Source organism: Mytilus edulis, chromosome 14 (assembly GCF_963676685.1).
Source record: "Mytilus edulis chromosome 14, xbMytEdul2.2, whole genome shotgun sequence".
NCBI classification, from domain to species: Eukaryota; Metazoa; Mollusca; class Bivalvia; order Mytilida; family Mytilidae; genus Mytilus; species Mytilus edulis.
The window spans coordinates 14,608,478-14,661,083 of record NC_092357.1 but is presented as its reverse complement, the minus strand read 5'-3'; the positions used below and the strand labels follow the sequence as shown (position 1 = coordinate 14,661,083).

At 31.3% G+C, this 52,606-nt stretch overlaps 1 protein-coding gene across 1 annotated transcript; it reads left to right on the top strand.

The window, feature by feature from the left end:
- Window positions 1–3,271: 3,271 nt before the first annotated feature.
- On the top strand, window positions 3,272–28,438 carry LOC139503716 (uncharacterized). Its single transcript, XM_071293564.1, has 12 exons — window positions 3,272–3,437; window positions 6,279–6,408; window positions 7,278–7,419; window positions 11,530–11,876; window positions 12,817–12,866; window positions 17,038–17,126; window positions 18,066–18,175; window positions 19,152–19,298; window positions 20,772–20,902; window positions 23,530–23,636; window positions 25,652–25,711; window positions 26,655–28,438. Exons 1-12 carry the CDS (start codon window positions 3,347–3,349, stop codon window positions 26,655–26,657), a joined length of 1,407 nt encoding a protein of 468 aa, XP_071149665.1. The 5' UTR covers window positions 3,272–3,346; the 3' UTR covers window positions 26,658–28,438.
- The last annotated feature ends 24,168 nt before the right edge of the window (window positions 28,439–52,606 follow it).

The following is a 52,606-nucleotide window of genomic DNA, read 5'->3' as shown; positions in this document are numbered from 1 at the left end:
AGTAACAAAAACACAATTGAATGCGTGTCGAAAAATATATATGACTTATGATTAGAAGGTCCTTAATCATTGCGGAATAAATATAATGACCATTGAATGTTACTACTTGTAAGTTAGATAACATGTATGGCACAAATGAATTTTGAAAAACAATGCTAACAGGGCACAATTTATATAAAAATTTCACATGAAAATATATAGTTTGGGTTCAAAGTATTAACAAATTATAGTGATTTAATATAAATTATATGTTAAATGTATGTTAACATGGTTAAATCTAAAAAGAATAAAATTATGATGCTAGCTTTGCTCTTTTAATATGTGTTTTTTAAACAATGTAGTACATGATAAAACAATTACTAATTGAATTAGCACAATTTGTTTAATCAACTGTGTTTAAATGGCAACTGTTTATGACTCTGTGCCTTGTTTCAGGAACATTAATTTAATAATATTGTTTTATTTTGATGATTAATGCTATTTTAAACCATTTTAAAAATATTTATTCACTTTCAATGCCTGCTATTATCAAATATATTAATGTTTTGTTGTCCATGATTTGAGAATTATTTAAAATCTAAATGAAAGTGGACACTTGCTTAATAAGTCACTATAAATATATTTAATCTTAAAGTTAATAATTTTCTTAACATTTTATGATCAAATCATATGTGTTTGTACTATGCATGTTTTTTTTATGGAAATCGTGACGTCACAATGCATTCTTAATAGAACAAACACTATCAGCTGATAAAACAAAACCAGGGAAATACTAGTAATCCAGCATAAGCATGATAAGAAACACATTTATATGGATACGTACATGTAAAGATCGGTTGGTTGTTGGTTATAAAATGTCCAGTGGCAAGTATTTCATGCAAATTTATGACCCGAGTTAGCAATACATTAACACACAATATGTACACTACATGATGTATAGGTCAGTGGCAGATCCAGCACTCATGCTTGAGTGATTCCCTATATAATCGACCAAATTATTCCCACAAAAAAGGGGAGGATATAGAGTAACCTTTTATGTATTCCACTCAGGGTGATGTATGCAAAATAATTAAGGGAATAAATGACATACACATGATAATAGGGGGAGGGAAACGGTGTCCTTTATGATTTTCAATGATTTATTATGATGCACAACTTTAACATTGAAGCTCAAACATGTCAAAGGTGGCTCAAAGGTTATATTTTCCCTGGAACATGCAACTATTCACGAGTGTGGTAATATAGAACGTCGATTCATAGCTATATATCCAGCCATTCTAAAAAGGGGGGTGGGGGTCCAACCCAGAACGAAACAGGGGGGGGGGGGGGGTCCAACTATATGTCCCAATTTAAATGCATTGAGCGCCCAAAAGAAAGAAGGTTCGAACCCTTGGAACCCACCCCGCCCCCCCTTTTGGGTCCGCCAATGAGAACACATTGTAGTCATTGTAAGGTCTAAGCCGACAAATGTGCACATTTTCCCTTCAAAATTATGAATCCATGATTATTCGATAGACATGCTTTGAAATATTGATAATTTCTACTCACCGATTGTATTTTCCAGGTCAGATTATTGAACATGTGGTCTAACATCTGTAGTTACCTGTGTACAAATATAGTTTGCCGACCTGAGGTCCAGGTTGTTTTGTTTTTTTGCCGACAAAAAATTAAAGAGGATAAATCGTTTACGGTGAAGAATTGTTTTCCGTTTTTAATGAAACTTGACATATTTTACTAATTATTTTTTTAATCATCGGAAATGTCCCTCTTGGTGTAATTCGAATTAAAACTGTTTTATTATGCTGTACAATATTGGTAACTTAGTCATAATCTTTAAATTTATTTCAGGTACACCCTTGTACATTTTTCTATTGCGCAGAATTTATCAAATACATCTTCTCATTCTTCTGCAATAATATTAAAACTCTATTTTAAACGAAAGCTTCTGGTTTTTAAAACCAGTTATGAACGAAAATGTTATAAAACAGATATTATAAAATAAAAAGTAAGGATATCAAAAGGATTATTTAAAGTCAAACGCACATGACTGTCAAAAGTGAACGGACAATGCTACGGCAATAAATGGAAAACGACAGAAGACAAACAACGATCGCAAAATAAATGAATAAACAGCAAAACAAGTTTACAATCGCACGATAGACGATAAAAGTATAAGTAATGGACTATTTCACAACAAAATCAAATCTTGAGAGCCGGGTGAGACGTGATTTTTTTTACACTGACGGACTACCGTTACGCTAAAATATTTGTATTAAAACATTTACCGACTGTATCAACCTATGAATTGTTTGTTTTAAACATTTAACGACGGTGTCAACCTTTTATAAGTTGTAATAAACATTTAATGACTGTGCCAACCTTCAGAAAGTTGTAACAAACATTTAACGACTGTCCCAACTCTAAAAACGTTGTGACAAACATTTTTTGACTGCATCAACATCTGAAAAGTTGACACAAACAAATTTTAACTGTCCCAATTATTAAAAGGTTGGGACGGACATTATGCAACTACCACAACCATTAGAAAGACTGTAATAAATAGATTTTGACTGTGACAACACCGTAAACCACTGCAACAGTTCTGAAATGACTGATGGTAGCATTTTTTTGACTTTCACAACCCGTAAAAAAGTTGGGACAGACATAAATGAACTGTTGCAACGAAATATGACAGATTTGACAGTCATTACTTGTCTTTTACAGACTAAGACAGTCGTACAACGACTGTTACTGGTATGGACAGTTGTTTTTTCGTCCAGTAGTGTATTTTGCCGGAGCCGTTAAAATCGCACAACAAATGCTATTTTGACGGAGATGATAGCCACTGCCAAAAAAAAACAGGATTCGAAACCACAATTATAAGTATTCTGAGTCATATTCAATTTCGCTGTTAAAATATATCAAAAGGTTAAACAATTAACAATATATAGATATACGAACGTGGGAAACAGGTGCGACAGGACGGTTCAAATAAATATCGCCAACGTCGTCGAAGATATTATAGATCTACCTTTATTCTGACGTTGTATTATTGAGATACACATATTGTTACGTTTCTAACGTCTTCAATTTTGAATTTTGGTCATGACACTGAATCTAAATATACCAACATTTCAACTACAAAGATTTTACCAAGGAATTAATTAAATCAAATTTCTAAAAACTTCTAATAGTTAAATATAAGCGAGATAATCGAGTTGTCTCGCTTTGCGCGATGTTTATCTTATATCTTTGAATTACCCTGCAAGGCGCCCCAAATTCCAACCCAATCAAACCAAAATGGCGTCCGATTCAGCATCAGCAGCCAAAAAAGTTTAAAAGTAAAATGGATGACTTAAATTCAAATAATAGCAATGAACTCTGTGATCAATCTGATTCCTGGATACCATGTTGGGAAACACAATTGGCAGGAACTGGTAACATAACATATGTCTAAGTTTTGAAATGAAATATTCAGAGTGGGCTGCTTTCATGGGAAAGTAAACAAACAAATGTCGATATTGATATTTTTTCTTCATAGAAACATTAAATATTTGACTAGGTGCACGTCGATAAAGTGTTCTGTGATAAGCATGTTTGATTAAATAAATATTCGTAAAAGTATTAGGAAACGCAGGCTTTGTAAATTATTTTTAATTTATTATTATCATATCATTCATGTTATTTCTTTTATAATTAATAACAGCTTAATATTTTAACATTGTATGGTGTATGATACACACTATTTTATGTAAACAGACCTTTAGTGTTTGAATAAAGATTATCTTATGTTAAATTATACTACTTAGTCAGATTAGATGTCCCCCCTTTTTTTCCATGATGTGGTGTCACACTCTCCCTTTGTTTTCTTTTTCCTTTTATTAAATCTTATGTAAGAATTGAAGCTAAATTTGAAAATAAGATATGAAAAGCAGTCATACCTGCCAACTTTTGAAAATGCCCATGGGGGTTTTAGCGCGCGACAACAATTTCAAAGTTTAAAATTCTTTGCGACGACTATTTTGCGCGTGCTGTTTTGTAGTCTTGATGTGGGTGTGTGGGGGGGTCCATGTGAAAAATAATGAATAGTACATTATACTTTTAATGATTGAATACATAAATGAAATTATGTTACAGCAAGTGTACATGTAATGTCAATAAATTAGTGAATAAACTACTATTTATTATATTCATGGTAGTACTGCATCATTGAAATTTGTCAATCAGCCATGCTTTTATTCTTATTCTGTGTAAGAACCTCCTTGCAGTTAAAAAATCATTTGCCAAGTTCACGTTTTTACAATTCTGACCAACAAACAGAGGAATACAACACAAGTTCAATATCTAGCATGTTAAAACAATCTTGAGAGAAAATGTTTTTGATTGGCTGATTAATTTGATCATGAGAAACACACAATTTGATTGGCTGAACACGATTTTCCTCCATTGGACACAGTTCAAAATCGGGAACAACAATATTTTTCGTGTAGATTTTCACCAAATCGTGTTTTAGAGGGTTTTTCAGGAACACGATCGTGCAATCGTGACAAAGGGTCAAAATCGTGTAGTACACGCCTAAATCGTGAAAGTTGGCAGGTATGAGCAGTGGTGGATCTAGAACTATTGTAAAGGGGAATGAAGGGGCACTTACAGACCTAAAAAGGGGGGATCCTTCTGTGATTCCCTTAACCCTTTCACCGATTGCTGCCCAGACAGAAGCTACTCTGAGACGATGGCTTCCCTGGCTACTTTTACTCAAATGGGAGATCTTCATAATAAATGTCAATAAAAACTTGTTTGTAGTTATTTGTGTATTTATTTCATTCACTAACACCATGTTCACAGTTTTGTTTATGTTTTGATAATTTTTTCTTCATAAAATATTCAAATTTTCAAATTTTCGTCATTGTTTAGGTGAAATTCTCAAAATTCTGCTCTTTGACCCCAAATCGTAATTTTTTAACCCAAGACTGTACAAATTCCTCACACTGAACGATGTCCATTCCAAGTGTTTTGTACATAAAACGACATTTTATGTAAAAAAAAGTATACTAGTTTGGCTTCAATTCTTCCATATTCTTTCAAAAAAAATTTTCCCTCATTTCAAATTCTCGTAAATTCCGTAAATTTCCTCTGATTTTGACACGGTTTTCAACAAACGGAAGCCCCATGTTTACACTTTCATCCGGGTATTCATCAAAGAAAGATAACTCATGTTTGCACTGTTTTGAGCGGGAAATATAAAAGATGTATTCTGATCCCGGTAAAACGGGACTCGTCGTCAGCTGTCTGAAGCGTGAATCCCGGTAAACCGGGACTCATCGGCGAAAGGGTTAATGCAATGTAATTAACCAAATTTGTCCCACTAAAGGGGAATAAGGGTTGGGATCCACCTATTATAAGATGATATAATATAAGGTCGGCATTGCCATTGAAAGTGGAGGAAGTCTGCATGATTATTTTTAAAATTCAAACATTTTCTAACTTCAAAATCTGTTAAATATACCGTTATGTTTCCAACTTGTGTCCTATTGCTAGGGGTTTTAGTAACGACCTCATTTTCAATTTAAACAAAGAAAGGCTATCAATTGGCATTTTTTTCATATCAACATGATCTAAGATTTATTAAAAATGAAATTTTTATTGTGCTCAGGACTTCCTATATATTTTACTAAACTGATAAATATGTAATTTACTCTTGGTCTCATGACAAACAAGACCAGGAGAAAGAAAGAGATTTCTGTGCAATTGCAGGAAAATAAAAAAAGTCTGAAAATAAAATGTAAACGATTAGGAGATTGATTTTGATTTTTATTGATTTTTTCCACTGTAATTTGGGACTTTGTCCCCACATTGAATAATTCTACTTGTCAAATTTCACGAACTTCAACACTTTAATGTGATGGTGAACAATGGAGTGTAATGTAAATATACATGTTCATTAACCATTTTATAAAAGCAACAAATCAGATGTGGTGTGATTGTCAATGATAAAACTACCCACCAAGCAAAGCATCATGACCATAGTCCAAATGACGTGGAATTGAGAAACAGTCAATGTGCAGCCTTATAGTCAGTTATAACATGTATAATTAGGGCTGCATGACAAAATGTGAAAAAAATTCTAAGGAAAAATAAATTCATCCTGATTTAAAACGCAGCAATCAACATGATAAAGAAAAAATAAAATTGAGAGATGATCCAAAGACAACCACTGAACAAAATGCTGAATTTAGGTTCCTTCCATTATAATTAATATTACTTTACATGTGTTACAGGAGGAGAGATAAATCTTGTAGAAGATAAAGAAATAGCATCAAGAGCTGTAGCCTTTGTTGTTAACAGTACAAGAAAAGGAATTGTCCCTCTATGTACAGATGTAGCTAATTTACTGAGAGCTAAAAGAAGGTACTGTTACTTAATGAGAACAATATTAAACAAATCTTACAAATGTATATACTTAAGCATGCCCCATTATTGGTAAGTCATATGAAACAGTTAGAAGGGAATTAATTTTGCTGCTAACACAAAAAGGTTTTTTTATATATGTACATGTATATTGTTAAACTGCATCATATTGGGAAATTTGTTTTTGAGTTATTTCATCCATAGCTCTAAAACAAAATGAGGGATTCCATTTTTTTTTTTTACAAAAATCTGTATATAATCATGATAATAGGAACTTCTGGAATTATATTTTGAAACAAAAAAGTTAAGCCTGTCTGTTAATTTTAAAAGGTTTAAAAATGTCCAAAAAACAGAAATTTTGAGTAAGTGTTTCAATTTCTACTGCATTTATATCTACATGTAAAAATGCTAAATGTAGCACATGTATATTTTTTTTATCTGATAATAATCATAAACATGTATTTGACTTGACTAGATCATGTTGGTGAACATTTTCTTAGAAAAAAATCACTGTTGCATTAAAACTGTATCATGTGCCCTATAACCTTATAGCTATGGGATCTGCAAATGAATTTAAAAAGAACAGAAAAATACCATTTACATGTAGTAATCTACATGATCTACAACTAACTTTTCACAAATATATTGAAGAAAAAAATTTGAGTGAAAAAGACGGACACAATTTTAGTTAAACAAAATGAACATGTATTTGTTGTACTTCTTAGTTTTTCTGTGTTAGTCAAAACTTATAGAATATTAATCTTTTTGATTAATAACCTTTATTGACTTTAGGCATCTGTTTAACAATTTTCAACACATCTGCCAAAATTTATTAATCTAAAAAAAAATATTCTTATGTTCCATTTCAGTCTAGAGAAAAAAGTTCTGCTCCTGACAAAAGAGAATCAAGAATTGAGATCAGGCAGTCGACCAACATCACATTCCACAAGTCCAACTCCAGCGTCCCTGAGCTCAGACAAAAGTATCCATGATACTTCATACCATATCCAAGTAAGTCAGAAGTCCAACTCCAGCGTCCCTGAGCTCAGACAAAAGTATCTACGATACTTCATACCATATCCAAGTAAGTCAGAAGTCCAACTCCAGCGTCCCTGAGCTCAGATAAAAGTATATCTACAATATTTCATCATGTTCATACCATATCCAAGAAAGTCCCTAGTCCAACATCCATGATCTCAGACAAAAGTATTATCTGCAATAAAACATTTTAAAAACACATTCAAATACTGTGGATTAATTCATTTACCAACTTTTGTGGATTAAGGAAAACTTAAAATGTTCGTTGATATGATGTTGGGTGGTTTTGCCTCAGTCTGCTTGTATGCCTATAGAAAATTTGTTATGAAATGAATCTTTAGTTTTGTGGTTTGTACCAACGTAATCCGCAAAAATTGGTATTTAATGAATAATAATGAATCTACAGTAAGAAAATATTTAACGATGTATTCTTCTGACGTTTCAGTCTCATTGAAATCTCATTCTGAAGTTATTTCCAAAACATGGGTCATAAGTGGAAAATAGCAATGAATTTGATAAATATCAGTCTGTGAAAAAATTGTGTATTTCCAATAAGTAGTTTTTGAGTAAAAAAAAATTCAAATTTATTTACTAATCTAGTCAGTCTTTTTAGCCAAAAAATTGATGAGGAGTACAAAAATGATTTTACCAGAAACATGAACATCCCATATAACTTTTTATTTTCAAATTTCTTAGATATATATATGTATTTTTTTAATCATTTATAACAAAGAACATGAAGAAGTTGAAATAATATGCATTTTGTTCTTTAAACTGAGAAAAATCCCATATTTATAAAAATTGACAACATGGTAAATTTGACACTAAAAAGCATCAAAATAATGATAAAACTTTCTTATATTAACACCTACACATATTTTTTATACGACCGCAAAAATTGAAAATTATTTGGTCGTATATTGGTATGACGTTGGCATCGTCGTCGTCTTTCGAAGACATTTTTTTTCCGCACTCTAACTTTTGTATATTAAGTAAATAAAAATCTATGAAATTTAAACACAAGGTTTATGACCATAAAAGGAAGGTTGGGATTAATTTTGGGAGTTTTGGTCCCAAAAGTTTAGGAATTACAGCCAAAAAAAGGTCCCAAATAAGCATTTTTCTTGGTTTTTGCACAATAACTTTATAAAAGTAAATAGAAATCTATCAAATTTAAACAAAAGGTTTATGACCACGAAAGGAAGGTTAGGATTTATTTTGGGAGTTTTGGTTCCAACAGTTTAGGAATTAGGGGCCAAAAGGGTCCAAAATTAAACTTTTTTGTTTGATTTCATCAAAAAATGAATCTAGGGGTTCTTTGTTCTTTAATATGCTGAATCTTACCGTGTATTTAGATTCTTAATATTTGGTCCTGTTTTCAAATTGGTCTACATTAAGGTCCAAAGGGTCCAAAATTAAATTTAGTTTGATTTTAACAAAAATTGAATTCTTGGCATGGGGTTCTTTGATATGCTGAATCTAAACATGTACTTAGATTTTTAACCGGATTTTTGTGACAAAAATGTCGGTTATTGATTTGGGGATGTACGGCGGGCGGCAATCAAACATTTTTGTCAAATGTTGTCCGTGCATTATCTCATGAACCGTTCAACCAAAGCTTTTTAAATTTTAATATGTTATTACTGACAACTATACGAAGGTCAAGTTCAATAATGGCGATTTTGACTTTTATCGTTCAGGAGTTATGGTTCTTGAAAGATTGAAAAATGGAGTTTCCAGTCTTGTTCGTGCATTTACGCATGAACTGTTCTACCAAAGCTTCCCAAATTTTAATATGTTGTTACTGATGACAGAATGGAGGTCAAGTTTATTACTTTAATAATGACGATTTTGACTTTTACCGTTCAGGAGTTATGGTTCTTGAAAGATTGAAAAATGGAGTTTCCAGTCGTGTCCGTGCATTTATGCATGAACTGTTCTATCAAAGCTTCCGAAATTTTAATATGCTGTTACTGATGACAAAATGGAGGTCAAGTTCAATAATGACGATTTTGACTTTTACTGTTCAGGAGTTATGGTTCTTGAAAGATTGAAAAATGGTGTTTCCCGTCGTGTCCGTGCATTTTCTCATGAACCATTCAACCTAAGCTTTTGAAATTTTAATATGTTGTTACTGATGACAAAATAGAGGTCAAGTTTAATAATGACGATTTTGACTTTTACCGTTCAGGAGTTATGGAGTTATGGTTCTTGAAAGATCGTAAAATGGCATTTCCATTTACGTTGTTGAATTTACTCATGAACCATTCAATCTAAGCTTTTCAAATTTTAATATGTTGATACTGATGACAAAATGGAGGTCAAATTTGATATTGACAATTTTCACTTTCACAATTCATCAGTAATGGTTCTTGTGATATTGCCAGGACACAAATAAATGTTAATAAATCCGGTTTGCTGTCGTTGTGACAGCCTCTTGTTGATTATGGGCCCAGTTTTCAAGTTGGTCCAAATCAGGGTCCAAAATTAAACTTTGTTTGATTTCAACAAAAATTGAATATATGGGGTTCTTCAATATGCTGAATCTATTTGGGCCTGGTTATCTAATTGGTCCACATTGAGGTCTAAAGGGTCTAAAATTGAACATTATTTGATTTCTTCTAAAATTGAATTCTTGGGGTTCTATGATATGCTGAATCTAACCATGCATTTAGATTTTGGATATTGGACCATAATAGGTAAATGTCCAATTTAAAATTTTAAAATTTTAAGTTTAAGTTGTTAGACCACATTCATTCTGTGTCAGAAACCTATGTTGTGTCAACTATTTAATCACAATCCGAATTCGGAGCTGTATCAAGCTTAAATGTTGTGTCCATACTTCCCCCAACTGTTCAGGGTTGACCTCTGTGGTCGTATAAAGCTGCGCCCTGCGGAGCATCTGGTTTTTAGTTGAATTTATTCTTTGAATGAAGATTGGTCCACTTCATCTTCATTGAGAGTATGAAAAAATGTTTAATAGCTCAAAGATGGGTAAAAATTGATGAAAAATGGGGAAAATCATCAAAATTGTGTACTTTCAAAGGGCCTTAGCAGAAAAAGAAGTGCACCACCATATGATTTTTCTTCGCAAACTATTTTTTTAGCTCACCTGGTTGTCTTCCGTCGTTGTTAACTTTTACAAAAATCTTCTCCTCTAAAACTACTGGGCCAAATTTAATCAAACTTTGTCACAATCATCATTGGGGTATCTAGTTTAAAAATGTGTTCGGTGACCTGGCCAACCAACCTAGATGGCCGCCATGGCTAAAAATAGAACATAGGGGTAAAATGCAGTTTTTGGCTTATAACTCATAAATAAAAGCATTTAGAGCAAATCTGACTGAGTTAAATTGTTAATCATGTCAAGATCTATCTGCCCTGAAATTTTCAGATTGACCCGACAACCGGTTGTTGGGTTGCTGCCCCTAAATTGGTAATTTTAAGGAAATTTTGCCGTTTTTTGTTATTATCTTGAATATTATTATAGATAGAGATAAACTGTAAAGAGCAATAATGTACAGCAAAGTAAGACCTAAACAAGTTAACATGACCAAAATGGTCAATTGACCCCCTAAGGAGTTATTGTCCTTTATAGTCAATTTTTAACAATTTTCATAAAATTTGTAAATTTTTACTAACATTTTCCACTGAAATTACTTTGCCAAGATCATTATAGATAGAGATAATTGTAAGCAGCAAGAATGTTCAGTAAAGTAAGATGTACAAACACATCACCATCACCAAAACACAATTTTTTCATGAATCCATCTGCTTCCTTTGTTTAAAATTCACATATACCAAGGTGAGCCACACAGGCTCTTTAGAGCCTCTAGTTACAATCATATAAACCCAAAAATTAGGGTTAGAAAAAAGTTTAATTCTAGAACTTTTTGGCTTCTCAGAGGTGTACATCCTTAAGAGACAATATTTACTACGAAAAAAGATTTGGTGGACATTATTTAATGAGGGACATGATTAAATACTACAGCAAGTTGAGCAACTCTTCAAATACAGTACTGTTTCCTTTATCTTTTTTGTGTTGAATGCAAAATTTAAAGAAAAAAACTAAATTTATTGCAGGAACCATTCAGACCACCCTCTAGATGCAGCCAGTGCTCAAGTACCATCAGTGATTCCCCCAAAGTAAGACAGCGACCAGAGAGTCAGCAGCGATCCCCTATCAGTAGTCGTCACAATGGTACTAATGCATCACCATTATCACAGAGATTGAGGGCTGATAGTCTACACGGTCAGCAAGAACAACCAGTTCAAAATATTGGACCTTTAAATGAAACAGAAGTCCAAAAACCAACTACAAATGGTCTGATGACAAAGGCAGAGGTTCATGTGGAATCTAAACCGACGGTTCATATGTCAGGACATTATGACAAACACAATATAGACAAGAAAAATGACAGATATCACAGGTAGTTATACTCTATATATAAGAACTTGTGGAAGGTACTATTGATTCATTTATTTTCTCCCATTTAATAGCCATTAGGCAGCAATACATTAGTTAAATTGTAAAATTATACATTAGTCATGAAAGTTAGACACACACACCATACACACATGAACATGGTGTTTAGAAATATTCTAGAGCACAACTCTTGCCCTAAAAGGTATATAAAATTAATAAAATTGAGAATGGAAATGGGGAATGTGTCAAAGAGACAACAACCCGCCCAAATAAAAAAACAACAGCAGAGGGTCACCAATAGGTCTTCAATGTAGCGAGAAATTCCCGCACCCGGAGGCGTCCTTCAGCTGGCCCCTAAACAAATATATACTAGTCCAGTGATAATGAACGCCATACTAATTTCCAAATTGTACACAAGAAACTAAAATTAAAATAATACAAGACTAACAAAGGCCAGAGGCTCCTGACTTGGGACAGGCGCAAAAATGCCGCGGGGTTAAACATGTTTGTGAGATCTCAACCCTCCCCCTATACCTCTAACCAATGTAGTAAAGTAAACGCATAACAATACGCACATTAAAATTCAGTTCAAGAGAAATCCGAGTCTGATGTCAGAAGATGTAACCAAAGAAAATAAACAAAATGACAATAATACATAAATAACAACAGACTACTAGCAGTTAACTGACATGCCAGCTCCAGACTTCAACTAAACTGACTGAAAGATTATGATTTCATCATATGAACATCAGGCACAATCCTTCCCGTTAGGGGTTTAGTATCATACCATCATAACATATATGAGAAGAACATAACCCGTGTCATGCCAACAACTGTTTTTAGAATAAATGTGTTTAGTTCCGATGCATAGACTGGAAGTGTACGTTAATATTTTCTGGTTCTTTGAATCTGTATCTTATTTATAAATATTTCATAACTTTCAGAATATCTCAGAAATCCAAACAGATAAAGTATGAAGTTGAAGACAATAGAAGTAGGTGTATTGTAGTAGAATTGGATTAAATTCTAGTTTTTCTTTTACAATCAGGGGTCTTACTGAAATAAGTGATTTTTGAATCACTTATTTGAGTAGCAAATTCTATGTTTTGTCACAAATTGGGATTTTGTAGTTTTTTCAAAATTTTAAGCACATAGGTTGAAATAGTATCTTTTAATTAGTAAAATTTAAAAAAATGAACTTTTTGCTTCTTTTAAGCTATCATTTAGCTAAAAATTCTATTTTAGTTGAAAAAATGCTATAATAATGGCTTTACATAATGAACTGATACTTTCTTAAAAGATTTCCCCCAGCAGTGGGAGTATTTTTCCTGTGAAGTTCAAGGTTTAATCTTTCAGATTATGTAATAAAATTCTACTGTTCGCGATAAAAATTTCACTGTTTGGGGTTGTTGAAATTAGTCAGGGTTACTAAAAGAATGATATTTAAAGAAGTGATTTTTGGGAAGGAAATTGAGGTCTGATACTTAAACAAGTGATTTTTATGTCATTATCCTAGATTCAGTACAAGGTCATCACCTGAAATGACCTGGTCATCCTAGACAACACAGATGTTGGTTCTGATAAGTTTAGAAACATAATTAGTCCCTGGATCATTAGTATTCTATATTTAAAGCTACAATAAAATTAAATCACTTCTTCTAGTGATTAATTTGTACTACTTAAATAGGTGATTATTAAAGAAAGACAACTCTAACTTCCAACCTTTAATGAAATAATGTTACTTGAATCAGTGATTTAGATCACCACCAACTTAAAATGTGTTCAATTTGCCTGTCCGTCTATCCGCCCATCCATCACACTTCAGTTTCAGTTTAGAAATGCTTTGACCAAATGATTCTATTATTGGTTTGTTAATATTATGTTACGGGTCAATTTTGTGATTTATGCTGGTGGAATAACATCTCAGACGGATGTGTGCCATAAAAAATTAAAAAATTTCTTACAATTGTTAGGGCCATATCTATCTTGCCTTTCCATAAGCCAGGTTGGCCCGGCTATTGCAATCCCATGAAGTTCATCTGCTGTTAACCTTAAACCAGATGCTTCATAGGGCACAGCTTTATTCGACAGCAGAGTTCGAACCCTGAACAGTTGGGTCAAGTATGGACACAACATTCAAGCTTGATACAGCTCTGAATTTGGATTGCGATTAAATAGTTGACACAACATAGTTTTCTGACACAGAATGAATTTGGTCTAAGAACTTTAAACTTAAAAACTTAAAAATTGGACATTTACATTTTATGGTCCAATATCCAAAATCTAAATACATGATTAGATTCAGCATATCAAAGAACCCCCAAAAATCATTTTTTGTTACAATCAAACTAAGTTTAATTTTGGACCCTTTGGACCTTAATGTAGACCAATTTGAAACGGGACCAAAAATTAAGAATCTACATTAACAGTTAGATTCGGCATATCAAACAACCCCAATTATTCAATTTTGATGAAATCAAACAAAGTTTAATTTTGACCCTTTGGGTCCGTAATTAATATTACTTATACTAAAGTTATGGTGCGAAAACCAAGAAAAATGCTTAATTGGGCCCCTTTTTGGCCCCTAATTCCTAAACTGTTTGGACCAAAACTCCCAAAATCAATCCAAACCTTTCTGTTGTGTTCATAAACCTTATGTTAGAATTTCATAGATTAATATTTACTTATACTAAAGTTATTGTGTGAAAACCAAGAAAAATGCCTATATGGGTCCTTTTTGGCCCCTCATTCCTAAACTGTTGGGACCAAAACTCTCAAAATCAATCCCAAATTTCCTTTTGTGGTAATTAAACTTGTGTTTAACTTTCATAGATTTCTATTAACTTAAACTAAAGTTAAGGTGGCTCGTGGGTACAAAAATTTTAGCAAAAAATTAAACCTCTATTTTTTCATTACAAATTTTATTTATTACACTATTAGTTGTTACTTTATGATATGGTACAAAAAACAACCCAAAAAAATGATTTGGTTTGGCCCCAGATGACTTTAAAAATTGAAAAAGCTCCAAATTATCTCCCTTTGGTGCAAAAATGCCATTTTTTGGCCTTAAATTTGAAATATCTTTTTTAACTCATCGGTGACCTATATTTTTTATTATTGTTTTCAAATAAGCTGTACATAAACTAAATAATTGTAAAATTTAAGCGATTTCTTATATTATTAGGTTATTTTTTTATTTCGATATTTCCTTTTTTTCTTCTATTAGTTCAACAGAAAAAAGGACATTAACAAAAATGTATGCTTCTTCCAGAGGCAGATTTTAGCTTATATGAACGGTGACCCCATTTTTTTATTTCATTTTTCTTTTAAGTATATGATAAAGTTAATTCATGAAAAAATATAGCGAAATCCTATATTAGAAAAAAAAAATTATTTATACCCAGGAGCCCCGTTAAAGTGCGAAAACCAATGTGTCTTCGGACGACGAAACGCAATTATCTTTTCAAGTATCTACTTGTATGCAACATTTTAAAAAATCAACATACCCCCTCCCCCCTTTTTCCAAGCCCCCCAACTCCAATGTTTCATTACATATAACATTTATTGAACAATCTGAAGAAAAAACCCCAGTCAAGACTGTGAGTGAAGCAAAGAATGAAGTCATATTCCAATTTGAAAATAAACACCCTCTATTTATACATTTTTTACATAAATTTCTATTTATTCAGTTTTTTAGTGGATGTTGCTATGGATAATATGTCTTTCCGTAGTAACAATTGAAGACAACAACACTTGATGCTGGTAATTTAAAGTTTGCGTTAGCTTTTATGTATTTTCTTATCGGTTATAAAACAATTCCGGACATTTAAGCTCTTAAACTGCAATATTCTGCAAATAAAAACTCCGTTTCCAAGGAAAAAATCGGTTGCTATGGTGATAAAACTTGAAAAAATCCCACGCATTTCACTATTTAATTTGGTAAAGAAGTATCCAAACTTCATAACTACAGTGCTAACTATTCTGTACACATTTGCACTTTTCTGAAAAACACCAGAGAAAATTTGATAATTCAGCAAAAATCCCAATTTCAGAAAAGTTGAAAATATGCATTTTTTCACAAAATTTTTCAAAAAATTTACAAATTTGGTTGACATGCAATCTTCACTAAAATTAAGCTTAAACCAAGTTCTATCAATGTTACATATGAAAATTAATGAAAAATGCATGATTCTATTCATAATCAGGCTCTGAAATGTGGTGATTTAGCTGATTTTTGAAAGATTTTACCACGCTTAACAACCAAAAAATGGTGTGTCCGTTACCATGGCAACCACTCATATTTTCCCACTCAAAATTATTTTTTGAGCAACATTCATTTATTGCTTCTACTAGGCCAATTATAGATAAAATCTGAAACCCCCCTTGTATCACATGTATATGGCACTCTGCCTGGTTCTTATAAAGAGCTGTACTTAAATAGGTGATTATTAAAGAAAGTCAACTCTAACTTCCAACCTTTATGGAAATAATGTTACTTGAATCAGTGATTTAGAAAATCACTTATTTAAGTAAGTCCCCTGACTGTTTTAGGTGATTTTATGACATATTTCATTTTTCATATCATGGTGCCTTAAAAATAGCAGTATAATTATTCATAACTAAAAAAACAGATTCATAAGCAAACAAAAAAAAGCTTTTTTTAATAATTAACATTTTTCATAATAGACATGATGAAAGAGAGAAAAGCACACAAAACCTAACTAACTATGTGGTACAATATAACAATATAATAAATTGTCTGTTTTCTGGACATCTTTACCTGGAGAAAATCCCTGTTCCAATTTTGAAGTAGCATAATGTTATTAACTGTAAAAAGATAAATTAGTTATGCAAACATACAATTTAATTTTTTCTTCATCATGTTCATTACTGAATAACTATATTAATCTTTAATCAGAGGAAAAATTAGAAAAATTTTACTATTTTTGTTGCAATTAAATATGGATATATTGTAAATCATCTAATTGGCAAGTAATTGTCAAGAATATCTGAAACACATATCTTCTCTTATGTATACATTAATTTACATTAACAAATATTCATGAAACTTCTAGCTACAAAAGAAATATTTTATTTTGGGAAAACTTTGGTAGTCAATTGCACATTGCATTCAAAGAGAGATAACTCTGTATATTTCCTTGTAGATAATTATGATGAACTGTTTGGTTTAGAGAGTACCTTTGATGCTGAAAAAGACTTGAAGTACATTACAGAATGTCTACAGCAAATTGAGGTTAGAAATTATTACTTACATTTGAGAACTATCTATTGGTTAGTAAAATGGAAAGTTATTTGTATTTGATAAAAGTTATCCAGATATTTTTTTTTATAAAATGTCTGTTTGGACTACTTTACATATGTACATTATGCAGAAAAATATTCCTAAAAATCATTTATTAAGAATACATATTTTTTGTTTTGTTGATGTATGAGATACAAATTCTGGTCATTAATTTTGGTAAATGATTAAAAAGTTACCCATTAGGTTTATCGTTTGAGGTGATAAATACTTACCTGTAATTGATGACAGCTAAATGTACTTTAGCCTTGCATTTAAAAGTGTGATCTATTAACATGTTGTATCAGATCTATGCAGCACAGTAGCAGCATTATTTTACAACATTATTTTTTCAGCAACAAGGCCTTGCAGTCATAAAACTTTCGAGTCAGTTTTTTGTACTCATACTTGAAAATCAACCAATCAAAATGCTGGATTTCATGTTTCGAGCATGATTTTTGTGCTCAGAGTACTGAGCAAAGTTTTATGACTTCAACCCCTGTCCTTGGACAATGACCATGATATTTAACAGCTTATCCAAACTTTGTTCTTTCTTATGAAATTTTTAAACCATAAATGGATTGAATATTAAATCAGTATAAATAGTATTTTCCCATATTTTTAACTATTATTTGTTTACATGCCAATCAGACAAGTACATTACAGCTTTTACTTATCCAGGAATAATTACCAAGTGTCCCATGCATTTGAAGAACCTTTAATGTTGTTTAATTTAGACGCATGAAACAAAAGGAGATATTGGACTTAAATAGCAGCTTAAATAATAACACAACATTTCATCTTTAACAATAATAAGACATGATGGTTGCCTTTACAATACGTCAAGCTCTAAATTACAGCAATAAATATGTATCTATTTTTTTTCAATTTTAGGTTAAACAATGCCTTGATAAATTATATATTGAGAATGAATTACACAGTAACCCAGACAACAAGGTCAAAGGTTCAAAACTTTATATGGGGAGTAAGCAGAAAACACAAAGGTTAGTTTGTAAAAAGATTAAAATTTACACTTTATTTATCACAAATTTTTAAAAGCCTTTAGAGTGGGTCTCATTGGGGTCTAAGCGTGACGCAGGATTGCTGATTTTTTGTAAGCCTGACACGTGAAAGTCAAATTATTGTGTCGTGAAACGGGAAATGAGGTCTAGCGGGACCTGGGAAATGACAAAAATATGAGAATCGCTTACGTACATAGTGTCAGCGGGATACGGGAATCTGACGAAACAGTAATCAGGATTCCGGATCAGAACCCCCCAATGAGACCCCTTTTAGAATAGGGGAAAAATCTGCTAGGATAAACTGTGGTTGTGTTACATCAATGAGACACAAAACAGAGGATGCAAAAACCACAGACATACAGAGAAGTAGATTAGAGGAAAAAAGCTGTGAAACATATGAATAAAAAGATATTATAGGAAGATGTGGTGTGAGTGCCAATGAGACAACTCTCCATCCAAATAACAATTTAAAAAAAGTAAACCATTATAGGTCAATGCATGGCCTTCAACACAGGGCCTTGGCTCACACCGAACAACAAGCTATAAAGGGCCCCAAAATTGCTAGTGTAAAACCATTCAAACGGGAAAACCAACAGTCTATAATGTTTATTAATGAATTAGAAAGTAACCTAATGATACAGAGTAAGATATGGTATGAAGACTAAGAGAAATAAATGAGCAAGAAAAGTCCATTTTACATTTTAATTTAAAAAGAATATTTTGGGTATTTTAAACATAGACAGCAACTTAATGACACAAAAAAATAGAAAAAGTAGATGTAAATTAGAGATAAAACTTCATAATCATTTAAATAAAAGAACAATGAGGATATGCCAGCACTCTAAGCTATATCATTGTTGCTAGTTTTATTGGTGGAGGAAGCCAGAGAAAAAGGACCTTCCATCCCTCTCATTGGGTGATTATTGACATGGTTCAAATTTCAATTTATATTTTTCAGTGTTAATAAAAAATGGTCCAGAGCCTTATCACCCAGTGTGACAAGTGTATGTTCTCAGCCAATCAAAGGCTGTAAATGTTCTCGTTGTGAGTCTGCTGTCAGGAGTGGAGATGAAGATGTAAATGACGCACAGAAATTTTCTGTTAGGTATGCATTAATAAATTGATCATGGAAACATCCAGAAAACTTCACTGAATTGTAATGTCTGAAATTAAGATAAATTTATTTGATTAATTTAGAATATTAAAAATTGTCTATCAGTCAGGGGACTTACTGAAATAAGTGACTTATTTGAGTAGCAAATTCGAGGTTTTGTCACAAATTGGGATTATGTAAATTTTAAACACATAGGTTTAAACAATATCTTTTAATTAGTAAAATTTAAAAAAAATGAACTTTTTGCTTCTTTTAAGTAGCAAGGTGTATGCCTTTGATGCTATCATTTAGCTGAAAGTTCTATTTTAGTTGAAAAAATGCTATAATAATGGCTTTACATAATGAACTGATACTTTTTTTAAAGATTTTTCCCAGCAGTGGGAGTATTTTTCCTGTGAAGTTCAAGGTTTCATCTTTCAGATTATGTAATAAAATTCTACTGTTACAACTATAAAAAATATATATAAAAATTGAAAAATTCGATAAAAATATCACTGTTCGGGGGTGTTGAAATTAGTGGGGGTTATTAAAAGAATGATACTTAAAGAAGTGATTTTTGGGAAGGAAATTGAGGTCTGATACTTAAACAAGTGATTTTTATGTCATTATCCCAGATTAAGTACAAGGTCATCACCTGAAATGACCTGGTCATCCTAGACAACACAGATCTGGTTCTGATAAGTATTTAGAAAATCACTTATTTAAGTAAGTCCCCTGACTGTCTATTAAGATTGGTATATTCATATCTGGATTCTCTCCTGGTTAATGCCTTTCCTGAATAGGTTAGGTGTTGAAATTATAATTGATAGACAGTTTTGATGATTTGCTAAAATGAAGTTTATTTCAGGCTTTTAAAAAAAAAGTATGGGTCATGTGGCTTTTCTAGCTACAGGTTGTGCACAATTGTTAGATTTTGTGTACATTATTCATGGACAATATTGTAAAATTGAAAAAAAATAAACAATAGAAAAAAAAGATAAAATATGATTTTGAAAAGATAGGTCTTATAATGGGTGTACAGGATATAAATTTATAATTAAACTCAGATAATTGGATCAATTATCTAATTTTCATGCTTCATAACAAAATATGTAAATTCATAACACATTCCTTCCTAAAAGTGGCATTATCTGAGTTATTTCCCTTTGACAAATGAAATGAACATACAATACATCATACTCTATATTTGAAAAAAAAAACTTGTGATACATGATGAAACACAACATTTTCTTCATTTAGAGAAAAGACTTACAAATGAATAATATCCAACTCTCATAATTTGCACATTTTATACACAATCTAGGCCTTGTGGACCAGCAACTCTTTTCACAAAAAAAATCTTACGATTAAAATTGATTGTTATATTGAAATGGTTAATAGTATTTTTACTCTTAACAGTTTTTTTGTAAAAAGAGCCACATATAGTATTAAAATGTAATAAAACATAGAATTTCATATTTTTAGCTATAAACTGCAAGTGCAACAAGGTGATTATGTAGTTGCCAAGGGAGACAAGACTGGGAGAATTTGTTATATTGGTCACCTTGACAACACACCAGATGTGTTATATGTTGGCCTTGAACTTGCTCAACCAGGTATAATGATTTTTTAATGTTAATTGATATAATGTTGTATAATCAAATTATTTCTTTACATGAGAAAACCCAGCTGTTTGACCCCTTTTGGCCCCAAAATATAGCTCTTTTACAAATGTCACTTGTAGCTATTTATTGGAAAGTTGGATACTTTTGTTACATGAATATGGTTTGTTTTTGGCAATACAATGGACGTGCATAAGGCACCAGCATCATTTCATGCAAAAATACTGAAATCTTCACAATTTTAGCATTTGTGCTAGTTTAAAGACAGTTTTTGTCTGTCATGGAAGTGGCAACACTTGTGTTTAGTCTTAATATTCAAATATATGTTGTATTTAATGATAAAATACAACATACATAAATATTGTGACTGGACATCAATGCAGCCACATTCATTTTAAACAACTGAAAATGATATTTTATATGGCATATTTGATTTTTTATTTCTTAAAGCTTGAATTTGAGCCTCTATAATGGCCAAATCAGCTAAAACTTAGAACATGAACTTGTTGAATCGACTGAAGTAGACACTTGAAATTTTAAAAAGGTTGAAAATCTTTTATCAGATTACTTCTTGTTAAAGGTCAAAATCAGCTCTTGCAGGGCCTTCTCCTTCATTCTACAAAAGAATTCAATTAATTTCCAATGATTGTTTTTATATGGATTCAGAAATGATATTGTTGATTTTAGCTTAACATCTGTGAATCACTCAAAATATTACATAATATAAACATATTTGCATATGTACTAAAATCCATTACAATAAATATTTCCTTTTGCATTTTTTTTTAAAAGTTTTTACCAGACCAAGTTATTCATTCATAAAATTCTCCTGGTTTTCAATGTGACTTAGAGCTAATTTTTTACTACATCAATGTGCAGTGCAATACAGCTGATAATCTATACATGGCTGATTAGAAGATATAAACGTATTTACACTTTTGGTATTTAGCTGAATTTTGTCTCAAAATGACCTTAGATCGCCTCCGAATAACCTTCTGACGTCAAGCAACAATCACTATTTTATAGTGACGTCAAATGTTTTGAATTGTTATGTCAAAGTTTACGGGAACCTGTTTGATTTTACGTAATGCTGACAAATTTGTATACAAGTGTAAATATATCTATTAGGCACATTAACAATATTACACTGATAAACAAATACCAGATTAACATAATAAAACAAGAGATACACTTACTTTTAGAAAAGTTGAATAAAATATCTTATCAGGAGTGAGATCAAAAGTATGCAGCTGATAATTTTTTTCATTATGTTGATTCTTTATGCAGTAAACATTGAAAAGAATGACAAACAATTAAACTTAATGGATTATTATATAGCAAACAAGTAAAATGAAGTTCTTATTGAAAGGATAAAATGATATACTGTGAAAGTACTTTTATTCGTGGGGTACCAATTTTCGTGGTTTTCGTGGATGACTTTATCCACGAATTTAAGTGTCCAACGAAACAAAACAACCATTGTCCATATTCAAGACATGGAAAGATCCCCATCGGTAGGTTTGACTACTGATATGATCTAGACATGCTAGAGAATATATTGAATAACGCAAAATCTGAGAATGCTTTAATAGCAGTCACAGAACTACAACTGCATGCAGGATTATACCTATTTAATCTTTAATAACCTAACATTTGATCTTTTAATTTTAATAAAAAATATTTTTGATCGATAAAAGTCAGATTTCCGGTATTGATATGCTAGTATGATAAAGTGTTCATTTTATATCCTCATAGTTCTCGTACATAAGGGAAATAATAATTTCATGCTGGTCTTGATTTTGACAAGAATTATTTGACAATTCAAGATACGTTTATAAAATTTGTTTATGTTACTGTTTTCTTTAGGTGACATGTTTATGGCCCAATTAACACCTTTGATGGACTTTAATCCGTTGATCACTTTATCATGTTAATTAGTGTTATCACTACGGTTTACATGGGTCAATGTTTACTTTGCAATTTCCTTCAATCCAGACTATTTGTAACCTTCGTTTCTAAAGGCTTTAATTTTTTTATTTTTTTTTAGAAAACAAAAATCCACGAAATTAAAAACCCACGAACATGTCAAAATTGCTCAAACCACGAAAATTGATACCCACGAATTAAAGTACTTTCACAGTAGTGGTGATATATAACATATTCAAACTAAGCTTATTATATTCTTCATTCTTGACAAAGTAGTTCAATAAAATGGCTGTCTAAATCATTATATACCCTGTGAATTTAGAAATTTTGGCAATGTTTTTATTGATATGAAAACTGCAATCATAAAGGTTTTGTCAGCAGAAAAGTTCTTAAAATTTATATATATATATATTATTTGTTTGCACCATTTCCTGATATTGCAATAATGGACCTTAGATTATGTCCATTATTTTCCCATTGCAATAAATGCACACAAACATTTTTGAATTTACAGGTTGTATTAAATAAGGAGATGTGGTATTATTGCCAATGAGACAACTATCCTCCAGACTTTAATTGACGAAGATAAAACAATTTTCTCACTGTTTTATGACCTTATGTATGTACGGATGGTAAAAGAACTGAGCATTTGAATAATTATTGTAAAAATTTATTACCTATATTATATTTTTCAGTTGGACAGCATGATGGATTTTATAAGAGTAAAAGATATTACACTTGTAAGAAGGACCATGGTATATTTGTTCCCCTCCAAGAAATACTTTGTAAAGTAAACAAAAAGGTATATACTTCACAGTCAATTTAACAAGAATTAAACTTATCAGAGTGTTTGATTGTCAATGGTCAAGGCTAAAGTTCAAGATGCTCATGTTTAAACTGTTTACTTTAGAACAAGAATATCTTGCTATAATTGTGTCTAAGTAGTTCTACTGTTATCACCAGCCAGTCAACACTGAGGTTATGAATTAAAACCCTGCTCGTGTGGTTACACTCAACTCCAATCTTGATTGACTAGAATTGAACTTATTGTAGGTCGGTGGTTTTCTGTGAGCACTCTGGCTTCCTCCACCAACAAAAACTGGCCGCCATGAAAGAGCCCCAAAGTGGTGATTAAAAGTGGCATTAAAACACCAGCAATCAATCAATCTTGCTATAATTTGAGTTGTGTTTGGCCAACACATACATGTGGCTCAAGTACAATCTGACAGGGTTATCTTCCTTGCCTTGGACAGTGGTGAAACAGCACACAACATAAGAACAGGAAGAATTAGTTAAAAACAGCTCATAATATTGACAAGATGCACAAAAACAACTTATATGAAGACTTCCTTATTTTGTAATGTTTGGAATTCTATGGCTTACTATATGTAATGGGTTTTTATACGACCTCGTATATTGGTATGACGTTGGCTTCGTCGTCTGAAGACACATTGGTTTTTGCACTATAACTTTAGTTTAAGTAAATAGAAATTTATGAAATTTAAACACAAGGTTTATGACCACAAAAGGAAGGTTGGGATGGATTTTTGGAGTTTTGGTCCCAACAGTTAAGGAATTAGGGGCCAAAATAAGCATTGTTCTTGGTTTTCGCACCATAAATTTAGTATAAGTAAATAGAAATCTATGAAATTTAAACACAAGGGTTATGACCATAAAAGGAAGGTTGGGATTGATTTTGGGAGTTTTGGTCCCAATAGTTTAGGAATTAGGGGCCCAAAGGGTCCAAAATTAAACTTTGTTTGATTTCACAAAAAAATGAATAATTGGGGTTCTTTGATATGCAGAATCTAACTGTGTATGTAGATTCTTAATTTTTGGTCCCATTTTCAAATTGGTCTACATTAAGGTCCAAAGGGTCCAAAATTAAACTTAGTTTGATTTTAACAAAAATTGAATTCTTGGGGTTCTTTACTATGCTGAATCTAAACATGTACTTAGATTTTTAATTATGGGCCCAGTTTTCAAGTTGGTCCTAATCGGGGTCTAAAGTTAAACTTTGTTTGATTTCAACAAAAATTGAATTCTTGGGGTTCTTTGATATGCTAAATCTAAACATGCATTAAGATTTTTGATTATGGGGCCAGTTTTCAAGTTATTCCAAATCGTGGTCCAAAATTAAACTTTGTTTGATATCAACAAAAATTGAATATATGGGGTTCTTTGATATATGCTGAATCTAACCATGTATTTAGATTTTTTATATTTGGGCCCAGTTATCAAATTGGTCCACATTCAGGTCTAAAGGGTCCAACATTAAACTTTATTTTATTTCATCAATAATTGAATTCTTGGGGTTCTTTGATATGCTGAATCCAACCATGTATTTAGATTTTGGATATTGGACCATAATGGGTAAATGTCCAATTTAAAATTTTTAAGTTTTTAAGTTTAAGTTCTTAGACCACATTCATTCTGTGTCAGAAACCTATGTTGTGTCAACTATTTAATCACAATCCAAATTCGGAGCTGTATCAAGCTTGAATGTTGTTCATACTTGCCCCAACTGTTCAGGTCGAACTCTGCGGTCGTTTAAAGCTGCAACCTGCAGAGCATCTGGTTCTTATTGTTAAAAACTGTAAAGTGCCCTTTAGTTGTTTTCATCCTTGTCCTTTGGCCATTGGTGGACTTGTCTTTTTTGTCACAATTTTCTCAAGAGCACACATAAATTTGGTATCAGCATTGATGTCTTTTCATATGTGTTACTCATCCCCTTCTAATTAATTGTATAATCAAATGATTGGTATCATTAGGCAATGTTAGAAGCAATAGATTATAGTTTAACTTGTTTTTTTTCAGCCTCCAAAATTATTGAAGTCACCAAGTAGAGAAGGAAAAATAGAAGAAGTAACAAAACTGGTAAGTATGCCTTTAGTCAGTATCCCTCAACATATATTAAAGATAAAAGACAATTGATTAATACCATATCTTTTCCAGACAATATTGATGTGCTTACGGTTTGTACCATTTTTTTGGGTGATACTTTGTTCAAACCTTTTACAGTAAAATGTGTAACAAATTGTAACAATCTTATCAACCAGTAATAATGAAACAAGTTCAATATAGCTAATGACTCTGAACTCTTTATTGTGTAAATAAAAAAATTGATAATTATTGTTTCTATTCTGACTGAAAAATGCAGATAGATATAAAGATAGGAGGCTTTTTTGACTAAATTTTAATCCTTTTTTGATTAGATGATATTGGTTGCATGCCAAGAAAGAACGTTTTTTTGTAAGGAGGTGTGTCTCTCCCATTTACACGTTTGTCTCTCACATTTACACGTTTAAATAACAGTTATATTCTTAGAAGGATGTGGCCAATGTTTTTCAGTTGGAAATAGACCTGGGAAATACATTTAAAAAAGAAATAATAATATAACTAAAAAGCAGGAGCAATATCATACTCTGAAATCTATCTACACTGTTTTATGCAAAAATGAAAAATGTGATATGTGCATGCATCTAAATTTGCATATTTTATGTTGTAATTACTTGCTTTTAGATTAGATTTTACGTAGTATATTTTGATATTTTGTGTTCTAAAGGAGAAGGTTCATAGGTGGCGGCCAAGGTGTTTCAAAAGCTTTTAGGTCTGAAAATTGCACAGAATAATCATAGTTTGACATAATGTCCCAAAATATGCTTACTTTGGAGAATATTGTGTCCTTTTTGGTGTTTTATGATAAAGTTGATACTTAAGGCCATTTTGTGCCATAAGTGAACCTTGTCCTTTAAGCTATTCAAGCCCAATTACTCTTTTCTTCAATTATCAACATTGTGTTTTTTTGTTGCCATTTCAGTGACAATGGTTTCAAGGAAGATATCCACAGACAGATTCCGTCCATCAGTTGGGAAAAACCTAAAGTGTGATAGATTTTACAATATGTAGTTCTTAAAGGATGTGGCCAATGTTATATGTTTATTTATCAGAGTTTGAAATAATCTTTTACATGCGATATCCCACTAGTTAAGTGCAAAGTTGAAAGTAACTAATGTATACATGCCATTCAAGTAAATATTTTGTTTTGAATAAGAAATAATTTCTGTCAGGGAATTGGGACCTTTTTTGTCGTGATTTTCATTTCACTTTTTAATTTATATATTATATTATGATAAACTACATATCACATCAATTTTGTCATTACTGACTGTCCATAGTGGGAATTGGTAAATCTTTTTGATATCCTCTGAGGCCTCCCCTTAGAGTTGATATTATATTTCTTGTATTTACCATAGCATTGATTCTGCAATAACCAGAACAAGAACTGTCCTCCAAATGTACTTGATGTTTAAAAAAATTGTTAGAATTTAAGAGGTCTTACAATGGACAGTAGATCGTCAAGAACAAACTTTTACTTAACAGTATTGAATAAATATGTTGCTGTTGTTTTCCTTGTTAACATGCTGGGTCATCATATATGTGACCCATGAACCATTCTCCATTTATTGTGGACAATTCTGATAAGACCTTTGTCTTTCGATTTGGAAACAAAGCCATGTTCTATTTCAAATAAAACATTGCCTGCATGTGATTGACGTCACAATTGAAATTGCAATGTCAGTTGAATTTTGAAAAAGCCAGAGATCAAAATGGACATTTGGCTTGGTGTTGCTCCCTAGAAAATTAAGTAAAATCATTCCAAAAGTAAGTCTAAATGTATCTGTTCTTTTCATATTGTTAAACTGTGATTTTCCATAACATGTTTGGTTCATTAAATTATACTGGCTGCCTTTCCAGAGTGTATTATAGGTCCCCTTGTAGTACAAAAGTTAAACATTTCCCTGTTAGGATTGCAATAATGATATCATGCCACCCTCTATGCTCATTTTTACATGAGTTGGTATTATTCATTTTATACTTCAGTAAGGCTTGACATTAAGATATTGACAAATATAATGCCTACCCATGTTAAGATAAGCATAGAGCATGGCATGAGAGAATTATTTCTTAAATTTGGCCTGGCATTGTATTATTTCAAACTCTGATTATATTTTGTCGAAATTCCTGTAAACAGAATTTGTTCATGTTTAAAATTGTATCCAAATTGTGAGAAAAGTACAGAAGTTTTCATATTTTATCCAGTAAATGGAGCAGTATTAACCCTTTCAACGCTATACATGAAATATGCATCGATGAAAAGGGATTTTTCATCAGGACTCTTAAACCATTCGGTTTTCATTCGGGTTCTCTCTAATTTTTCCTGGTTTGAATCGAGGATATACAAGGTCTCAACCTGATAAAAATTTCACTAAAATAATTGCCTAACATTACAGTTCATGCTCTCCTGAGCATTTTTCATGAAATAACTTTGTCTGTATCTCTTATAATAAAAAAGGTACAGCAGTCTGAAAAGGAATATACTGTTCTAATGAATGAACACAAAAAAATGCAGCAGCAGCAGCCATTTTTCTATTTTTTTGTGTAACGTTGAAAGGGTTAATTGTTGAAATCATCTATTTTTGTACAACAATTATTTTAAAAAGGTTTTCCTGAATGTATTATTTCATGTACTAGAAAAAAATATATTATTTGAAATGTTGTAGTATATTAAAAAAAAAGAAGGTTTGCATACAAATAGTATTATTTTAATGTATTTATTTCTTAATAAATTTTTTGACTTAATGAGATGAAAAGAAAAGTTGGAAATGAGTTAAGTTAAAAGCCCTTTCAAACTTTAAAGTGAAGTTTAAGTCCGTATCTCAATTAGTTTATAATGGTTAGCCCTTAGGGAAATAGGAAAACACACTTTTACTTTTCTCTTTAGAGAACGAGCAAGAGGCATTTAACATTATTATTTCAGGCCCTCGAAAATAAATAGTTTATATCCCTGCAGTAGCAAATGAAGCATAATGTTTTTCCGTTGTCTTTTGGTCTTTACGTCCCAAATTGGTCCCTTTGCAAATGGAAAAATTTAGATTTTTTCTTTTCCAATCTGTTACTTAAGTTTGCCTCAGTCAAATGTTATGAAATTAATACACTATGCTTATTACCGCAAAACTCAGATCAAGTACACATTTTTATACGACCGCAAAAATTTTAATTTTTTGGTCGTGTATTGCTATCACGTTGGTGTCGTCGTCGTCGTCGTCGTATGAATACTTTTAGTTTTCGCACTCTAACTTTAGTAAAAGTGAAAAGAAATCAATGAAATTTTAACACAAGGTTGATGACCACATAAGGAAGGTTGGGATTGATTTTGGGAGTTTTGGTCCCAATATTTTAGGAATAAGGGGCCAAAAAGGGCCCAAATAAGCATTTATTTGGTTTTCGCACTATAACTTTAGTTTAAGTTAATAGAAATCTATGAAATTTTGACACAAGGTTTATGACCACAAAAGAAAGGTTGGGATTGATTTTTGGAGTTGAGGTCACAACAGTTTATGAATTAGGGGCCAAAAAGGGGCCCAAATAAGCATTATTTTTGCACCATAACTTAAGTATAAGTAAATAGAAATCTATGAAATTTAAACACAAGGTTTATGACCATAAAAGGAAGGTTGGGTTTGATTTTGGGAGTTTTGGTCCCAACAGTTTAGGAATAAGGAGCCGAAAGGGTCCAAAATTGAACTTTGTGTGATTTCATCAAAAATTGAATAATTGGGGTTCTTTGATATGCCTAATCTAACTATGTATGTAGATTCTTAATTTTTGGTCCCGTTTTCAAATTGGTCTACATTAAGGTCCAAAAGGTCCAAAATTAAACTTATTTTGATTTTAATAAAAAATTGAATCCTTGGGGTTCTTTGATATGCTGAATTAAAAAATGTACTTAGATTTTTAATTATTAGCCTAGTTTTCAAGTTGGTCCAAATGGGGGTCCAAAATTAAACTTTGTTTGATTTCATCAAAAATTGAATAAATGGGTTCTTTGATATGCCAAATCTAACTGTGTATGTAGATTCTTAATTTTCGGTCCAGTTTTCGAATTGGTCTACATTAAGGTCCAAAGGGTCCAAAATTAAACTAAGTTTGATTTTAACAAAAATTAAATTCTTGGGCTTATTTGATATGCTTTATCTAAACATGTACGCTGATTTTTGATTATGGGCCCAGTTTTCAAGTTGGTCCAAATCAGGATTCCATATCAAGTATTGTACAATAGCAAGAAATTTTCAATTGCACAGTATTGCACAATAGCAAGAAATATCTAATTGCACAATATTATGCAATAGCAATTAATTTTCAATTGGAGTTATCTTTCTTTGTATAGAATAGTAGTTGATAATATATGTTGGAAATTTGCCAGACATGACTGATGTCATTTTCTATTTTTATTTGCCAATAACTTTATGTAAATAACTTCATTGGAAATTTGCCAATATAAAATGTTGCTGATGAAGCTTTTTTTCCTTATCTTACTAAAATGTTTTTAGATAATGTATGTTGGACATTTGCCAGACATGACTATTTACATTTTGGATATTGAACCATAATAGTTTAATATTAAATTTGAAAACTTTAAATTCTAATTTTCATTTCTTAAACCAAATTCATAATGTGACATAAACCTATGTTGTGTCAACTATTTAATCACAATCCACATTTATAGCTGTATCAAACTTAAAAGTTGTGTCCATACTTGTTCTCATTTCAGATTTCATAAATAAAAAGAAAATTTCTTCAAACATTTTTTTGACAGGATTAATATTCAACAGCATAGTGAATTGCTCAAAGGCAAAAAAAATTTAAGTTCATTAGACCACATTCATTCTGTGTCAGAAATCTATGCTGTGTCAACTATTTAATTTTAGATTTAAATAAGTTTGAAGAAGAAATCTTTAATTGATTTGTAAAATCTTGACATTTGTTTTGTGTAAAAAAAACCATATAATGTCAAAAATTTGATCACAATCCAAATTCAGAGCTGTATCACGCTTAAATGTTTTGTCCATACCTGCCCCAACTGTTCAGGGACCGACCTCTGCGGTCGTATAAAGCTGCGCCCTGCTGGTTACCTTTCTTTTGTTGTATCCTTTCTAAAATTATATGCAAACAGTCATTATCTGTGTCAGGACGCATTCTCCATGTATGTGGACATTTTACTCAGGAAAATTATTTACCTGATTTAGAAATGGCAATATATATTTCAAATTCTTGATATGGTTTTTTTAAGTTCTTGTAAACAGTTTTTTGGAAAAAGAAAGTCGTCAGTTCATGAAAAAGTTTTTACGTATGTATAATTACTGGAAAAATTATCCTATTAAAAATTTTGTAGTTTATATTATAAAAAAAAAAGAGGTTTACATACAAATAGTATTATTTTAATGTGTTTTATTTTACACTATGAGATTAAAAGAGAAGTGTGAAATAAGTTATGTTAAATGCACTTCCAAACTGGTTTTCAGTGAAGTTTAAGTCTGTCTCTCAATGTTTTGTCCAGATACAGGCAATTTTCTCCTTTTCTAGGAGCACTCCCAATGGGATACACAATCTTTCAAATCTATGGAAAAGAAGAAATACACACCTTTACTTTACTTATTAGTGATAGAATGTACATTTTAAAGTCCCATTTTTTGCCCAAAAAAATCTATTTAGAACTACTTATCTTGCTCACTATATATGGAAATGCATTTACACTAGAAATATAATTTGATTAGACATTAATTACAAAGTTGAGGTTTCTTTATTACCTTATAATATGCCCATATCCACAAAAGATAGTAAAATACAGATTTGGTTAGTTTTTCTTCCATATTGTCTTAATTTGAAATATTAGCTGGAGGGCACTTCTATTAACATTTGAGTGGTGATTATTTTTTACATACAGTTCAAATATAGGAAATAATCCATTAAGGTGGTTCCCAACACTTTAACTAAAATTAATTTGGGTCGTTTAATTTTCTTAAAATTTTGACAAAGTATTTACTTTGACCCTTTGACAAAAATATAGAAATATTAAAAAATTTTAACCAACTGTTTCATCAGAAAAATTACACTGGTTATATAGCAGTTAGACAAACACTTATTTTGGTCATTGAGAAGCTTAATATTCCCTTTACAACACAACATATTGAAATGTTTAGCTGATTTTACATAGTTATCTCCCTGTAGTGTTAGGTACCACCTTTAAATTTTATACATGTTGATGTATAAAAGAGCCATTTCTTTCGGAGATCCCTCACCTTTATTTTTTCTGTAACAACCATTTATGGTTTGCTTGCTATAGACTGCTGAGAACATTGTTTACCAATCTCAACTTTTTGATGTTCACTTTTGGAAATATAAAATTGAATCCGAGAAATTTTTCAACTGAATTTAAAGGATATTAAAAGCTATTTAAATGAATGTAAGTTATGATTTTTCAGATGAAAAATTCAGTATTCACCTCTTTAGGAGTTTGTCATATTGTGTCAAATTTAAACTAAAGAAATGAAACAAATGTTGGCAATTTATGAAAAATAATTGTAAATCACAGATTATTCCAACAAACTCAATGAATGGATACTTTTTTCTCACTTCAGAAACAAAGACCATTTTTAGCTCAATCTTTCATATACCATTGACTTATGAACGATAATTTTCTTTTTGTTCTATTGCCAAGGCTTTTGCATATTTGCTAAATGTTTGTCATTGTGTTACTTTTTTATGTTTGAAATATCTGTGATTAGTTCTTCAAATTAGAGTTATTATCCCTGGTGGATTAGCCAAAATAAGTTTTTATCTTTCTATCTTTTTTTTTTAATTTTTAGTAGTTTATATTAAGGCTTTGTAAACTTATATTTGTATTTTTTGTATGCCTTAACTTCAGTTTGTAATTTTTTTCTCATATCACATAGACTGATGTCCAACATAGTTTATGAACCTTTACATATGAGCAGGTTCAAGTTTTCTAATGCACATTTTATAGAAGTGCTGTGCACTTATATTATAGCTGAAGTATGTAATATGATGCTGCTGATAAATGTATAGATTTACTTTTAGTCATCCTCAGACAAATGATGTAAATTAAGAAATTAATGCATGTATTTATTTTTGTAAATTCTTGTCCTTTGGCAAGCATATAAATCTAAGTAGTGTTATGACCCACATTTTATGAAGGAAAATCACCACTGATGAGATAAAGTTTTTGTTATTGTGATTTTTAAACCTTAACATTTTTTTGCATAGATTAAAATAAGGTAATAATTTCCGAATTTACACTACTTATTTTCATGCATTACAGATTAATCAAAAGTGAAAACATAAAGTAAAAAATTTAAAATATATCTGACCATGATGTTTTTTATATATATAAAATATGCAACATAAGGCTTTTGTAAAGGCTGTTCCAAAATGTATTGGAAACAGGGGGGGGGGGGGGGGGGGGGGGGGATTTCAGGCATGCATCTTCATTAAATATGATTGGTTTTATTTTCCATAGAATTTCATAAAAATCTTAAGGAGAATGAAATCTTTTATTTTATGGGTAGTCATAGTCTTTTAAAAAAATGCCACTCATCCCCTAATGTGTTGTTTTGGAACAGCCTTCAGTACTCCTTTCCTGTTCAAACAGTTTACAATTACAATATTTGATTGGAAAAAATTTAATGTTCTCATTAAATTGCAACCCTAAGAACTGGTCCAGTTTTAACTGTTGATAGTTTTGACCATTTGATTGATAAGAAATGAAATGAGAATACTGGTTGTTGTAAATGTCGCATAGAGAACAATACAGTAGGACAACCAAACGAAAAAATGACAATAGTTATTTGACCTTTTTGTGACTGTTGTCCTCGTCCCATTTAAAATTACACTAATGATTGAACAGTTTCAGAATAATTACACATGTACTTTTCACAAACCAGTGTAAAATAGAGTTAATGAAAATTGATTCTCCAGACAAAGAATTAAACATGTTCTGTAAAGGGTTTAAAGGGAAGACACAGGTTCATTATTTGCTTAAGCCTGAATTAAACTGATTTATTATAATCATCACAATTGGTATTTATGGGTACTGCAAATTCAGACATTATTGCAAAGTTTTCATTATTTAAAAAATGCCACAGGGTTATAAGTGCAATAATTTAAACTAGCATTTTGAAAAAAAAATTATATTATTGAATGATTTTTCTAAATATCGCAAAAACTAAAATCCCATTTTAGTCTCAAATTGCAATTATGAATGCATGCAATAATTTCTGAATTTTAAGTAGTATATATCAGACTTTTAACATAACAGTTATTAAATTGATGGAAAGTCATTGGAATTGATATTTCAGTAGATTTTTCTGTATGTTTTTTCTCCAGAAAGTAGTTTCTTCTTCCTTGGACATGCTTAAAATTTAAGTAGATAACAAGTTGTGCATTACTGACAATGGCCTTAAGGCCTAACTAATAAAAAAACAAATGATCAAATATTGTTTTAGTTGTTTATTACTCAATGCCATTTACTTATCATTAAGTATATACTACCACACATTATGTTGATAATAATATTTTTCTGGGTCCTATTTGGTCAGATAGCTCTTCAACTGTTATTCATTCAGATATCAGCTTTGTGCATTACTATAAAGGAAATTCCAGAAAAGTGCTTCAGAATCGTGAAATTTATAAAGAATTGTTTTCATTTTTTTCAAGATAGTTAATATTTGAAAATTCAACTAATAAATAATGTACAATTTTATAGTCACAGGGTAAAGTGATAGAATCAAAAAGTATAACAATTATGGGCAACTCCAACATACATTTATAAAAACTAACAAAAGCAAATGTTATCAACCAATTTAACAAAGGGAAAACATCATATTCTTTACAGCATCAACAGACGCTTTCTAAAGAAAATGGTGGGTCAAACCTGTTTTTATATCTAGCTAAACCTATGACAAGTGTTTATAGTTCCGTTATATTGACAACATTGGGTGAGCAACCCAAACATATATAGGGTAATGTAACAATAATTGGACAGTAAAAACTGTAAACAAACATCTCAGACGTGCAACACAACTGACTGAAAACTTAAAACAAACATCTCAGACGTGCAACACAACTGACTGAAAAGTTAAAACAAACATCTCAGACGTGCAACACAATTGACTGAAAAGTTAAAACAAACATCTCAGACGTGCATCACAACTGACTGAAAAGTTAAAACAAACATCTCAGACGTGCATCACAACTGACTGAAAAGTTAAAACAAACATCTCAGACGTGCAACACAATTGACTGAAAAGTTAAAACAAACATGTCAGACGTACAACACAACTGACTGAAAAGTTAAAACAAACATCTCAGACGTGCAACACAACTGACTGAAAAGTTAAAACAAACATCTCAGACGTGCAACACAATTGACTGAAAAGTTAAAACAAACATCTCAGACGTGCAACACAACTGACTGAAAAGTTAAAACAAACATCTCAGACGTGCATCACAACTGACTGAAAAGTTAAAACAAACATCTCAGACGTGCAACACAATTGACTGAAAAGTTAAAACAAACATCTCAGACGTGCAACACAACTGACTGAAAAGTTAAAACAAACATCTCAGACGTACAACACAACTGACTGAAAAGTTAAAACAAACATCTCAGACGTGCATCACAACTGACTGAAAAGTTAAAACAAACATCTCAGACGTGTAACACAACTGACTGAAAAGTTAAAACAAACATCTCAGACGTGCAACACAACTGACTGAAAAGTTAAAACAAACATCTCAGACGTGCAACACAACTGACTGAAAAGTTAAAACAAACATCTCAGACGTGCAACACAACTGACTGAAAAGTTAAAACAAACATCTCAGACGTGCAACACAACTGACTGAAAAGTTAAAACAAACATCTCAGACGTGCAACACAACTGACTGAAAAGTTAAAACAAACATACAAATACATTTAACAAAGACGCCAACAAAAAAAGTTGATAATTAAGTTTTATAGTGACATCATCAAAAAAGTTTTTTCTTTGCTCAGACACTGCAAGCTATTAAATGTCGTATTGAGTTGAGAACTGTATACCGTATACGGGGTGAAGATGACATATAGCTGCTAAGGTGAAGAAAATTTATAATTTCAAAATTGAATTCATCTCGTTTGTCACAGAGTCTGGTACTAAGGTGACCACTGTTGTCAGTAAATGTATAGAAAAATAAACAGTCGTATACCGCTGTTCAAATAGCGAAACAACAAAAATACCGAACTCTGAGGAAAATTTAATACAGAAAGTACATAATACAATGGCAAAACTAAAAGCTTAGAATGTATGAGGCGAAAGGATACAACCGTCAAGACTTGGTACTGGCATTTTTGTATGAAAATATGGTATATTAAACCTGGTTTTATAGCTTTACACCTCTTACTTAGATGACAGTCGCATTCAATATTGTGAATTCACTAATTCTTGTGGTTTCAAGAATACTTGCGTTTTCGGATATTTAATTGCGTTTTCTTTCCAATCTCCGTATAAAAAGCCTATAGAAAATTTGTAATTCATTGAACATTTGAATTCGTTCTTTACTTGTACCCACGAAAATATGTATCCAAAGAATAATAATGAATCCACAGTACCATTATATTGACAATGTCTGAACAAAACAAACAGGCAGAATAGGTAAAAATACCTAAAGAATACAAAAAAAATACCATAGCACAAAACGTATTGCAGGGTGTATAAGTACCGAGCCACGTCAAAAGGATATTACCAAACAGTATACACCTATTGACTGGGTGTGAGGGTAATAACAAGTTTGTTGTCCCTGGGATACCAACTATTGCTCAAAGCCAAGCAAAAGTTGGTATGCGAAGAGACAACTAACTTGCTATTACCCGCACAACCAGTCATTAGGTGTTTTATTATACTGAACAACACAGCTATTAAATGTTTTTATAAACCAAATAACTAATTTTCTTAAAGTGTATATATATATATCATCTGAAAGAAAACAAAAATGTCGCATAACTTTACATGCACATGATGAACTAAACTTTTTTTATAATTCGTGTTGTATTTGTAAATATTTCATTAATTTCAATCAAGACTAGAAATGCTTGTGTTAAACTTTCCGTGCTCCTATAATAAATTCTAGCTAAAGTACACCAAATGCAAATTCACAAAATATAAGGAGAGCAAACCCATATTTTGAATAAGGTCTTTAAACAATTACCGCGAAGATTTGCTTTCTCTTTTATAATTGCTTCTTGCAGGTGAACTTACAATCGACACAAACAGATTCCTCCGTTTACAATATTAGAGTTTGACGTTTCCAAGCATACGTAACCAAGCAGAGAAGTCAATGACATCAGTATCGTCCAATGAAAAATAAGCATAAAAAATACGGGAAAGATGATTATGAAACTATTAACCGGGGAAATAGTCTTTGAAACTATTGACTAGCAAATGGTCTGTGGAATGAAATAGTACTACTATTTCATTATTTTTTATATAGAAAAAAAACATACTGAGGTATAATAATAAAGGTTTATAATTTACAAAGACAAATAAAAGAACACTATAACACGTAATTGGGATGATGAACAACGTCAGTACCTTGAATCTGTATTTCAAGATCAAAGTGTATTATTTGTGAAGCCAACACGGAATATTTATAAACAAGGTCTTGATATCGTCCGATGAATTTTTCTTTAGTAAACTGACGAGATCTTCAGTCATAATAACCTTCCATCATTAGCGAACAGAACTAAGAAATAACGCGACGATTGCCGTAGGCGGTGCAGGAAATGCTTACTCTTCCGGAGCACATGTTTTCACTAACGGTTTTTAGTGTTGTTTCTTATTTATTATTTATAACTGTTGGTGTAAATGTCCTTTGGTTTTGTGAGTCTTTGATTACTCCTTGGTTTTGATTGTTATTGTCTTTGCCATAACTTTGGTTTATTACATTTATCTGTTCAGACGCTGGTGACGTTTTACTAAATCTGAGTAGCAGTTGCGATCTCTTGAATACCGATTGCCTTTGGAAATGTATATCCCATATATACGGATGAGGTTAGTATAATGCTACTATAGGGTGGGGGAATTGAAAATTTCAAATTTAAATAAGACTGAGATAGCTGTATCTTAATTTCTTCATTCTGTAGTTAGGGAGCATATAAATATAACATAAATTTATCTTGAAAAACTCATCCCAGATAACAGGATTAAAATTAAGTTCGGCAGACGCGTGTTTCGTCCACAAAAGACTCATCAGTGAAGCTGGAATCAAAAAAGAAATAACCGCCAGATAAAGTACGATGTTTAAGAGGATTGCAGACAAAGCATTACTAAAAGTTTTGTAAACAATTGATTTATAATTATGACCATATTATTGATAATTCATGTCAACACTAATTATCCCTATCCTAAATTATGTTCTTCAGTCACTCAATGCTCCTCTTTACTTATAAATATATACAAATTAAACAAAATAGAAGTCATTATTCAATAAAGTAAGAAAATGGCAGCTATTAACTTCTTGAGAATAAACCAATCTGATTCAGTATATCTTCAACTTCGTCATTGGCTATTTCGAAGAGTCTTGTGTGAATCAAACCCGCATCTGGCGTACCAAATTATCAGCCTAACTGTTTTTGTGAGTTTTAACCACATACATACTGTTTCTTTTTCTTACATTTCATAGATGACATTGATGATTCAAATCAAAATTATTTCTTGATTTGATTTGATTTTTTATTTATTTTTTTGCATTTTAATACGTTTTTAATCAACTTCATATACAGCGACATGACCACTAAACTTCCTACAGCTTAATATTAATCACCGTTATTAAAATAGACATTAGTTACGTAACTATAACGATTGACATTGTTGATTACTGATAAATCTTAGAAGCTTTATAATGCTCATAACTTCCATTGTATTAATTTATGGGTATCAAACTTTTGGGATTGTTCTCTTATCTATTGGTTGATGACGTCATTGAAACGTTATCCGGGTATTTTATATGATTGAAGAAAAAAAATTAAAACAACACGTTTAATAGTTTATTGCATCCGAAGCGCTTTTCTGTATTTACCTTCATCAGGAACGCTCAAAGCCTAACATTTGAAAACCGAAGATGTATGAGTACTGAAGTAGATTTGTATTCCCCCTTAAATAAACTGTACTTTTATATTGTACTTCATACACTGTACTGACAACGCCATGGCTAAAAATGAAAAAGACAAACAAACAACAGCACACACGACACAACATAGAAAACTAAAGAATAAACAACACAAACCCCACCAAAAAACTAGGGGTGATCTCAGGTGCTCCGGCAGGGTAAGCAGATCCTGCTCCACATGCGGCACCCGTCGTAAATTATAGATAAGGAGTATATACATGTATTAAATACAGAAAAAAAATATAATGTTTATCTCTAATCTGAATCATGGTTTTAAGTCAATTTTTTTTCTCACTAAATATGTATGTAGTAAAAACAAGATAACAAAAATTTACTTTTACCATTTAATAAACCACAGAAGGCGGCAGCTACCCCATGAATAAACGAATCCGATTCAGTATATCTTCAACTTCGTAATTAACTATTTTAAAAAGTCATGTAAAGAAAAAAACGCTTCTGGCGAACCAAATTATAAGAAATATAAGTTTGGTGATTTTTATCACAGAAAGAAATACTGTTTTTCTTCCAGACACTTTCGCGATGACATTTTATTGCATGATGATTCGAATCTAAATTATTTCAAAATGTTTATTTTTAACAGTTTTCAATCAACTTCATTAAAGCGACATGACCATTAAACTTCCTATAGCTTAACATTGGAAATATCTAATCACCGTTATTAAAATAGACATTTGTTACGTAACCAACGATTGATTTCCTTGATTATAGATAAATCTTAAAATCTTTATAAAGCTCATAACTTCTTATTGTATTAATTTATGGGTTTCAAACTCTTGGGATTTTTCAATTATCTGCTGGTTAGTGACGTCATTGAAACGTTATCCGGGTATTTTATATGATTGAAGTCAATTTGTATTTCCCCTTAAAGGATAGCTATAGCTTCACACTTCTAAATCTCGATTATCTATATAACTGGGAAATACTCTCTGGTGTTAACGGACACTAGAGATTTTGATTATTTTTTCTTCCTTATTTTGTAAACTAAATCCTAATATTAAATGGGAAGTTATAAATTATAGTTATTGTACAAAAACCTTAGCAATTATTCTATCTTATATGGTAAACATAAAGCCTAGAATTAAATTTACACCTCCTGCATCCATCCATTCGGTAAGAGAACAATAGACGGACGAACAAAGCACGGCGTAAATTTAATCGGAGGTGTCAAACGTTGATTGAATGGCGCGTTTTTCTGACGAGGTCGATACATTATGGACATACAGGCTATTTCTTTCATATGAGAGAATCTTAGAATCGAAATGAAATGAGGTAGGTCATATTCTTTATTATCAACAGTTAGCACTGATTTATTTGCAAGATTTATAATTAGACACGTTTTAATATTCTTTTAGAATTAGATGCTATATTTAGATCGGATATACGTACATGGTATATAATTCCTTCATTTTCTTTATTGATAGTTCACTATTGCAGTGATTTATTCTGTAATTGTGTTATATATGACTTTTTTTTTAAAATCTTTTCATAAAGGAAAATACCGAAAGGGATATAATACAATATTACAAAGTAAATGAAGAGAGATTATTAATTCACAAAACTAAATCTTATTATAAGGCTTTCAGTTTTTTCAATTTTATTCCTATAAAAGTATGAAATTCTAACATCGAAAGAACGTTCAGTTTAATTTATGACCTAAGTAATAGTTAACTTTAAGTACTGTGGATTCATTTATTTTCGTGGGTATTAATTTTCGTGGATTGCTAAAAACTTTCATATTCGTGGATATTTGATTTCGTGGTTTTGCCAATCTCTCTATATAAGGCCTATTATAAATATGTTATTCGTTAAATATTTGAATTCGTGGTTCACCTGAATCCACGAAACCCACGAAAATTGGTATCCAACGAATAAAAAAAAATCCATAGTATTCATATTGTTTGTAAAATGCCATTGTGTTTATAAACAATATTTGAATACATGAATACAACGATCAGCCGTCTAACTCAAAGTAAATTCAGAATTTTAATATCAACTCCACTCTTCAAAAAGAAAAACAAACTTTTTTTTTATTGTTATAACTTTTCGACTATGAATACTAATGGCAAATCAATTTGTGATACTATATTTAGTTTCATCGATTGTAAATACCTGTTATAGAATTTGTCGCCCGATTTTAATGAGACTTAATTAACTTATCTCGTTGGTGTTCAATCTTTTTGACGAACACCCACAAGTCATTAAATTGACATGTGTACCGTGTAAGAAATATTTCCAAGAACCACCTGATCTACTATATTGCAGTAAACAAAATGTAATAGAAACTTTCATCATAAAAAAATTGACGTCATGCTTATTGAATACGCCCATTTTTATATTTACTTTGACTGAAATGATTCAATGTACCCAAAGACTTGCAGATTTACAAATGAAGTCATGTTTGCAAAGAACAAATGTCAACTATCTTAGATTTATAATTCATTGATTAAGTGCATTATGATAAAAAGTTCAGTACATTGTTTTCAATTGTACGCCTTTTCGACGTTTTTAGAATATGGTGTTGATTGCAGATAATAAACTTGTATGGACACAACACAAATGATGGATTAATGGCGATGTAGGGGACGACCATTTGGTTTATTTTAGTATGGCAGGCAGATTTTGAAAATGAAAATGAAAATGAAAATTTTACAACACAAAATAAAGAAAACAATTGTCAAATTAAGTGGACATAAAGTCTATAGATATAGGAAGATGTGGTGTGAGTGCCAATGAGACAACTCTCCATAGATGTCCGTATCTCGAATATTTCGTTTCTATTTTTTTTTAATTTCAATTCAAACGTGAATCCAGATAACGTCCAAGAGAAACAATTACTTAAGATAGAATTGTTCATATTATTAGCATTTCTTGCGTAATTTAGACTAGACACCATTCAAATATGTATTTTGTTGTTTATAGGAATCTATGATGAGTTTATTTACAGTAATCTGTTATACTTCATTTCCATAAATTCATTTCATGCATAAAATGTGGACATATTAAACTGAATTCAGAGTAAGTCATACCAAATAACACTTCAACTCGTCATATTTCTTAACCTAGAAGGCTAAATCATCACAATGCCGTGTGTTGCCTTTGAACCTGACCTTTGATTGGTAATTTTCGATCATATAGCTTTTTAACTATTTTGTTTCGTATACATCCTTGGCTTCCTGATATCCGGCTGTGAGCGTTTATGATGAGGGTTAACCAAGAACTGTGCTTCGGACGCAAACAAGTTATACGTTTCGTTTTCATTTTTATTTCAATCTAAAGGATTAAAAATACAAGTACATCTTCTTTCTAAATTCTTAATAAGTGATCTTCTGTATACGCTATGTGATTATAAAATATAATGACTATGCCAAATTATTGGAATGGGAAAATTCAGTTTTCCGGAGGTCAATGGAAACACAACTATTGAAAATGATATATTCATTAATTTGCCTTTAGTCGCGAAACTTCTTTTCAATTGTGAACACATCTTTATATATCTCCCTTCAATGGAAATACATGTATCATATTCTACATATTAAGATCAAAACTTTATAATGATTATTTTAATTCATAAATACACAACTGTTCACCTTTCATAAAATAAAGTTTTGTAAGTTTTTATCTGCAAAAATGTGAATGTGGTATACCTATCGAGATATCTGTCTTCAGTAGATAACTAATTTTTTAGAAATATAATACGATAGCTTTGATGTTTTTAAGTAGTTTACTCCGTTTCCAATATAATGGACTTTTATGCAACTGTCATACTAGAAAGAGATTTCGATAGCTATAAAACAAGGTTTAATACTCCATTTTCTACAAATGAAAATGCCTCTGACAGTTGGTAACCATTCGTTTGATGTGTTTGAGCATTTGATTTTTCTATTTTATAAAGGACGTTCGGTTTTAAATTTTCCTTGGAGTTCGGTCATTTTATTTTTACTTTTTGAACTTTTTTTTAAAAGATGTTTGTTTTTGGTTTTGCTTTTTGTAGCGTTGTTTTATTTGTTTTTGTTGTGGAAAATATAATCGAAATCACATTATATTGCACAATTATTCACGGCGCTGCATATTTTGATCCAATTCAGTGCATTTATAGTTAGGTGTGATAAAACGTCACATAAAGAATATATCGATTTCCATTAGCAAAATTTGTCTTGATATGTTTCAACATTAACATAACAACCATATATCAATTATCTGAAAAATGTAAATTTTAAAATGTTTCCGATGTTTTTATTATCGCGATAACGGTAACGGAAACAGGTTTGTCAAAATTAAAAACTCGTATTCTAAATTTTGATAGTACTACTGTGTGCTGCATTTCCTGGTATCGGTATAACTAAACTCGGGTTTTTGTTCAATGTTTCACGAAAGAAATATCAAATGCACGCAACAAATTCTGGATTTACTGTTGATACAGTTTTACCTGTTATGATTTCATTGACATATTTTGTATAATTAGTTATCAAAGGTACGATGATTATAATTAAGTACGTCTCGTCTACATAAGGCTCATCAGTGACGCAAATATTCATAAAGCCAAACAAGTACAAAGTTGAAGAGCATTGAGGATCCAAAATGCCAAAAAGTTGTGCCAAATATGGCTTAGGTAATCTATGCCAAGGATAAGAAAATCCTTAGTTTTTCGAAAAATTTAAACTTTTGTAAACAGGGAAACGTTCACCAGCAGTGGCATCGACCCAGTGGTGTAAATAATAATCACACGTACAAGGATTATAATATAGTACGCCAGACGCTACACAGAACATATTGAAACTTATAATATGTTGGTCAAGTTATCATCTCGAGAGTTGATCACTATGTAATATTACGAACGTTGAAAAGGGGTCTTTTTGTCCATGTTCTGCCTATGACATCGATTTATCAGTGAAGTTTAGTTTCAGTGCCACGAATGTGCTATTGGTAACGAAAATGCTACGTCGTTCACAAACCTTAGTAATCTTCCTCTTAGTAGAACAGTTCGGGTCGTTTAATGTTCAATGTCCTATGTTAATTGTGAAGACCATTTTGTGTGCAGTCTACATAGTGGTGTCTGGTGGTCCTCCATTTATTATCAATAATTGACACCTCTGTACCAGAAAGGGGTAACTCACATAGTTGTATCTATGGTGCCAAAAAGATGTAGGATGAAATAAGAATAATAAATGTAATATCAGGTATCACAATATAATAAAAAAGTAAAATAACAAAAGAATATCTTACTCCGAGAATTTTTTTAAATCAAAAGCTTGTATCAAAGCTCAAACACATCAAACGAACGGATCACAACTGTCATATTCCTGACTTGGTATAGAGATTTTTCTTATCTAGAAAATGGTAGATTCAACCTGGTTTTAAGACCAGCAAAACCTTCTACTTGTATGTCAATCTCATAACATATGCCTAATAAGAAGCTGCTGTATTCGACAACATCTCGGTAATCCATTGAGAAAAATGAAACATTTTTGTTATCGAGTTACAGTATGTATTATATTAATTCTGATACATAGCAAAATATCATTACCCTGTCTTGCTCAATCTAGAGCTATTGTTATTATTATTTTTTTTTTTAAAAGGATATTTTAACCTATTCAATGATAATCTGTAATCTATAAAAAAAAAAAAAACACAAACAGGCATGGGTCATTATACGATAACATGCATATCAATGAATGGTTATAATAGTGCATTCATTTGCATAGTTCATTGATCCTAATCATCATGAGGCTAATACAATCTGAACCCAAACTATTACTTCCAAAATATATTTAAAAAGATAATACAAAGACGGAGACGGACTTGCATGTTTCGGTTGAAAATGTACATATGATTGGACAACATAAGCATTACTCTGTCAGTGCTAAAATTAGTTTTCAATCTTAACATGCTTTAAGATTGCAATACTTGATTATACTTTTTCCTCTAGGGTCAAATGTTTACGAGAATTAACCAGACCTACTTAAAAACAGCTACGTTATTCAGTTCTGGTAAAATTTTTATATTCTTGTAAAGTGATCTCAAGTAATCTTATTATCCCCCAATATTCACCCTAGAACATTGAATTAATAATTGTTTTGGGTGTTATCTGACTAACAGTAACTCGGTCTTATGTCTCAGATGATTATTGACCGAATGCCATTGATAGCTATTTTCTAAAACAACGTTTTCGATAGTCAATACGCTTACTATGAATGCTTTCCTATGTTGTAAATATTGCATTTGATAAAAGGTGATACTAAAGAATTTATTGAATATAAACTTCTAATGCTATTCATTCATAAACGATTGAATTGCTTTACTAGTTATTAATTAATTTCAATTAACTATAAAAGAAAACCACGTGTTCAATATGGAAGTGCCTGGGTAGACCGCTTGAGACTTACACGTGATTCATAAAATTCGATCTGTGTCTTTTTGATGCATACTTTTAATACAAGGGGTATTGAATTGGGAATTAATTAACAACATTTCAAGAGCACAAATGACTTTAAAATGTCAGATGAATAGACGTGACAATAGAAATTGTATTTCATATTCAAAGAATCCAGGTGATCAGGATATTATAGAGTTGGTAGAAACTCCTAAACTTTTTGTTCCGGTGACGGATAAAAAAAGACCACATTCGCCTACTGTTGATGTAGTTTTTAAAAATCAAAAGCAGCCAAAAGAGGACGCTACGGACGGAGTCAACTGGCAGGGATGTAGGTAGGATTAATTTTAGTACAAACTTTAGTAAAAGCTAGATTTATAGTAATTTTCATAAGTGTAAATCTTCCAAACCTTCAAAATTCAAATTTAAATTTGAAGTAATTGTATTGGCTGCTGTAGAATATCACGTGTAGTCTTAAGATATTTGATTATTTTTTGTTTTTATATTTTAAATATCAAAATAGGTTTTACAAGTAACAGAAACATAAAGACGTATACAAACTACGTATCAAGGGACTTTCGTGTTCTATATATATAATGTACAGGAAAAAAAATTTGACAATAGTTTTTATATCTTAAAAAAACAGACAAACGTTTAAGGTTAATTGGGAAACATCAAGTTAGACATTGCGTCACCAAACTGTTTAACACTATCTTCTATTTATTTGATTGAAGATGTTTTTAAAAAGGGAGAGATCCGTTTGCGCCAAAAATGCGTCCTTTTGCGCCACAACTTTTTGTTCCAATGCTACGTTTGCGCCACCTGTTTGAAAATTACATGGTATCATTTGCGCCAAAAATAAAACATACGATTGCGCCAATTATAAGAAAAATAACTTCAAATTGTAACATTTTGAAAATAAAATTTGGCGCAAATGATACCCCTGAAAAACAGTAGTTGGCGCAAAAGGACTGCTGCCTTTAAAAAGAAGGGTAACAACACATTTTGGAGACACTTATTATGTTTAAAGAATTTACAGATTATTAGTATGTAAACTTTGAGTGTAAAAGTTATCATATTTTGACATGTCTCGTAAAGGCTTACTAATCTACATCAAAATTCTACCATTTACTAAAGTTTGAATTATATGTTTTTAACACCGGATCGTCCTTAGCCATCACAGCTTTAAAACGATAGAAAGAAATGTCGAAACAAAAGATGTTGTAAATATGTGGGGAATGTATCATGCGTATGTCCTATATGCACTAGTTTTGATTTTAAAGCATTGACCTGTGTGTTATACACAGCAGTATGTAAATATTCCAGAACAATTCTCAATGTACTCAGATTCTCTTTTGAATGTTTATGCATGTATATATTAGTAGGCAGAAAGTGTGTTATAATTCATCAACACCGTGTTGCCTTCCGTGTAAATACAGTGTTATAGCCCATTGCTTGAATTATTAATCTTAATCTTGGAAAATAACAACATCATTATATGAATATATTTTATGATACAGGGCTGTTGAAACTTACGTTATTTCCGGTTCAGATTTGTTAATTTTTCCCGCGTTTCTTAACGGATTTTTTGGAGAGTTATTTCACATGTCATTTATGATTATCCTTTTATCAATCACAGATTTTATTTCTTGTATTTATAATATTAATATTTGGTGTGGTGTTCAGTAGCTCATTGGTGTTTATGAGTTAACATTTCGTACTTTGTCGACTTTTAAAATTTGAATAATGACTAAAGAGCTACCCAGGATAAGGAAATTTGAGAGACAAAAATTAAGTTTGAATTTTTTGTAGTGTACTATTTGGAAAGAAAATACATCCAGCCAAATGCAATATCATATTAAAACTCAATTAGGTATATAGCTGTTTTGATGCAGCTAGCTATATACAGATATGTTCAATCAAATCATTTATGTGAGAAGATTCCTGCTTACTGTGTTTTATATGAAACACAATTGAGCTGTGCTTTACCCTATACCTGTCATCCGATATGTGCATGTCTGAATTGATTCCCCACGCTCGTGAATGTACATTTTATACAGACTTCTTTCTCATGTGTACTCTTGACCCCAACGTATCTGACAGGGTTATGAGGTTAAAAGATTCTAATTTTTACTAATCGTACAACAGTCACCATAATGAATTGGTTAGCCGATACGATGCTTCTGTGTCTGAGCTCACTTTTGACATATTTTACCTGGTCTTAGATTTAAATTTTTTTCGGTTGTATCCGTATTGGGAAATTTTGATTGAGTTGTATCAGGAAATTTTCCAACTGTTGGTTTGTCTGTGTTTCTTTTGAATCAAGTTGTTGACATGAGTTTTATCTAGTTAGTTTTAACGTGGATTGTAAATTATCCTCTGGCATAACTCACTGTTGTACCTTTGGCTGCTTCACTGTATGTTATGTGCACATATATATGTCTTACGTTTTGAATATCATGGCAATAAGCACATTATTAGTCAAGACACAATTTAACTATAAGCACCTGTAAGATAAGATTTTTTTTTCTTTAGAATGGAGAAAACGATCCCATTAAATGAAATCATACAAACAATTAGGAAAAAAAGAATATAGAAAAATTGAACTAACATAAGTAATGAAGAGAGAAAAAAGTGTCAAATAAATTAGTAATAGATAATGCTGAGCTTCTTCCATTAAAAAAAAGAATAAAATTGGTCAAAGAGTAAAGAAAAGATTGCTGTAAAATAAGAAAAAATACAGAAATGATGAACCCTCATCCAAAGCCTGCATTAATACGACATGAACTACTTATTACTCATTTGATTTATTACTATGCAAATGACCTTACATTGAAGAAAGCCTTTAATTATACATGATTTAAGCAGTTTCACCTTGGATAACGTTTTATTCTTTTTTGTACTCTCTGATGTAAAGTATAAACCACCATAAAATATTCCGTAGTAAAGCTGTTATTTTACTTGGTAAATTAATTCCTGATGCTTTTACAAACCTTATTTTATATTTCTGTCTTACATTGTTTGGTTAACTTGCATAAAGCAAATGGACCCAATGGATTTTATCTGCTCTTAATGGATCTGTCAGAATTTATTATCCAAAATCCGAAAAAATAGAAACAAAAATCGTTAATTACATAAGCGGCATACAGAAAGAAAATTCCTTAATTACATAAGTAACAACTCCATATTTATAACATCCGTTTGGGATGTAATTCCTTTGTGATTGATATTAAAAGCTACATTTATACATTCACACGTACAATTAATAGAATTGTACTGGCGTGAGTAGATAAGAATTGAAGTGGAAATGAAACCCCAAAGAGAATACCACCTTTTTAGGAGTAACTGATACTGATATAACAAAATATACACGTAAACAACGATAACAAAAATAGTTATGTTATCTTAACTCTTGTTCAAGTTTTTGTTAAAAAAATATTACACATTTTGAGTAGACCGTTGGTGAATGAAAAAAAAAACCATGAGTACGCAACTCTCTCAGATTAAGGAGAGGGTTCAGTGCGCCCAAAACATATTTAATCCCGTCACATTCTATTTGTATCAATCCTAAATCAAGAGACTATAGTTCAGTATATAGTTGTCGTTGTCTTTGTCTTCCGTTTTATGTTTTGATAAACAATTGATCCTTATGCAAATAAAGCAATATATATTTTCGTGGGGCGTTGAGTTTTTTGTTTACACTGTTTCACTTTTTTCATGTCAGGACCTTTCATGGCTGACTATTCGTTATTGGATTAGAAATTTTATGAAGGCCATACGGTAACCTATAGTTGCCTTAATCTGCTTCATATTGACTTTGTTGAGTTGTTGTACTACTTCCTGCCATACCATATCTCCCTATTTCCTATCCGTACGATTCAGATATACCAATCTTTTTTTGGTGAAAAAACTAACATTAATTGCCGTAAACATTTTGTTTAAAAATGACAGATTTGAAGAGTATAGTTTTGTGCTAGGATTACAATGAAACATTGATATAAAAGTAAAGTTTTCAAATCAAGATTGATACCTGTTGTCCAACATTATCTGTCGGCCATATTATATAAAATAATTCACAATGGTCGTAAAACAAGATATCCTGAAAAAATTTTGCTGACAAATTATCTATCGACTTTCTATCCAAAAAAAAACCTTCGAGAAACCATATTAATCTAATGTTATCTATAAAAAAAATAACATAGGAAAAATACCGCGATATAAGGAAAATTCAAAACGGAAAGTCTTTTATCAAATGGCCAAATCAGACGCTCAAACACATCAAACAATTAAATTGTATACAACTGTTATACACTGAATATTATTTGTTCATTTAGAAACGTTGATGAGGGTAAATAAAGGCAAAAGTAGTATACCGCTGTTCGAAATTCATACATCGATAGAGAAAAAACAAATCCGGGTTACAAACTAAAACTGAAGGAAACGTATCAAATATAAGAGAACTACGACACAACAGAAACACAACATTAAAATGTAACACACACAGAAACGAACTATAATATAACAATGGCCATTTTCCTGACTTGGTACAAGACATTTTAAATTAAACATGGTGGGTTGAACCTGGTTTTGTGGCATGCCAAACCTCCCGCTTTAATGGAAGATATTACATGACAGGACTACAATACAAATAAATGAGCCATATATGAATAATATCCAACAAATGTACCATATAAAGCGTACTATATTTTGCTTAAACCAATCGTTAGATAGTTGACATATGCCTGTTCTATTCGTTCATGGTAACAACGAAAGGTGGCAACTAAGAACGACTCTTGTCTGCAGAGCTATTTTAGTGTGTCTGGATCACGTTAAATGGTGATGTATAAATCATGTATTTGGCGTGAATTCGATATCCATAAAAAACTGATACCCCACATACATATATGCTTTATTTGCATAAACATCGATTATTTGTGTCTGTGCTTACGTAAAACATATCAGTTTTGAGGTTGATGTTGCAATTATTTTGACAAATGTACTTTGTGATATGGTAACCACAAATTACATCAAAAGTCATTTTACTATATCAAGTTATCATATAATTATGTAATAAAATTGAGAAAGGAAATGGGGAATGTGTCAAAGCGACAACAACCCGACCATAGAGCAGACAACAGCCGAAGGCCACCATTGGGTCTTCAATGTAGCGAGAAACTCCCGCATTCGTAGGTGTCCTTCAGCTGGCCCCTAAACAAATATGTATACTAGTATAGTGATAATGATCGTCATACTAAACATAAAACACGTTTTGCAAGAAGGTCGGGAACGAATGTATATATTGACATACTCTTAAAATATACAACAAGCTGTTTTGATAATTTGACAGTAGAAGATACAGCATAATAAAGGCAATAGTAGTAGTAGTATACCGATACACAAAAGTCATTAATTAATTGAGAGAAAAATAGCATAATAAAGGCAATAGTAGTAGTAGTATACCGATACACAAAAGTCATTAATTAATTGAGAGAAAAATAGCATAATAAAGGCAATAGCAGTAGTAGTATACCAATACACAAAAGTCATTAATTAATTGAGAGAAAAATAGCATAATAAAGCCAATAGTAGAAGTAGTATACCTATACACAAAAGTCATTAATTGATTGAGAGAAAAATAAATACAACAGTAGTATACCGCTGTACAAAATTCATAAATCGAATGAGCAAAAACCAAATCTGGGTTACACACCTTTTCCGGGCTACAAACTTAAACACTGTTAACAATGGTTAATGCAAGTTAGTATTTTAAAACTATAAAGCAGTATATAAACGGTACTGCTAGTATTATAATAAGCAATTATATTACAACAAAAGTTGGCAGATTAATAAATTTCAAACCAATAAATAAACAAAAATTAAAAAGACATTCTTTTCATTAAAAAAAACATTGCTTGAAAAACATCGTGTAAGGTCAAATTGTAAACTCTTTAACTATGATTATGATGCTAACTTTGTCAATAGTTATTTCACTATAGAATGAAAACGGTGTACATATGTCACATCAATTATTTAATTCTATTTCTTAGAAAGTGGTTTTCGAAGTGATTATTTTCAAAATGCACACGATGTAATCTAATACTTTCCATGACAACAAATAAACTTGTCAGCGTCAGAAAAACACTTGATCAGGATATGAAAGGCGTTTGATGACTTATGAACAGCGCCATCTGTAAATATTGGAAAGCACTACAACATCTGGGCTCGTAATAGTGTGTCAATCAAATGAAACCCTATTACGTTTGTTAAAAGTTGAAACGTCTGGGAAAAGCTTTTTATAGAATATTACACAAGATTATTGGGTGTTAAAATTTTATCGATAGTGATTACCTTTCAAAGGATAACTAATTATAACTGCACTTTAATAGAATACTTTGAGTATTACAAAAATAAAAAAAGTATTATTAACCATCTTGATACTATTTAGAATGTGATGCAATCAGAACGATATTTAAAAAAGTTTACACCAAAACGTTCTGATTGGGTAATACCATACGAAATAATACTTTTTTATTTTTATTTTGGTAATAAAACAATGAAATTATTCACTCTACTTTTGTAACTGCATAATTGTTTCAGATATGTGCAAATGATATCCAAACTTTTAAATTTAAAAAAATAGAAAGAGGAGTATATTTCTCAATGAGGCAAAAATACAGTAAAAAAGGGAAACTTGACAGTAAGCATACCGAAAAATTAAAAATCCATCTAATGATTAAACCGGTAACTAAACCCAACATAAGAATACATAAAATTCATTGCTAGTTTTCTGTATATAGTATTTATTGTTATTTTGTCTTTCGGTTATACATCTGACATGAAGCTTACTGTGTATGATAACGTTTTATATTTTAGACAACTGTTTGAATGCTAATAAGATACAATACCTTGTATAACACCTATGACTATTCTTCAAAGTTAACTAGGGGCCTCGGTGACCTACTGTAATCACTAGCCAGTCAACACTAAGGTTGTGAGTTCTAAATCTGCTCGTGTAGGTGCACTCGACTATAATCTTAATTGACTAGGGTTGTCAGTTTCCCTTTCGAAGGTTGGTGGTTTTTCTCCGAGCACACCCTGCTTCCTCTATCAATACAGAAAAAATAGCCGCCACGAAATAGCCCAAACGTGGTGCTTAAATTTGGCGTTAACACACCAAAATTTAAACATTAATTTAAGTCAGTACAACAGTCCTACAAAACACTAATTCATACATTGGACTCTGATTAGCCACTTCGTAAACGACACCTTCAGGTTTGCTGAATAACAAAAATGATCAGTTTTATTATAAATGACGT

Coding starts and splice junctions, on each gene's coding strand:
- LOC139503716 (XM_071293564.1), top strand. CDS start 3,347: ATGGATGACTTAAATTCAAATAATAGCAATGAACTCTGTGATCAATCT. Junction 3,438..6,278: donor AACACAATTGGCAGGAACTG/GTAACATAACAT, acceptor CATGTGTTACAG/GAGGAGAGATAAATCTTGTA. Junction 17,127..18,065: donor AATGTCTACAGCAAATTGAG/GTTAGAAATTAT, acceptor TTTCAATTTTAG/GTTAAACAATGCCTTGATAA.